Source organism: Amia ocellicauda, chromosome 3 (assembly GCF_036373705.1).
Source record: "Amia ocellicauda isolate fAmiCal2 chromosome 3, fAmiCal2.hap1, whole genome shotgun sequence".
In the NCBI taxonomy this organism is placed as follows: Eukaryota; Metazoa; Chordata; class Actinopteri; order Amiiformes; family Amiidae; genus Amia; species Amia ocellicauda.
The window spans coordinates 57,195,422-57,264,710 of NC_089852.1; the positions used below are offsets into that span (position 1 = coordinate 57,195,422).

Sequence of the window (69,289 nt, forward strand, 5' to 3'; positions counted from 1 at the left end):
AGATTGTCCAAAAGGTCTGGAATCTCTGGAGAAAAAAACCTTAGTATTAAATGATAATCATTTCTAGTAATATATTTAATACAAAGTGAAAACAAAACCATCAATGCCTGCAATTATACTTGAGAGACTTGCTCTATGTTATTGGGAAACTGACCTTTTTGTGGGTCATTAACATTAGCTACGAAAAAAATAAAAGAGATAAAATACAAGAATTACCAGGTCTAATGTAATGCATATAGTCATTAATGTAGGATTATGAAGTTATGTTGAAAAACTTTATTTAATAATCAGTATTATTAAACTATTAGACAGTGCACATTAAGAGTCTGTATTGTGGTTCTAGATTACTTCAGTATGATCAACTATAATACATTACTCTGGAATCTAAATTACTGAAGAATAACATTGATCAAGGTAAGGAATTATTTGCTATAAATAAAAAAACTTACCATCAACCATACGGTTTCGAAGACATTGGTTTTCATTTTTAAGTCTTGTGTTTTCCTTTTCGAGCTGCTTAACTTTTTGCTGTAGCTCAACTTCACTGGACTCTTTAAATGTCTGTAGAATATGACGGGATCTAATTCTTGAAGCTCCATCGGTTTTCTTTCTTATTTTGTGCTGTATTCAGAGAGGAAAAGAGTTTAAAATGAAAATATATATATATATGAATATGATTAAAAAAAAACAATCCTGCAATACATTTATTTAATATTTGCAGTAATTATCTCACCGGTAACTGTGGTTCATCAAGGTCACTATCATCTGAAATTTGAAGTTTTTTGTTTGGTTTAGGTACTCTCTTCATTTTAGGACAGGGCATTTTTGTTAGGTCATTAAGTTTTCTTCTTAGTTCGCCTTCTTTTCCTAAAATAAAAATAAAATAAATAAAACCCTGCATTATGTCCACAGATATTTGGGGATTATATTTATTTGTCATAAAAATACTGTGCTTTGACCATACAAATTAAGATGAACAGCCAACGCTGAATCAAAACTGAAGTTAAATTATATCTGGTTTAATTTATTTTGTGATTTGGGGGATTTTATTGTAAAGCACAACACACAATAAATCGTTCTTACAAATGCCAGTCAAGTATGACGAGTTTTTAGCGCCCTCACCACCACCTACCATGTTATAAGAGTATGTTAGAAGTACAACACATTAATAACTTAAACATTCATTTCAAATATACTGTGATTGTATATATCAAATAGCATGTAAAGACTTTAATGGTTTTTTTTTTAAATAAACATTGTTACCAGTCATAATGATCTGCGCTTCATGGACAGGCCATCCACCTTTTGGAGGTTTGTTCGTGTCTCTCCACTCTGCTCTGAAGTTTCGAGTCGTCTCTTCGTCATCATCAGCAATGCTGAATAAATAAAAATTGCGAAAGCAAGCAGTGGGAATCACGCTGTAAGAGTCTTTGTCGACCCCGCTTTCCCACTTCACCAACGCGTGCATCACCGCCATACTACCTTCACCTTCTCGTCCGTTTTTTCTGCGCCTTTTTCCCCCGACAAGTCACGGCACAAAAAACAGTCCCGCTCTGCATTCTGGTACTTGGCGTTCTTAATAACACCAACAGGGTGTAATCGCATAGACCACTCGAGTATAAAGTACTACATATCCCATCAGTTTAGCACTTTCAACTGTTTCTTAGTGATTCCTAGAATTACTAACCGGTATTGTAGTCAATGTGTTTATAACCTTTTTTGTTTAACGATTTGTGTGTTATCCTATGGGATCCCATGGTCTTTGATTTGGTCACGGAAGTGATTTGTCTTTGATTTGTTGATCTAGAGTTGAATTTTAATTAGTTTTTCCCTTTTGTATAATTAGTGTAGTGCTACATTTAGTCTTTGTTTTTAAATAAATTTGACAATTTATATCTTTGGAATTGGTGTCTGCGTCCAATTATTACAGAAATTGAGTTCTACAAGACTCCAGGATTCGTGATAAGGTGATACTATGAATTCACTTCTTTAATTGAAATGTATAAGTGTACCTTACGCTACATATATGTATGTATGTATGTATGTATGTATGTCCAATTGCTTTGACAATACAAATGAATTGAATTGAGAGGGAGAGAGAGAGAGAGAGACAGACAGACAGACTGACAAACAGAAAAACAGACAGACACAGACACACACACACACAGAGCCAGCCAGACAGCCAGCTCAGCGATGACATCACGAGCCTCTCTCAGCTGACTGCTATGACATCACAGAGCACGTGCATTCCGTTGCTTGCCGTCTGTCAACCACTCAGTCACTGCCAGCCAGACTGGCTGGCTGGCTGGATGGGGGGGCTGCTTGCTGCTGCTGCATACCTTAGCAAGCTTATTTGCTTGACCGGCCTTCCTACTCCTCTGCCCACATGCCCACCTATGCCCGATCTGCTGTTCACCTGGATCACAGCTCCGCCCCAACAAGGCAGAGCCCCCCAAGAATGGTACAAACTCACCCACGATCCCCTCCACGGAAAGCTTTAGCAAAAGGCAAAAGCGTTATACGTAATGAAGAGGAACCCGAGTCCAAGACGCATCCGACCAGCCATACATATTTGTGTGTATTAAAGATCACATTTTCTTACATTTAGTTTTTCTGTACTTTATTACATCTTATTGTGATTTATAAAAGTATTGTTTCTTTTCCATATGTATGTATGTATGTGTGTGTGTGTCTGTCTCTGTGTGAAAGTTAGTGTGTGTGTCTGTACGTGTGTGTGCCTGTCTCTGTGTGAAAGTGTGTGTGTGTGTGTGTGTGTGTGTGTATATGTCTCTCTGTGAAAGTGTGTGTGTGGGTGTGACAGTGTGTGTGAGTGTCTGTCTGTCTGTCTGTCTGTCATGTAACTCGCACATCTGTGAGGGCACCATTTTTGCAGAAGAGATGTACACATTTTGGAGCAACATATGCTGCCATCCAGACATCATCTTTTCCAGTGACGTCCCTGCATTTTCAAACAGATCACATTTTATTACACTTTGTTTATCTGTACTTTATTACATCTTATTGTGATTTATACTTGTAATGTTTCTTTTCCATATATATGTATGTACAGTGGGGGAAAAAAGTAATTGATCCCCTGCTGATTTTGTACGTTTGCCCACTGACAAAGAAATGATCAGTCTATAATTTTAATGGTAGGTGTATTTTAGCAGTGAGAGACAGAATAACAACAAGAAAATCCAGAAAAATGCATTTCAAAAAAGTTATAAATTGATTTGCATGTTAATGAGGGAAATAAGTATTTGACCCATTTTCAATGCCCTGGCTTAGGGTTCTCACCCATGATTTGACGGTACATGGCCCCGTCCATCGTCCCTTTGATGCGGTGCAGTTGTCCTGTCCCCTTAGCAGAAAAACAGCCCCAAAGCATAATGTTTCCACCTCCATGTTTGATGGTGGGAATGGTGTTCTTGGGGTCATTCCTCCTCCTCCAAACACGGCGAGTTGAGTTGATGGCAAAGAGCTTGATTTTGGTCTCATCTGAGACCACTTTCACCCAGTTCTCCTCTGAATCATTCAGATGTTCATTGGCAAACTTCAGACGGGTCTGTACATGTGCTTTCTTGAGCAGGGGGACCTTGCGGGCGCTGCAGGATTTCAGTCCTTCACGGCATAGTGTGTTACCAATTGTTTTCTTGGTGACTATGGTCCCAGCTACCTTGAGATCATTAACAAGATCCTCCCATGTAGTTCTGGGCTGATTCCTCACCGTTCTCATGATCATTGAAACTCCACGAGGTGAGATCTTGCATGGAGCCCCAGACTGAGGGAGACTGACAGTTATTTTGTGTTTCTTCCATTTGCGAATAATCGCACCAACTGTTGTCACCCTCTCACCAAGCTGCTTGGTGATGGTCTTGTAGCCCATTCCAGCCTTGTGTAGGTCTACAATCTTGTCCCTGACATCCTTGGACAGCTCTTTGGCCATGGTGGAGAGTTTGGAATCTGATTGATTGATTGCTTCTGTGGACAAGTGTCTTTTATACAGGTAACGAGCTGAGATTAGGAGCACTCCCTTTAAGAGAGTGCTCCTAATCTCAGCTCGTTACCTGTATGAAAGACACCTGGGAGCCAGAAATCTTGCTGATTGATAGGGGATCAAATACTTATTTCCCTCATTAACATGCAAATCAATTTATAACTTTTTTGAAATGCGTTTTTCTGGATTTTCTTGTTGTTATTCTGTCTCTCACTGCTAAAATACACCTACCATTAAAATTATAGACTGATCATTTCTTTGTCAGTGGGCAAACGTACAAAATCAGCAGGGGATCAAATACTTTTTTCCCTCACTGTATGTATGTATGTATGTATGTATGTAAGTGTGTGTGTGTCTGTCTCTGTGTGAAAGTGTGTGTGTGTGTCTGTCTGTGAAAGTGATTGTGTGTGAAAGTGTGTGTGTCTGTCTGTCTGTCTGTGAAAGTGTGTGTGTGTGTGTGTGTGTGTGCGTGTGTCTGTCTGTGAAAGTGTGTGTTTATGTGTGTATGGGTGTGACAGTGTGTATGAGTGTCTGTCATGTAACTCGCACATCTGTGAGGGCACCATTTTTGCAGAAAGAGATGTACACATTTTGGAGCAACATATGCTGCCATCCAGACATCGTCTTTTCCAGGGACGTACCTGCATTTTTCAGCAGGATAACGCCAAACCACATTCTGCCCAGATTTCAAGCGCATGGTTGCATAGGCAGAGAGTGCGGGTGCTAGCATGGCCTGCCTGCAGTCCTGACCTGTCTCCGAATTGAGAATGTGTGGCGCACTATGAAGTGCAAATTAAGACAACGAAGGCCCTGTGCAGTTGCGCAGCTGAGGAAATGCATAATGGATGAATGGGGGAAAATCCCGCTTGCTAAACTTAACCAAGTGGTGTCTTCAGTGCCCAAGTGCTTAATAAGTGTTATTAAAAGAAAAGGTGATGTTACATAGTGGTAAACAGTCGACTGTCCCAACTTTCTTGGTTTCTTTTCACTGCTAATGAGATGCTGTAGAGTGAGTTAGTTATATTGCTTTCAGGAGCTCTAATCGTATTGATGAGTTCATGCAGCATTTGTAATTGAATTTCAAAAAGAAATCTTTGCTGTCTGGCCTGTGTGTATGAGATGTACTCTGTCAATCTTTGGCTAACAACTGAAACATTGGTAGAACAGAAATGGCAACATAAAAAAGAAAAGTACATTTTAAAAGAGCACATTAAATAGGATGAATATACAGTTTTTTACAATCACTTTGTCACTAATTTCAGAACCTTGATGTCATTTTTCAAAACTCTAGACACAAAACTCAAAACGGTCATCACTTGTAACACAGGCTGTCCAATGTTCAAAACATTGCATTGTGCATTCATATCTTTAAAGAAACCTAGCACTTGCAGACTTGTTGGTTCAAATAACTCATTTATCATGAAATACCATAGTAACATAGTAACACAGAAGATACCGATAGTTTCACTGTGTAGTTGTTCGTACAATCATTAAATATTGTAGTACAAAATATGTGATACATGTTTCATTATGGTACTACACATAAATACATCACTGTAAAAGGACTAGTAGAGAGAATACTACAGACACAGTGGAATCATTGAACAAAATCTGAAATGTATTGATGCAATACAATCAAATCACACCATAGGTTTCTTTGAATCCATGCAAAAATAATTAGCTACAAAAACGAACAAAACTACAGTAAAATGTCAACTGCAGTGTTCCTCACCTGGCTTAGTGTAAAAAGCAAAACAAAGGATTGATTACTGTACTTCTAAATTTCCATCAGCCCTGTGTTCAGGTTCAGGTTCTCACAACCATTTTTCACAAGAGGCATCTTGAAACTGAACATACCTGAACATACTCAGTCATCAGCTGCTTCACTCTGTCTGCATTTCTTTCAAAAGGCACACTATACTCTGTGCTACACATTGGTATGCAGTATACAGTCATTTGACAATTGAGAGTAGCCTAATGTTTAGTGCATGCTGAAGACTTGCCGCTTCTCAGTACGGACATTTCTGATGATTGAGGCCACAGTTGATCCTGAGTTGATTCTGAGGTTTGATTGAATCATTGTAGCTGCCTCAGTCATGGTCATGCCATGATTTACAACATGTTCTACAACTATTTCTCGGATTTCACTGGACACTATTTGCTGTTGCTGCCGCTGTCTGGTCCGTGGCCTTGTCCTCTACCACGTTCCCCCAACACCTCTCAAATGAGGCCCATGGCTGCCTCTCTGGTGAGGCCTAAGCCCTCCTCTATGACGAGGCCCACGACCACCTCTCAGAAGGGGTGCATGTCCCCTTCCATTCCTTTGACCACCACGTCTTCCTCCTCCCACTGCTTGACCTCTATTGTGACCTGGATGACCTGCCGGCTCCATGTTATCACTGTGTTGCTCGGGTGGATAGCACTCATTTCACTCGAACCAGTTGGCAGTATTGGAAAAGCAATTACAAGGGCCTGCATACATACAGTAATGTCAAATCTGATGTGGAAGAACAATCATCTTCAACCAGTTTGGAGCGTTAGTTGCAATGCCTTTAATACACGCAGCGTGGAGAGGAACAGTGACTCAAGAAGATCCCAAAGTCGCTCTGCCTTCATTTTAACAGTCAGAGCTTTTATACACAAAAATCAAAGAGCTGGTTATAATCAGAAAGTCATTACTATGTTATCTTAAAAGTTAGCTAAGCAGAATTTATATCATTATAGGACAGAGTTCATAGATCAACACATGGATTAGGGAGCAGGCACTTCAATCATACTGTTTGACATTGTCTCCAAGATTCTCATCGTAAATAACAAGCAGAAATCAAACTACCTTCTGGCCTGACCTTCTAGCTTGACCTTATCTTTCTTAAGTATACAAGAGAGAAAAACAGGTATTAGAGAAAGAATTTCTAACTTTCCTTCCACACTGAAAACATGGTGTGGAAAAGTGCTACATGATGATGAATGATGATGAAATATTACATCCATAGATAATGTAGTCCAACTGGTTCATGCTCCTCGGTTATTGGTGTCAATGGATCTCATTATCCTGAAACTTTCATGATCGAAACATGGAATACTGTTCGTCAGTTTCCATAAAACTATGAATTAAGAGTAATGCAACAGTCACTTATCATTTTGAGCAGCTGTATCAATTGATAGTTAGATCTTTGTAATGAAATGAATAGACAGTGATCTCAGATGTAATGTGTGAATTGCATTTTGAAATGGTAATACTTTGACGTTAAGTTGTATCATTTTAGTTCAATGAACAAATGATCTGAGGTTGATGTGTATTGTATCCAAGCAATTGAAAAATGTGCATTTTGATCATCGGGTGTGAGTTTTGTGTCTAGAGTTTTGAAAAATGACATCAAGGTTCTGAAATAAGTGCCAAAGTGATTGTAAAAAAGTGTAATATCAGGGGACAGTGGCTATTAGTGATCTGGCCTTCCGTGGCCTCTGTATTAATGTAACAGGTCACATTGTATGTGTACACTGATACTTGATAGTATAATATAGTACAAGTAAAAAACATACATAGGTATCATAGAAGTATTTTGCAGAAATGATTAAGGATACTTATCAAAATGGAGAGGAAATGCTAAATCCAGTCTCCCCAGGCTGAGCTTCTATTGCTACACCTGCTAAGTGGCTGCTGGCCCCACTATATGGATAGAGCCACACCAAGTACAAGAGTCTCCCCATTGCTATTTATATCTCCCTATCCAGTCTTCTATACGTGTCAGGTATACAAGTGTGTGTGTGTGTGTGTGTGTGTCTGTCTGTCTGTCTGTGAAAGTGTGTGTGTGTGTGTGTGTGTGTGTGTGTGTGAAAGTGTGTGTGAGTGTCTGTCTGTCTGTCTGTCATGTAACTTGCACATCTGTTAGGGCACCATTAATGCAGAGATGTACACATATTGTTTATTTTCCATATATATGTATGTATGTATGTATGCATGTCCAATTGCTTTGACAATACAAATGCACTGAATTGAGACAGAGAGAGAGAGAGAGAGAGAGAGAGGTGCTAAGGCACATTTGTAACATAAATTAGGGAACATTTGAAACATGCTTAGGGAACATTCATAAGAACATAAGAACATAAGAACATAAGAAAGTTTACAAACGAGAGGAGGCCATTCGACCCATCATGCTCGTTTGGTGTCCATTAATATCTAAGTGATCCATGGATCCTATCCAGTCTATTTTTAAATGTTCCCAAACTTTCAGCTTCTACCACTTTCCATCTTGAATGCCTTGAAGCCCAATTTCCATTTGTTGTCCCCTGGTGCGTGTGTCCCTGCTGATCTGGAAAAGCTCCTCTGGTTTGAGGAACCTTTCATGATTTTGAAGACTTGGATCAAGTCCCCACGTAATCTCCTCTGTTCCAGGGTGAAAAGGTTCAGTTCCCTCAGTCTCTCCGAGTAGGACTTTCCCTTCAGACCTGGAATAAGTCTGGTTGCTCTCCTCTGAACTGTCTCTAAAGCAGCAATATCCTTCTTGAAGTGTGGTGCCCAGAACTGTACACAGTATTCCAGATGAGGTCTAGCGCATTGTACAGTCTTAACATTACTTCCCTTGTTTTAAATTCTACACTTTTGACGATATACCCTAGCATTCTGTATGCCTTTTGTATTGCTTCCCCACATTGTTTGGATGGAGAAAGTGAATCCACATAGATTTCTCATGCATTACTTCATCTAGATCTGTACCTCCCATAGTGTAATTATAGTGGACATTTTTGTTTTACTGCATGTATTACCTTGCACTTGTCCACATTGAATTTCATTTGCCAGGTGTCAGCCCACAACTGAATTTATCTAAGTTCCTCTGAATAGCATGTGCTGCCAAGATTGTATCTGCTAAGCCACCTATTTTAGTATCATCTGCAAATTTGACAAGGTTGCTAAGTATCCCAGAGTCCAGATCATTAATATAGATTAGAAAAAGCAAAGGCCCTAGTACTGATCCCTGTGGAACTCCACTAACAACCTCACTCCAGTTAGAAGTGACTCCTCTAATCTGTTTCCTATACATCAACCAGTTCATAATCCATCTACTTACATGACCCTGAATGCCTACAGCTTCCAATTTGAGGATCAGTCTTTGGTGTGGAACCTTATCAAAAGCTTTTTGGAAATCTAAGTATATCATATCATATGCTTTCACGTGATCTACAGCTGCAGTTGCATGTTCAAAAAAATGTATTAAGTTAGTAAGACATGATCTGCCTCGTCTAAACCCATGTTGACTATCTCCAAGAATATGGTTTTCATTGAGATGCTCCTCTATTTTCTGTCTAATCATTTTTTCCAACATTTTACAGGTGATGCAGGTGAGACTGATTGGTCTGTAATTTCCTGGCTCAGTTTTGTCCCCTTTCTTGTGGATTGGTATGAAATTTGCTGTCTTCCAGTCAGTGGGAACATCCCCTGTTCTAAGTGTCATTTGAAATAATCGAGTTAACGGCCTATACATAATTTCCCTCATTTCTTTAAGTACTGTTGGAAATATCCCATCTGGCCCAGGTGATTTGTTTGATTTTAATTCTGCTAGTCCCTTTAGTACCTCCTCCTCATTTATCCTGATCTCTCTTAGGGTTTGACTGGATTGATTGTCAACCTGTGGCATGTCATCTGTTTTTTCTTTTGTAAAAACCTCTGAGAAATACTCATTTAGAATATTTGCCACATCTTGTTCGTTTTCCAAAATACCTCCATTTTTGCCCTTTATCTGTTTCACCTCCTCCTTAATTGACCGCTTGCTGTTGTAATTTTGAAAAAAGCTCATTGCATTGGTTGTAGCTCCAAGAGCTATGTTTCTTTCTATTTCCCTCTTTGCTTTCCTGATCCCTTTCTTAAGATCTCTTTGCAGCTCAACATATTCTATGTATTTTGTTTCATCACCATCCCTTTTGTATGTGCTATACAACATTTTCTTCCTCTTTATATTTTTTTGCATGCCTCTGGTTTGTATGTATGTATGTATGTATGTATGTATGTATGTATGTATGTATGTGTGGAAGGAAAGTTAGAAATTCTTTTCTCACAACTGTTTTTCTCTCTTGTATACTTAAGAAAGATAAGGTCAAGCTAGAAGGTCAGGAGGCCATAAGGTAGTTTGATTTCTCTTTTTTATTTACAATGAGAACCTTGGAGACAATGTCAAACAGAATGACCTACGTGCCTGTTCCCTAATACCATGTATAGACCTATGAACTCTGTTCGATAATGATATATGTTCTGCTTAGTTAGCCTTTAAGATAACATAGTAATGACTTTCTAGCATGTATGTATGTATGTATATATATATATATATATATATATATATGTATGTATGAATGTATGTATGTCCAATTGCTTTTGACAATACAAATGAATTGAGAGGGAGAGAGAGAGAGAGAGAGACAGACAGACAGACTGACAAACAGAAAAACAGACACACACACAAACACACACACACACAGAGCCAGCCAGCCCGCCAGCCAGCCAGCCAGCCAGCCAGCTCAGCGATGACATCACGAGCCTCTCTCAGCTGACTGCTATGACATCACAGAGCACGTACATTCCGTTGCTTGCCGTCTGTCAACCACTCAGTCACTGCCAGCCAGACTGGCTGGCTGGCTGGATGTGGGGGCTGCTTGCTGCTGCTGCGTACCTTAGCAAGCTTATTTGCTTGACCGGCCTTCCTACTTCTCTGCCCACATGCCCACCTATGCCTCTACTCCAAGATACTTATACAATAGAAAAACTATGGTAATAATAATATAGCCCAAGACAAAAAATATTAATCTTTCTAGACTGTATTAAAGTTCAGCACTTCAGAAAAATAGAATTATTTTGTATTTCAATAAAACAAAAATTATTACTGGTATCCACACACCCAACCAATGTAAATGTCACGGACGGTGTTAATTAGCTCCTTAATCACCATTACTTATTATATTTATATTTCACTTCACTTTATGCAATATGGCTTGTGTATTTTGTTTGGTTCTATATTGCCATTATTTTGTGTGTTGATTATCTTTCAGTTTATTGTTTAATTTGTTATTCACGTATTATTTTGATTGTTTGCACGCGTGCCTTATTATTTTTGTTTCTTCTTTCTTTCACAACTCACCTGGGTCCACCTGCACTCTTCACACGCGTCCCCACTTAATCACCCTGCCCTGGGAGAGGAGAGGATTATCTGCTGTAGTCCACTTTCCAATGTGGGAGGTCTCTGCGGCTCATATCTCATTCAATTATTTATTCATTTATCCTACATCAAGTTTATTTATTTTCCCACGTTTCATTCAATCACCATCAGAAGCTCTCTGTGCTAAAAGTGGCAGCACATTTGTCTCACACACATCAAACTCACCTTTTCCTTCTTCCCAAGCCTTATCAACTTACTCAGACCCTCGTCAACTTACTCAAACCCTCTTCAACTTTGGTTAACATTGCTCTGCATTCTAACAGCTATTCTTTCTCCTATTCTTAATTTCTTACAAGAAATGTATTCAGGTTTTTTTATCAATATGTTTTATTTATATTTATACAGATGTCACTCCATTATTCGTTTATTGAAGTCATATATGTACCTAACAAAATATTAGCCAATAGGCCATTGATCTCAATAATGATTCCCATAATCCTAGGACACCTTCTCTTTTACTCTTCCTTTCCATTCTTACTTTTCTCTTGTAAAGCATTTTATATTACTTGAGCTTACTTATTCTATAGTTGTAATCTTATACTTCTGCGGTATCTTACCCTTTTCCTACATCACTCATCTTAAAACCATGGTCTACTTTGACTTTCATTTCAGGTATTATATGCTAGACACCAATAACCAAACATTTTCTGAAAGACTGTAACATGTCACCAGACTGTTTACATTCTCCTGCTTTCACAGGCTGTCAGGGCTGCACCAGGCTCTCTTCTAGCCTTTCGTTTCCTTGAATTTGACTTTTGACAGAGCTTGTCCATAACATGATGTTTAACAAACAAATTCTGGTTCTTCTTGTGGAGACACCATGACTATTTATGTATTACTATTATTATCCATCTGTTTATTCAATGTATATTTTGGATTACTTTTCTTATAATAGTCTTTCTTTCTGATTTCTGATGCTTGAGGCACTCTGTATAGAGCCAAAGATCCTCATGAATATGATAAATCTGTTGTTACATTTTTAAATATAATTCTAAAATGATTGCCAAAACATAGACATTTACCTTATATCACCTTCAAACTATACATATACATAAACACACAAAGCACATACACATTGATATCTAAAGATAATTCAGATATCCGATCTGTGGCATGTTTTATTGACCCTGCAGTGTCTCAAACAGCCCTTATAACTTATTATTTAAGCTTATGATTATTTAGAATAAAATGTCAAATAATCCCACTCGATTATTTCATTATTTCACTATCTCAGTTTTCTTGATCCATTGTGAAAAAGTTCTGTTATTTCCTCCTCATCTGTAGAGGCTACATTAGCCCACTCCCCGGTCTGATATTCTCGTAGTAACTGTATCCAAATGTTGGGCGGACATTTAGCCTTCACGATGATGTGTACATCGTGCGGGTGAAGGAGGTGAATAACCATCTTTTCATCTAGAATATCCCAAAAAGTTGTGTTACCCTGGTTTGGTTTTAATTTTGGGAGGGACGCCCATATCATTTCTTTTTCTCCTGGGGAGAAGGGGACATGGGTTTTAGTCGTATAGACTATTGATTGACCTTCCTCTTTACTCTGTCTAGTTTTGACTTGCATGGGTGCAGCTGGGACCGTTTTCAGAGCGGTCAGATCTGGATACAATGTATTATTATAACCAAAATCAGTGATTGATTTATATTCCGGATTATATGGGGGAGGAGCGCTAGCAAAACCTCCTTTTTCATATTCCCATGCTTTGCGATCTAAATCATCCCAATCGGGCCTGTCGTCCTCGGAGTGATCTGTGTCGCGACGCGCTCCTAACACGGCAGCACATCGCGCACCTACACCTTCACCTTTTCTGACCACTTTTCTTGCCCTTCTAATTTGCCTTGTAGTTCTATTAATTCTATCGTATTTTTCACAACTTCTTCTCTCAATTCACATTACTGTTTATGATGATCTTCCATTTCTGTTATTTTCTTTTCTTGATTCTCACCAACCTGACACAATATCACAATTCCTTTCTCTGTCTTATCTGGTTGTTGTTGCTTCCACCAGTCCCGGTGCTCCTTCGGAGACCAGTCTTTCTCCCAACTTCCTTCCAACATTTTCTTCTCTACATTCTGTTTTTTTATTTCTCAAAAAACCAATAATGCTGGTGTCACTCACTGTGACGATTTATCTGAAATATTACATTATTATATATTACATTATGTATATATATTATAATAAAAACAAACACTCCAGTAAGGTACGGACACCCGTACATGACACTGGCTAAGGTAAGGGAACCCATAAACAACCATAAGCACCCCCGGACCTAGGACAGACTGTAACTTGCTAACTTGCTAACTGTTTTGTTTGCTTCACATCGTTTGCTGCTAGTTGCATGCCAAACGAGTTCGTTCTGTCCAAAATATAAGCTTTTTTTCTTCTAATAAACTCAATAAAAATACAGTGCACTAGCAACTATTTCCCTTTCAAAAGTTGTAGTCCCGTTTCAGTTAAAACAAAATGTGTTCTTCAAACAAAGAAAATACTTGTGTTTCTTTTCCCTCTTTACCTGCTCTTATCACAAAGCTTCTCAACACAATCTCAGGTGCAGGTGCACTCTGCGCTATCCTTTGCCCGAGCTTTGTCCAGGAAAACTCACTGTAGCCATCTTAGTTCAACACGGGCTCTCCTTACCTGCGAGTCACACGGGTCCAGTTCACTTTGCAAGTGAACAGTCTCTTCTCAGAAACAATAAGGAAACTTGGAAAGAAACACAATCCCAGGTCGGTGTTAAAAAAAAGTTCTTTGTTTTCATATTAAAAGAAAACATTTGTATTTTCTCTGCACACTTCACAGCTCCAATTAGCACACTCAACTAATCCCTGCCCCCCTCAGAACCGTCACTAAAGAAAGGTACTCACAGTCATTTTAAATATGACATCCTGTAGTGTTTCATTTCAAAATATGATCTTATTATCACTTGAACCAAATAAATCCTTTGACCCACTAATACCAAATTACAGTTAGGGGGGCCACAGGTGTGATTTGAAAATACGATCTTCCATGTCTTTCTGTTGTGTTTTGACCTGGGGATCTGTAATTGTCCAAGTGGCTACTGCACATGTACTTATTTAATATTAAATGTGTTATTTAATTAGGCTTGGTTCTGGTGAGCATGTACAAGACGTCAGCTTTTTAAATAACTGTGTGTATTGGATCATACACATTTTAGAAATACTCTCTCAAACTTCCCGCATTGGTACCTCACCAGGGAGGTAGAAAACAGCAATAGCATTGAAAAAGTGTGATTGTAGTTCTGCTCTTCTGCAATATATTTCTACAATATCTTTAACATCTTCTTTAACATTGTTTTAAAGGCTGGGACCAATATGGTGGAATATCTCCAACACACGGACATTGAGAGACTCGACCCCTTTGTGCTGCTGCTCAGAGACCAACTCTCAGTTGTCTCTGAGTAGGCTATGGATCAACTTCCTTTCCTAATATGAAGGAGACCATGGATACAAAACCTATGAAAAACAGGTGATTATTGTTATTCTTCTCATTATAAACTACTTAATACATCTCTCCCATAAAGTACAACAGGATAGTGGTGACGTCATTCAGGATTGGATTGCCATTGGTCAAAAGCCCTCTGAGAGAAATTGTGTGGCGACACTCCACACTCTTAGAAGAAATTGTTCTGCACAGAACCATAAAGGGTTCCTCGAGTAATCGCTCTGGTGGATCCCTTTATGGTTCTATGTAGAACCCCTTCAAAGGGGTTACATGAAGAACCCCCAAACATAGCGTTCTATACAGAACCATTCGTTTTAAAATGTTATATATAGAACCCATTCAAAAAGGGGACACGTGCTATACCTGAATTTGTTTTCCAAATACAATCTTTAAATAATGTATGAGTTCATATATACAAACACACATACACAACGTAGAAATCACACTACTAGTGAAGTAACTTCATTTACATTATATGCCACAACTCCTCAATTTGGAACGCAAAAACAAGACATCTGATGTAAAAGTGTAAACTAATTACGAACAGCACTTTTGATTTTTATCTTCAATTCAGGGGCTACTTATTCGAACAGTAAACTGTATTCTCTCTTCTGAGTGACTGGAATGTTTTTGCCTACATTCAACTTAAATATGAAAGTTTCCAAAAACGGCATAGTTTTCTTTAAGGCTATTCAATGCCAAACACAAAATTCTCTCTGCTTTCAGTGCTTGTCCTTCAGCACAATTACACAGGTTCATGATGTTCTCATTTCAATACATTGTTTTCTTATTTAAACTATTTGACTTTGAGCTTACATTGAGAATAAAATCACTTTTGCAAGTAAAACCTGGCCAAGAAAGGAAGCAGCACTACAATAAAACAATACACAGAATACAAAGCAGTTCCTTCAAAAGTGAAAGTGATAAAGAGTGATGTCTGTCAGTAAATTACGTTGAGATACATATTGGTTATTTTGAATTAGGAGTCCAACTTCAATAACTTCTATTAACAAGCCAAAATACAGATCAGAATTACGGGTAATTGAAAATATTATGTAGCGCCTAGGTAAGCTTGGATGTGTTCAGAGAAACACTAAAAACGGACCTTCCTCACACCCATCTTGTTGAGGTGGACGTGGTCATACAGGTGATGTGGCTGGATGTCTCAGTGGTGTGCCAGGTGGACGTTGGGGAGGAGGGCACATCTTCGGGATACTTCTGCGTTGATGGCCTGGATGATGTGCAGGGGCACGTCTGTGCGGGGCAGCAGTGTGGAGATGGTGATTTTGGCAGTTTGGAATTCCTCTGTGGCTTTCTTTGCCACCTGTCTCAGGGCTGAGGCCACATCACCCCTGCAGGCACTCAGGTCGTTAGTGCCGGTGTGGATGAGGATGTGTTTGACCTGGCACAGCCTCCTCTTGGAGAGCAGCTCCAGGGCTCTCTGTGCTGTCGGGCACCAAAGCTTTTTCACTTTTCGCCCAGGGAAGAGGCGCCTCTCATCCAGGAACTTCCCATTGGAGTCGCTCAGAATGACCACCTCTGTGTTGACCTGCCACTCCGGGTTTTGCGTCGGGAGTGGTGGGGGCAGCGGGTGTGTTTTAGGGGAGTGGCGTTTCAGGGGTTTGTGTATTAGTGGCAGGTCTGGTGATAGTGGGGGTGTCAGGAGTGGTGGGGAGTGTGGGTGGATCAGTGGGTGCGTCAGTGGGTGCGTCAGGGGTTGTAGGTGTTGTGGGGTCAGTGCAGTGCAGTCTCTGTGCTCCTCTCTTAGCTTCTCCAGCTGGCTCTGCAGGCTCCTCAGCTGGCTGTGCTGGGGTGTCCTGGTCAGCTCCTCCCTCGCTCTGTGCAGCTCCGTCCTCAGGGTTTGGCTCTGCTCCTCCTGGTCTCTCACTGCTGCTCTCAGCTCATGGATCTCAGCCTTGTGGTGCATCTTTAGTCCCTGAACTCTGCAAACTTCAGCTCCAGCACTGATAGGCATTCCTTTAGTGTTTTAATGTTGCTGGAGAGTTTTGGGGAGACAGGGGTGCAGTCTGTGGGAGATGGGGCACTGTCTGGCTCCGTGTGGCTGGGGGCAGACTGCAGGGTGGCCGGCTCTGGCTCGTGTTTCTCTACCTCAGTCTCCTGCTTTGAGGTGTGGAAGCCGAGAGCTAATTGGTCCAGGCTGCTCTCGCTGTCCTGCACCATGATGGTCCCGTTGTGGTATACATTAAAAGTGAGCATCACACTGTCTGTGTCTTTCTCTACCAGCACTGAGATCTGCCTGCCTCTGCTAATGCCCCTCTTGTTGTTATTGGGGTATGTCTGTTTATTGGGTTGAGTATTTTACATTTCTTAAAATAAAACAATTCCAATTTTAATACTTATGATTAAAATCATTTAAAATATCAATCATTAAAATCACTTAAAAAATTTTAAAATCTTTGTGATTTTAACTAAAACAATTAACTTTAAAATAAACGTGCTCAAATCAAATAAACAAAACGTGATAAAAGCAAAAAATTGCACACCAACAAAAGAGTCAGATACATTGAAAATAACTGAAAATGCATTGAACAAATTAAAAAAACAATTAAAAAGGAAAAAATAAAAAACAAACAAAAAAAGTCCAATGCATTTTAAATTAAACCCAAAACGGTCAATGTATCTGACAACAAAATATAACAAAACTATACCTAAAAAACCCTAAACAATGTGATTTAAAAACAACTAAATCTTTAAAAACAATTAAGATTCGTTATTTAAATTCTTCTTTTAAAAACAATCATTCATAAAATCTTTAAAAGATCTTTAAAAGATCTTGGACTCGGGCTCCAGCAGGGGGAACTAACCGTCCCCGGAGGTGGGTCCCATCATGGAATCCTGAGCTCCCCCAGATCTTGTATGCGCCAGTTCTTAAAGGCTTCCTCCTTGCCCCTCTGATGGACCTCCAGATTGACGTAGTCTTTTACAAACACCATGCCCCTCCGCGCGATGACGATCGGGTCCAGCTCCTGCTTATTGAACAAACAGATGTTCCGTCCCTCCCACAGTGCCTGCTTCACTGCGCAGACGACACGCCACCAGCACCTCAAGGTAGATGTAGAGATTCCCTTGGCTGGACCGTATAGGATCTGCTGGGCGGTCGCCCGCGCAGGAACGGCGAACCTGTGGAGGAACGGAGAAAACAGGAGCCAGACCCTGTGGGCGGAGGGGCACTCACTAAAGATGTGAGCCTCCGTCTCCTTCCCCAAGCAACCCTTATAGGGGCAGGTGTCATAAGGAGCTATGCCCCTTCTGTGCATGAACACTCGGGTGGGGAGACACCGACTCACAGCCATCCAGGAGACATCTTTCTGCGTGTTCGTGAGGCAAACGTGCGTAGCGTTAGCCCAGATAAACCGGCAGGTTTCGGGAGGGAAATCTTCTATCTATATTGGGGTATGTCTGGCACAGGGTTTTGTGAAAGGCGGTGGGGTACTGAGTGTAGAACAGTAGATTGTTCTTGACCCTGTTTTCTCCTTTACCGGTGTAGTCTAGGATGAGGGTCTCAGGAGATGCTCTCATCACAGCTTGTTTGTAGTCCTTCTTAGCCTGTGCAGAGCGAATGTCTTCAGGGTATCGGATTTCAAAAGGCAGCTCTGCAGTCAGACTGCTGTTCGATAGATTTGTATCAGTCTCAGTGGCAGTTGGGCTCTCTCCTACTGTCACTCTATTCAAATTGGAGCTCTGCATTTTCATTGGCTGAGTCAACTACTGAGAATGCTTATTTATTTTATTAATACATATTTTTTTGTTTAATTATTTGTCTCTATAGGTGAAAGGTCTTACCTCCAATTCTTGTCTTCAGCTTTTCTTTTCTGACTTTTCTTCCTGAACTGTCTCTCTGCTTTCTTCTTTTTGTGTTTCTCTTAAAATTATTATTTTTTGAATACTGTTTCTTCTGAATTTCTATTCCATGTCTTCTGTGTATGTTTATAGTGCTATATATTCATTTGTAAATGACAAATTAAATCCGCTTATGTATAAAAACAAATGTTTTTTAGGAGCTCATATTCCTCTCTCTCTCTCTCTCTCTCTCTCTCTCTCTCTCTCTCAATTCAATTCATTTGTATTGTCAAAGCAATTGGACATACATACATATACATACATACATACATACATACATACATACATACATACATCTACACGGAAAATAAATAATAGAATTATGAATCACAATAAGATGTAATGAAGTACAGAAAATGAAAATGTAAAAAAATGTGATCTTTAATACATACAAATAAAGAAAATAGGTTTACTATTTCCAGATTCCTTTTTTGAAATACAATGACATGCATAACAAACAAGTATTTACATTATATTTACAGCCGGTGCTCGTGTGTCACTGTGTCCCTCAGGCTGTGGTAGGCGCTGACATATTGGGCAGCCAGGGTGGCTGTGTGTCCCTCCCCCAGGAGGACTGGCGTTTTTCTTTTTTCTCAGTTTTGTCACAGGTTGGGTGGGCATCCATTATGTTGTTACAGAATTTGTCCCTTATTTTGGGCTAAAGCTTTCCGTGGAGGGGAACGTGGATCAGTTTGTACCATTTTTGGGAGAATCTGCCTTGTTGGGGCGGAGCTGTGACCAGGTGAACAGCAGATCGGGCATAGGTGGGCATGTGGGCAGAGGAGTTGGAAGGCCGGGACAAGCAAATAAGCTTGCTAAGGTACGCAGCAGCAGCAAGCATCCCCCACATCCAGCCAGCCAGCCAGTCTGGCTGGCAGTGACTGAGTGGTTGTCAGACGGCAAGCAACGGAATGTACGTGCTCTGTGATGTCATAGCAGTCAGCTGAGAGAGGCTCGTGATGTCATCGCTGAGCTGGCTGGCTGGCTGGCTCTGTGTGTGTGTGTGTATGTCTGTGTGTGTGTGTGTGTGTCTGTTTGTCTGTTTTTCAGTCTGTCTCTCTCTCTCTCTCTCTCTCTCTCTCTCTCTCTCTCTCTCTCTCTCTCTCTCTCTCTCTCTCTCTCTCCTCTCAATTCAATTCATTTGTATTGTCAAAGCAATTGGACATACATACATTCATACATACATATATATATATATATATATATATATATATACATACATACATGCATACATGCTAGAAAGTCATTACTATGTTATCTTAAAGGCTAACTAAGCAGAACATATATCATTATAGAACAGAGTCCATAGGTCTACACATGGTTTTAGGGAACAGGCACGTAGGTCATACCGTTTGACATTGTTTCCAAGGTTCTCATCGTAAATAACAAACAGAAATCAAACTAGCTTCTGGCCTGACCTTCTAGCTTGACTCTATCTTTCCGCCTTATATACTTGGTGAATAATTGAGGAAGTAGCACCAAGTGACCACATTAGGCTGCCTGAGGGTTTCTGGGGAGTGTAGTTGTCTAGGGTCGGTTTTCTTCCCTAGAGTGCAGACCTTGCAGCAGACCTGGCCTGACATATCTGCCATGTATGACCCTGCCCCTTGGTTTGTCCCACATCCTCCCCCCCAGCTGCGACCCCATAGGTCGAGCGACAGCCGCAAAAAAGCATGCACCCGGGACAGCCCATCAACATTCCCCATGGCCTTCCCTGGCCTGTGCTGCAGGGTGAAATGAAAATGTTGGAGACTCAAAAACCACCTCATCACACGGGCATTCCTGTCTTTCGAACGATGCATCCAAGTGAGGGGGGCATGGTCAGTGATCAGGGTGAAGTGCCTGCCCAACAAATAGTATCGAAGACTGTCCAAAGCCCACTTCACTGCCAAACATTCTTTTTCAACTACCAAATAATTTATTTCATTGGATTCCAACTTTCTGCTAAGGAACAACACCGGGTGTTCGTGATCACCCATTCTTTGGGACAAAACCACTCCGATCCCCACCTCAGAGGCGTCCGTCTGGACTATAAATTCTTTCTGAAAGTCAGGTACCATTAAAACGGGGTTGCGGCAGAGCGCCTCCTGTAGGCTCCGGAAAGCCCGGTTTGCTGTATCACCCCATCTAACCATATTGGGTTCTGTAGCCTTAGTCATATCAGTCAGAGGGGCCGCTAAGGTAGCATAGTTGGGAATAAACCTCGGGTAATACCCAGTTAACCCTAAAAATGCCCTAACCTGCTTTTTATTGACAGGCCTAGGCCAAGAGTTTATGGCTTCAACCTTGGATATTTGGGGTTTCACCATACCCCTCCCTACTGTATAGCCCAAGTATTTGGCCTCTTCCAACCCCAAATTGCATTTGGTTGGATTAGCCATCAGGCCTGCTGCATGTATTGAATCCAATACCGCTTGGAGCTGAGACAAATGTGATTCCCAATCTGGACTGTGAATGACCACATCATCTAAATATGTTGCCGCATACGTCCTGTGTGGTCTAAGTATGTGGTCCATCAACCTTTGAAAGGTGGCAGGAGCACCATGCAGGCCAAAGGGCATCACTGTGTAGTGAAACAGACCATCTGGGGTTGCAAAGGCTGTTTTTTCTTTGGCACCCGGGGTCAAGGGAATCTGCCAGTAGCCCTTGGCTAAGTCAATAGTTGAAATATAGCGAGCATTCCCAATATTCTCTAACAATTCATCTACTCGGGGCATTGGGTATGCATCAAACTTTGAAATTTCATTAACCTTTCTAAAATCATTACAGAATCTCCAGGAGCCATCAGGTTTGGAAACCATGACTATAGGGCTGGACCACTCACTGTGGGATTCTTCAATAACCCCTGCCTCCAGCATTTCCTTAACCTCATTTCTAATAGTGTTCCTGCGAGCTTCTGGTACCCTGTAAGGCCTCATATTTACCTTCTTTCCTGGGAGAGACACAATGTTGTGAGAGACTAAATGGGTACGCCCCGGTATGCCTGAGAAAACTTCCCTATTACGTATTATCAAGTCGTTCACCTCCTTCAACTGGTCAGGTGACAAGGCAGCTGCAATATTCACCTTCGGTGTCCCTAGTGGCTGAGGGGGGTAAGTCAACATCAACACTTCCCTGTCCTTCCAGGCTTTTATTAAGTTGACATGATATATTTGTTCTGGGGGTCGGCGGCCGGGTTGCTGAACCTTATAGTTCACTTCCCGTATTCGCTCTATAATCTCATAAGGTCCCATCCACGTAGCCAGAAATTTACATTCTACAGTGGGAACCAACACCAACACCCTATCACCAGGCTGGAACACCCTCAGTGTAGCCTGACGATTATAGGCGAATTGTTGGTTTTCCTGTGCCTGCCTTAGGTGCTCTCTCACAATGGGAGTGACTGTGGCTATTCTCTCTTGCATAGCATTGATGTGCTCGACTACACTCCGGAAAGGAGTGGACTCGTGTTCCCACGTTTCACGGGCTATGTCTAATATCCCCCTGGGGTGCCTCCCATATAACAGTTCAAAAGGCGAAAAGCCCAGGGAAGCCTGTGGGACTTCCCTAATGGCAGACATCAAGTAGGGCAGCATGAATTCCCAATTTTTCCCATCCTTATCGATTACCTTTCTTAGCATGGACTTCAGGGTCCTATTAAATCTCTCAACCAACCCATCTGTTTGTGGGTGGTAGACTGATGTTCTCAACTGCTTAACCTGCAACAATTTACACAGATCGGTCATAACCTTAGACATAAAGGGTGTGCCCTGATCTGTTAATATCTCCCTCGGTATCCCCACCCTACTACACATCAACATTAGCTCTTTTGCAATACCTTTTGAAGCCATGGTCCGCAGTGGAATGGCTTCTGGGTACCTGGTGGCATAATCCAAAATAACCAGTATATACTGATGCCCTCTGGCTGATTTTGGGAGAGGTCCCACCACATCCATAGCTATCCTAGCAAAGGGGGTCTCAATGATGGGCAAAGGGACCAGTGGGCTTCTGAAGGCTGGTTTAGGAGCATGTAGTTGACATTCAGGACATGAGCTACAATGTTCTGTCACGTCTGCATGTACGCCTGGCCAGTAAAACCTCCTCAGGAGTCTATCCTTGGTTTTGTCCATCCCCAGATGTCCCCCCAGGATATGCCCATGTGCCAGATTGAGAACTGTTCGTCTGAATGGGGTGGGAACTAGCAATTGCTCCACAATGTCCACCCCTATCTTATTTACACGGTACAATAGGTCATTTTTTACCATAAAATAAGGATAAGCTGTTGGCGGGTCTGCAGTAGTCATAGGGGTCCCATTTACTACCTTCACATTTTCTTTAGCATAGTGTAGAGTGAGATCTCGCACCTGTGCGCTGCCAAAATCAGTGGGGAGTCCCTCTAACACTGACACTTCTACATTGTCAGCTTCAGGGGTCTCTATGAATGGATTCTCACCCACCCTGCTAGTGCTGGGTTCCTCACCCTCCATAGGGTCATCTACGTCACTACATTCCACCCCTATGTTTTCAGTTTAATTTTCCCCAACCAAAACCTTCACTGTCGACTCAACTGGAACCAGGTCTACTTTTAGCTCTAGTTGTGGGATCGAGGCAACTTCTGGCTTACAGTTTTCAGTGTGCATTTCCAATTTACTATGTTTTCTATCTAGTTTTCCAAAATTAGGAAAATATCGTCCCAGTATCACATCATATGGCATGTTGGGTACCACACCGACTTCGTAATCTAGTTTCCCGGCCTCTGTCTGTATGTTTACAAGGGCTGTGGGATAGGGGCGTGTGTCACCATGTGTGCATGTGATACTGAGCTCCTGATGTCTATCCAGCTTGTTGGTCGCTACTAATTTTTCTGTGACCAGTGTAACCATACTGCCAGAGTCGAGTAGAGCAGCCACTTCTTTCTCATCGACTATCACTGTACACATGTGTTTTGGATTAGGTACTCCGCCTATGAAAACATCCGTCCCAACAGGGCAGGCATAAAATACCGGTTTCTCTTTCCCCATATCACACACATTACATTGCATTGGTTCCTCTCTACCTGGGCAGTGGGCCGCAATATGTCCTACTTTGTCACAATTGTAGCAGACAATTGGTTGTGATGGTGACCCCCTATAACCCTTAGTCTCGGCTTTAGGCCCCACCTTTGCCCCCCCCCAGTCTTGCTCTTTTCTTCCAACCCAGCGCGTCATGTTTCCCAGAGTACTTTGGAACCATATTACCCGGTCCGCTGGTTCGTCATGGCCTGGGGAACGAGTTTTTAACCTCCGGTACATGCTCTGCTGCTCCGGCTGTATAGAACCGCTCTACAATGGCCACCAAGGTGTCAGCGGACAGCACCTCATTCTGGCCAACCCAGCGTCGAACGTCCTTGGGCAAACAGCATTGGTAGTTGTCAAGGACTATGGCCTCCACCACCTCGGCTGATGAATGGACCTCTGGCTGTAGCCATTTCCTGGCCAGATGGATCAGATCAAACATCTGCGTTCGGATTGGTTGTCCTGGTTGGTAGGCCCACTGCTGAAACCGATGTGCCCTCACTGCGGTGGTCACGCCCAATCGGGTCATTATCTCCGCTTTCAATTTATCATAGTCCTGGGCGTCCTTCAGCTCCAGATCAAAGTACGCTTTCTGTGCATCCCCTGCCAGATAAGGTGCCACAAGCCCTGCCCAGGAATCTTTTGGCCATCCCTCTCTCTGCTGTCCTCTCAAAGGTCATAAGGAAGGCCTCAACATCGTCCTGTTTTGTCATTTTCTGCAGAAAGTGATTGGTGCGGGGAGTGGAATGGGTTGCAGCCCCCTGTGGCCCAATCCTGGTTGCAAGTGCTTCAACACTCTCTTTCAGCTCTTTAGTCACCTTTTCCTGCTCTTCTCTAAACATTTTATTTGTATCATGCTGGACCTGCAGTGCTTCCTGATGCATCCGCATAGCATCCTGGTGAGCCACCTGCTGCACCCTGGTCGCTTCCTGTTGGGCTATTACAGCCTGTAGTTTTTTTTTTTTTGGATAAAAAAATTCACTCAGCCAGTCTGGGTTTCATGAGGTGCTGCCCGCATTCTACACCAAATGTGACAAAACGCCTTGGCTGTACACGTGTGCGGGTCTTCTCTGTGATCTTCTTAGGAGTAAAAACCAGTCATGACCCAGGGAGGAGGTTGCAAATACAGGGCTGTGCCTGTATGTTTACTTCAAACAAAACAAATCTGAAAACAAAACCTAACTCACACTGGAGTTGTAACTAATCTTACATAATCATTCTATTTTAAACAAAGTCTGGAATAAAAAAGTCTTGGCTTTCTCCTTATGAGCTACCTCTGTTTTCCAGATAACTCACCCTATTGTCTCTCACTTCTCTCTCTCTCAGGCCCGCCTTATATACCTGGTGAATAATTGAGGAAGTAACACCAAGTGACCACATTAGGTGCTAGAATGGCTGCCTGAGGGTTTCTGGGGAGTGTAGTTGCCTAGGGTCGGTATTCTACCCTAGAGTACACACCTTGCAGCAGACCTGGCCTGACATATCTGCCATGTATGACCCTGCCCCTTGGTTTGTCACAATACATACATACATACATATACACGGAAAATAAATAATAGAATTATGAATCACAATAAGATGTAATGAAGTACAGAAAAAGAAAATGTAATAAAATGTGATCTTTAATACATACAAATAAAGAAAATAGGTATACCATTTCCAGATTCCTTTTTTGAAATACAATGACATGCATTACAAACGAGTATTTACATTATATTTACAGCCGGTGCTCGTGTGTCACTGTGTCCCTCAGGCTGTGGTTGGCGCTGACATATTGGGCAGAATGTGTCCCTTATTTTGGGCTAAAGCTTTCTGTGGAGGGGAACGTGGATCAGTTTGTACCATTTTTGGGAGGATCTGCCTTGTTGGGGCGGAGCTGTGATCCAGGTGAACAGCAGATCGGGCATAGGTGGGCATGTGGGCAGAGGAGTAGGAAGGCCGGTCAAGCAAATAAGCTTGCTAAGGTACACAGCAGCAGCAAGCAGCCCCCCCATCCAGCCAGCCAGCCAGTCTGGCTGGCAGTGACTGAGTGGTTGACAGACGGCAAGCAACGGAATGTTCATGCTCTGTGATGTCATAGCAGTCAGCTGAGAGAGGCTTGTGATGTCATCGCTGAGCTGGCTGGCTGGCTGGCTGGCTGGCTGTGTGTGTGTCTGTGTGTGTGTGTGTGTGTGTGTGTGTGTGTGTCTGTTTGTGTTTGTCAGTCTGTCTGTCTGTCTGTCTCTCTCTCTCTCTCTCTCTCTCTCTCCCTCTCAATTCAATTCATTTGTATTGTCAAAGCAATTGGACATACATACATACATACATACATGCTAGAAAATCATTACTATGTTATCTTAAAGGCTAACTAAGCAGAACATATTTCATTATAGAACAGAGTTCATAGATCTACACATGGTTTTAAGGAACAGGCACGTAGGTCATACCGTTTGACATTGTCTCCAAGGTTCTCATCGTAAATAACAAACAGAAATCAAACTACCTTATGGCCTCCTGACCTTCTAGCTTGACCTTATCTTTCTTAAGTATACAAGAGAGAAAAACAGGTTTGAGAAAATCATTTCTAACTTTCCTTCCATACAATAATACATACATACATACATACGGAAAATAAATAATAGAATTATGAATCTCAATATAATGTAATGAAGTACAGAAAAAGAAAATGTAATAAAATGTGATCTTTAATACATTCAAATAAAGAAAATAGGTTTACTATTTCCAGATTCCTTTTTGAAATACAATGACATGCATTACAAACGAGTATTTACATTATATTTACAGCCGGTGCTCGTGTGTCACTGTGTCCCTCAGGCTGTGGTAGGCGCTGACATATTGGGCAGCCAGGGTGGCTGTGTGTCCCTCCACCAGGAGGACTGAGCGTTTTTCTTTTTTCTCAGTTTTGTCACAGGTTGGGTGGGCATTCGTTATGTTGTTACAGAATGTGTCCCTTATTTTGGGCTAAAGCTTTCCGTGGAGGGGAACGTGGATCAGTTTGTACCATTTTTGGGAGGATCTGCCTTGTTGGGGCGGAGCTGTGATCCAGGTGAACAGCAGATCGGGCTTAGGTGGGCATTTGGGCATAGGAGTAGGAAGGCCGGTCAGGCAAATTAGCTTGCTAAGATACGCAGCAGCAGCAAGCAGCCCCCCCATCCAGCCAGCCAGCCAGTCTGGCTGGCAGTGACTGAGTGGTTGACAGACGGCAAGGAACGGAATGTACGTGCTCTGTGATGTCATAGCAGTCAGCTGAGAGAGGCTCGTGATGTCATGGCTGAGCTGGCTGGCTGTCTGGCTGGCTGGCTCTGTGTGTGTGTGTGTGTGTGTGTGTGTGTGTGTGTGCGTGTGTCTGTCTGTCTGTCAATTCATTTCAATTCAATTCAAAGGTGCTTTATTGGCATGATCTATCACAATATTGCCAAAGCAGATACAAATGCTCTATCAATCAAGACAAAACATTGCAATACAAGATTCAGTGGAACAAATATAGTACACATTGAAATAAAATTAAGTAGGATATAAACCATATTTGTTGTTTGTATCAAAATTTGTGTCATGACATCAGAAAAATCACTGTTTTTATTTTGTTTTGCAAATGGAGTGCCACAGGCTGGTGTCTACACACTGTCTCACAGGCTGTGGCAGGTGGATACATATTGCGCTGCTAAGAAGGCAGTGCGCTCCTCCTCTCCCAGCAGGACGGGGAGTTTGCAGCAATCGGGGATCATGCTGAACTCAGGGATATGCATTTTTAATATTTTAAAGTATGTCTCCCTGATTTTTGTGTATTTAGGGCAGGACAGCAGGAAATGCGCCTGTGTTTCGACCTCCCCTAGGTCACACTGGCTGCACAGCCGCTCTTCTCTGGCAACCCAGAATTTTCTGTAGCGGCCTTTTTCAATGGCGAGGCTGTGGTCACTGAGCCTGTATTTAGTTAGATTTTGTCTCTCTTTTATATTTTGGATTTTTAAGTATTCAGCCAATGTAATGTTTCTATTCAGGGCCCGGTAGCATTCCAATTTGTTTTGTAATTCTAATTCGTGTCTCTAATCTTTTGTGTATTTGCTTTTCAGGTACATGTCAATTTTCCCAATTGTTGTTGTTTTGGTCATTGTGTGTTCGGGCTCTGTGAGCCTCAGAGCCGTGGGGGCGTTTCTGTGTACGTGTAAGATGTTTTTATTAAATTCTAGGTGGAATATTTCCATGGGGCTTTTGTCCCAATTGTTGTTATTGAGGTTCATGAGGGGACCCCACACTTCGCTCCCATATAGCAGGATTGGTTGGATGATGGAGTTTAATATTTTAATCCAAATAGTTATTGGTATTGTTGTTTTCCCAAATTGTGTCTTTATGGCATAAAATGCCCGGCGTGCCTTGTCTTTTAATGCGTTTATAGCCAGGCTGAAGCTCCCTGACGCACTGATGGTCAGGCCAAGGTAGTTGTATCTGGTGCAGTGCTCTAATCCAGTGCTGCCCAGAGTGAAGCGGTACCTGTTTCCCTGAGATGGGGCTTTTTTCTGGAAAACCATAACTCTGGTCTTGTCCAGATTGACTGCCAGGGCCCATTTCTGACAGTACTGCTCTAGCAGCGCCAGGTTCTGCTGAAGCCCCTGCTCTGTGGGCGACAGCAGCACCAGGTCGTCTGCATAGAGCAGGAACTTGATCTCTGTGTCATGGAGAGTTAGGCTGCGGGCGTCAGACTGCTCCAACACTGTGGCCAACTCGATGATGTAGATGTTGAACAGTGTTGGACTCAGACTGCAGCCCTGTCTCACTCCCCGCCCCTGAGTGAAGAACTCTGTTCTTGAGTTGCCAATTTGAACTCCGCATTTGTTTTCAGAATACATTGATTTAATGATGTCATAAACTTTACCCCCTACACCACTCTGTAGAAGTTTATAAAATAATCCCTTGTGCCAGATTGAGTCAAATGCCTTTCTAAAGTCTACAAAACAGGCAAATATTTTTCCTTTATTGTTTTGGGTATATTTATTTATGAGGGTGTGTAGAGTGTAAATATGATCGGTTGTGCGGTGTTTTGGTAGGAAGCCAATCTGACTCTTATTCAGGACACTGTGCTTGGTAAGGAAGGCCAGTATCTGGGCGTTGATGATACTGCAGAACACCTTCCCCAGGTTACTGCTCACACAGCTGCCCCAGTAGTTATTGGGGTCTAATTTGTCTCCACTTTTAAAAATCGGGGTGATCAATCCTTGATTCCCGACCTCAGGGAAACACCCGGCTCTCAGCACCAGGTTAAAGAGTTTGAGCAGAGCCTCCTGCAGCTGCGGGCTGCTGTGCTTCAGCATCTCAGGGCTGATGCTGTCGGGGCCGCTGGCTTTCCTGGGTTTGAGGATTTTGAGTTGATGTTTTAGTTCCTGTATTGTAAATGGGTTATCTAAGGGATTTTGGTTATTCTTAATGATTTCTTCCAATTTATTTAGGTTTTTTAATATTTTAACCTGTTCTGGGTTTGGATTGTTTTCAACATTTTGGTAAAGTTTTTCAAAGTGTGTTTTCCAGATTTCTCCATTTTGAATTGGTATTTCATTTTTTGTTTTTGGGGTATTTATTCTGCCCATATAGTGGTCTTTTTTCTTACTGAGGAGTTGCTTGTAGTGCCGCAGGGCCTGGCAGTAGCTGAGGCGAGCCTCCTGGTTGTCGGGCTCTCTGTGTTTAGTGTTGGAGAGATGTCTCAGGTGTTTCCTAGAAGTTTCACACTCCTGGTCACACCACTGTTCTTTTTTTCTTTTAGACGACTTCATATTTTGATTTTTAATTGTTTTAATGTTTGATTTTAAAGCCAGTCTCTCAAATATTTCATTCAGTGTTTTGGTGGCTGAGTTTATTCCGTTTTGGTTTATTTGATAGTGTGAGGATTGATATCTGTCTAACATGTTTTCAATCTCATCACTATTCAGGGCTCTTGTGTAGTTCTCTGTGCTGGGCTCTGACCATCTCTAACTGGGTGGCAGGGAGACCAGTTTTGTGGGAAGTTTGGCTCTGACTTGTGGCTGCGCTGATCTTTTTAGGTAAAGTGTTATTTGGCTGTGGTCTGATAGTGGAGATTGTTGTCTGACTATAAACGCATTGTTGGCTTGTGGGTCCAGGTCAGTTATGGCGTAGTCCACCACACTGCTGCCCAGAGCCGAGCAGTATGTGAATCTCCCCAGAGAGTACCCCCTGGTCCTGCCATTGATGATATATAGACCCAGGCTTTTACATAGGCGCACTACCTGCTTCCTGCTCTTGTTTACCACGCTGTCGTGGCTGTGTCAGTGTGGAGGTGTGTGTGTGGCACAGCGGGGAGTCTCCGAACAGGTGTGTGTTCCCCTCTGTATTGATGTAGTCCATCTCTCTGCCAGTCCTGGCATTGAGATCGCCACACTGCAGTACAGAGCCCAGGGTCTGGAAGTGGCAGATTTCGTTTTGAAGCTCATGAAAGCCTTCCTCATTATAGTAGGGGGAGTCTGCGGGTGGCATATAAATTGCACATAGGTATATATCTGTGTTATTTTGTAGGGTGTCTTTTCTGATTTTCATCCACAGGTGTGTGTCTCCTCTCTGTACTGGGCATAGGGCTGCTCGGAGCTCCTCCCTGTACCACACGATAATCCCCCACGAGGCCCTGCCACACCTGACTTTTTTTATAGGAGGGCACAATCAGCTCCCTGTATCCATTGTATCCATCCAGTGTATAGACATATCTGCACAGCACCAAGTCTCTACAAGAATGAAAACATCTGAACTATTTACAGTGTTGATCAGTTCAGGGCCTGTGCTCTTCATTCCAAAAGTTGAGGAGCGTAAACCCTGCATATTCCAACTGCTTATTTTAAAGGACATGTTAATATATTTTATTATACTTGTCTCTTCTACATAAGAAAGTTTAATTTGTGGTCTACAACTGATATTATATTACTAATAATAATTATATATGGATATACATAATAATCACTCAAAGATTTTATCTTTGCATCAAAATATCAGAATAATTAAATCACATTTTTTCTTACTCTCCATCTCCACAACCATATATATGTGTGTTGAGGCTCAGTTAACTCAGCAGTGTGGTACAGATGACACTGAGGAGTTGCCTTATCTGGGCCAGCTGGGCAGCATCGGGCCTCCAGGCTCTGGAAGCCGCTGCTGCGTGGCTGTGTGGCTGTGCTGGTCCCCGGCTGTCCGCTCTGCTGTGCTGGACGGGCCCTCTGGGGATGGGGGGGTGGGGAATGGGGCCGCGGGGTCTCAGGGGCTGGGGCTGGGGTGGAGCCGGTGGCTGGGGATGTGGCCGGGGGCTGGGGGGTTTGCTCCTGGTCTCGAGGTGGGGGTGTGTGGGGTTTCGGCCCAGGGTTGTGTCCTTGAGGGCCTTTGAGATGATCCTCACACCCGTCTTGTTGAGGTGGACGTGGTCATACAGGTGATGTGGCTGGATGTCTCAGTGGTGTGCCAGGTGGACGTTGGGGAGGAGGGCACATCTTCGGGACACTTCTGCGTTGATGGCCTGGATGATGTGCAGGGGCACGTCTGTGCGGGGCAGCAGTGTGGAGATGGAAATTTTGGCAGTTGGGAATTCCTCTGTGGCTTTCGTTGCTACCTGTCTCAGGGCTGAGGCCACATCGCCCCTGCGGGCACTCAGGTCGTTAGTGCCGGTGTGGATGAGGATGTGTTTGACTTGGCAAAGCCTCCTCTTGGAGAGCAGCTCCAGGGCTCTCTGTGCTGTGGAGCACCAAAGCTTTTTCACTTTTCGCCCAGGGAAGAGGCGCCTCTCAACCAGGAACTTCCCATTGGATTCGCTCAGAATGACCACCTCTGCGTTGACCTGCCACTCCGGGTTTGCGTCGGGAGTGGTGGGGGCAGCGGGTGTGTTTTGGGGGAGTGGCGTTTCAGGGGGTTGTGTATTAGTGGCAGGTCTGGTGATAGTGGGTGTGTCAGGAGTGGTGGGGAGTGTGGGTGGATCAGTGGGTGCGTCAGGGGTTGGAGGTGTTGTGGGGTCAGTGCAGTGCAGTCTCTGTGCTCCAGTGATGTGTAGCTCCTCTCTTAGCTCCTCCAGCTGGCTCTGCAGGCTCCTCAGCTAGCTGTGCTGGGGTGTCCTGGTCAGCTCCTCCCTCGCTCTGCGCAGCTCCGTCCTCAGGGTTTGGCTCTGCTCCTCCAGGTCTCTCACTGCTGCTCTCAGCTCATGGATCTCAGCCTTGTGCTGCATCTTTAGTCTGTGCATCTCATCCCGGAGCTGATCGCACAAGGAGGTCTGGGCCAGGGTGCTCAAGGTCTGCTCCCTGAACTCCGCAAACTCCAGCTCCAGCACTGATAGGCATTCCTTTAGTGTTTTAATGTTGCTGGAGAGTTTTGGGGAGACAGGGGGGCAGTCTGTGGGAGATGGGGCACTGTCTGGCTCCGTGTCGCTGGGGGCAGACTGCAGGGTGGCCGGCTCTGGCTCTTGTTTCTCTACCTCAGTCTGCTGCTTTGAGGTGTGGAAGCCGAGAGCTAATTGGTCCAGGCTGCTCTCGCTGCCCTGCACCATGATGGTCCCGTTGTGGTATACATTAAAAGTGAGCATCACACTGTCTGTGTCTTTCTCTACCAGCACTGAGATCTGCCTGCCTCTGTTAATGCCCCTCTTGTTGTTATTGGGGTATGTCTGGCACAGGGTTTTGTGAAAGGCGGTGTAGAACAGTAGATTGTTCTTGACCCTGTTTTCTCCTTTACCGGTGTAGTCTAGGATGAGGGTCTCAGGAGATGCTCTCATCACAGCTTGTTTGTAGTCCTTCTTAGCCTGTGCAGAGCGAATGTCTTCAGGGTATCGGATTTCAAAAGGCAGCTCTGCAGTCAGACTGCTGTTCGATAGATTTCTATCAGTCTCAGTGGCAGTTGGGCTCTCTCCTACTGTCACTCTATTCAAATCGGAGCTCTGCATTTTCATTGGCTGAGTCAACTACTGAGAATGCTTATTTATTTTATTAATACATATTTTTTTGTTTAATTATTTGTCTCTTACCTCCAATTCTTGTCTTCAGCTTTTCTTTTCTGACTTTTCTTCCTGAACTGTCTCTCTGCTTTCTTCTTTTTGTGTTTCTCTTAAAATTATTATTTTTTGAATACTTTTTCTTCTGAATTTCTATTCCATGTCTTCTGTGTATGTTTATAGTGCTATATATTCATTTGTAAATGACAAATTAAATCCGCTTATGTATAAAAACAAATGTTTTTTAGGAGCTCATATCTCTCTCTCTCTCTCTCTCTCTCTCTCTCTCTCTCAATTCATTTCATTTGTATTGTCAAAGCAATTGGACATACATACACATACATACATATACACTCACCTAAAGGATTATTAGGAACACCTGTTCAATTTCTCATTAATGCAATTATCTAATCAACCAATCACATGGCAGTTGCTTCAATGCATTTAGGGGTGTGGTCCTGATCAAGACAATCTCCTGAACTCCAAACTGAATGTCTGAATGGGAATGAAAGGTGATTTAAGCAATTTTGAGCGTGGCATGGTTGTTGGTGCCAGACGGGCCGGTCTGAGTATTTCACAATCTGCTCAGTTACTGGGATTTTCACGCACAACCATTTCTAGGGTTTACAAAGAATGGTGTGAAAAGGGAAAAACATCCAGTATGCGGCAGTCCTGTGGGCGAAAATGCCTTGTTGATGCTAGAGGTCAGAGGAGAATGGGCCGACTGAGTCAAGCTGATAGAAGAGCAACTTTGACTGAAATAACCACTCGTTACAAACGAGGTATGCAGCAAAGCATTTGTGAAGCCACAACACGTACAACCTTGAGGCGGATGGGCTACAACAGCAGAAGACCCCACCGGGTACCACTCATCTCCACTACAAATAGGAAAAAGAGGTGAGACATTCAGATGGTAGAGTCAGAATTTGGCGTAAACAGAATGAGAACATGGATCCATCATGTCTTGTTACCACTGTGCAGGCTGGTGGTGGTGGTGTAATGGTGTGGGGGATGTCTTCTTGGCACACTTTAGGCCCCTTAGTGCCAATTGGGCATCGTTTAAATGCTACGGCCTACCTGAGCATTGTTTCTGACCATGTCCATCCCTTTATGACCACCATGTACCCATCCTCTGATGGCTACTTCCAGCAGGATAATGCACCATGTCACAAAGGTCGAATCATTTCAAATTGGTTTCTTGAACATGACAATGAGTTCACTGTACTAAACTGGCCCCCACAGTCACCAGATCTCAACCCAATAGAGCATCTTTGGGATGTGGTGGAACGGGAGCTTCGTGCCCTGGATGTGCATCCCACAAATCTCCATCAACTGCAAGATGCTATCCTATCAATATGGGCCAACATTTCTAAAGAATGCTTTCAGCACCTTGTTGAAGCAATGCCACGTAGAATTAAAGCAGTTCTGAAGGCGAAAGGGGGTCAAACACAGTATTAGTGTGGTGTTCCTAATAATCCTTTAGGTGAGTGTATATACATACATACATACATGCATATATGCTAGAAAGTCATTACTATGTTATCTTAAAGGCTAACTAAGCAGAACATATATCATGATAGAACAGAGTCCATAGGTCTACACATGGTTTTAGGGAACAGGCACGTAGGTCATACCGTTTGACATTGTTTCCAAGGTTCTCATCGTAAATAACAAACAGAAATCAAACTAGCTTCTGGCCTGACCTTCTAGCTTGACTCTATCTTTCCGCCTTATATACTTGGTGAATAATTGAGGAAGTAGCACCAAGTGACCACATTAGGCTGCCTGAGGGTTTCTGGGGAGTGTAGTTGTCTAGGGTCGGTTTTCTTCCCTAGAGTGCAGACCTTGCAGCAGACCTGGCCTGACATATCTGCCATGTATGACCCTGCCCCTTGGTTTGTCCCACATCCTCCCCCCCAGCTGCGACCCCATAGGTCGAGCGACAGCCGCAAAAAAGCATGCACCCGGGACAGCCCATCAACATTCCCCATGGCCTTCCCTGGCCTGTGCTGCAGGGTGAAATGAAAATGTTGGAGACTCAAAAACCACCTCATCACACGGGCATTCCTGTCTTTCGAACGATGCATCCAAGTGAGGGGGGCATGGTCAGTGATCAGGGTGAAGTGCCTGCCCAACAAATAGTATCGAAGACTGTCCAAAGCCCACTTCACTGCCAAACATTCTTTTTCAACTACCAAATAATTTATTTCATTGGATTCCAACTTTCTGCTAAGGAACAACACCGGGTGTTCGTGATCACCCATTCTTTGGGACAAAACCACTCCGATCCCCACCTCAGAGGCGTCCGTCTGGACTATAAATTCTTTCTGAAAGTCAGGTACCATTAAAACGGGGTTGCGGCAGAGCGCCTCCTGTAGGCTCCGGAAAGCCCGGTTTGCTGTATCACCCCATCTAACCATATTGGGTTCTGTAGCCTTAGTCATATCAGTCAGAGGGGCCGCTAAGGTAGCATAGTTGGGAATAAACCTCGGGTAATACCCAGTTAACCCTAAAAATGCCCTAACCTGCTTTTTATTGACAGGCCTAGGCCAAGAGTTTATGGCTTCAACCTTGGATATTTGGGGTTTCACCATACCCCTCCCTACTGTATAGCCCAAGTATTTGGCCTCTTCCAACCCCAAATTGCATTTGGTTGGATTAGCCATCAGGCCTGCTGCATGTATTGAATCCAATACCGCTTGGAGCTGAGACAAATGTGATTCCCAATCTGGACTGTGAATGACCACATCATCTAAATATGTTGCCGCATACGTCCTGTGTGGTCTAAGTATGTGGTCCATCAACCTTTGAAAGGTGGCAGGAGCACCATGCAGGCCAAAGGGCATCACTGTGTAGTGAAACAGACCATCTGGGGTTGCAAAGGCTGTTTTTTCTTTGGCACCCGGGGTCAAGGGAATCTGCCAGTAGCCCTTGGCTAAGTCAATAGTTGAAATATAGCGAGCATTCCCAATATTCTCTAACAATTCATCTACTCGGGGCATTGGGTATGCATCAAACTTTGAAATTTCATTAACCTTTCTAAAATCATTACAGAATCTCCAGGAGCCATCAGGTTTGGAAACCATGACTATAGGGCTGGACCACTCACTGTGGGATTCTTCAATAACCCCTGCCTCCAGCATTTCCTTAACCTCATTTCTAATAGTGTTCCTGCGAGCTTCTGGTACCCTGTAAGGCCTCATATTTACCTTCTTTCCTGGGAGAGACACAATGTTGTGAGAGACTAAATGGGTACGCCCCGGTATGCCTGAGAAAACTTCCCTATTACGTATTATCAAGTCGTTCACCTCCTTCAACTGGTCAGGTGACAAGGCAGCTGCAATATTCACCTTCGGTGTCCCTAGTGGCTGAGGGGGGTAAGTCAACATCAACACTTCCCTGTCCTTCCAGGCTTTTATTAAGTTGACATGATATATTTGTTCTGGGGGTCGGCGGCCGGGTTGCTGAACCTTATAGTTCACTTCCCGTATTCGCTCTATAATCTCATAAGGTCCCATCCACGTAGCCAGAAATTTACATTCTACAGTGGGAACCAACACCAACACCCTATCACCAGGCTGGAACACCCTCAGTGTAGCCTGACGATTATAGGCGAATTGTTGGTTTTCCTGTGCCTGCCTTAGGTGCTCTCTCACAATGGGAGTGACTGTGGCTATTCTCTCTTGCATAGCATTGATGTGCTCGACTACACTCCGGAAAGGAGTGGACTCGTGTTCCCACGTTTCACGGGCTATGTCTAATATCCCCCTGGGGTGCCTCCCATATAACAGTTCAAAAGGCGAAAAGCCCAGGGAAGCCTGTGGGACTTCCCTAATGGCAGACATCAAGTAGGGCAGCATGAATTCCCAATTTTTCCCATCCTTATCGATTACCTTTCTTAGCATGGACTTCAGGGTCCTATTAAATCTCTCAACCAACCCATCTGTTTGTGGGTGGTAGACTGATGTTCTCAACTGCTTAACCTGCAACAATTTACACAGATCGGTCATAACCTTAGACATAAAGGGTGTGCCCTGATCTGTTAATATCTCCCTCGGTATCCCCACCCTACTACACATCAACATTAGCTCTTTTGCAATACCTTTTGAAGCCATGGTCCGCAGTGGAATGGCTTCTGGGTACCTGGTGGCATAATCCAAAATAACCAGTATATACTGATGCCCTCTGGCTGATTTTGGGAGAGGTCCCACCACATCCATAGCTATCCTAGCAAAGGGGGTCTCAATGATGGGCAAAGGGACCAGTGGGCTTCTGAAGGCTGGTTTAGGAGCATGTAGTTGACATTCAGGACATGAGCTACAATGTTCTGTCACGTCTGCATGTACGCCTGGCCAGTAAAACCTCCTCAGGAGTCTATCCTTGGTTTTGTCCATCCCCAGATGTCCCCCCAGGATATGCCCATGTGCCAGATTGAGAACTGTTCGTCTGAATGGGGTGGGAACTAGCAATTGCTCCACAATGTCCACCCCTATCTTATTTACACGGTACAATAGGTCATTTTTTACCATAAAATAAGGATAAGCTGTTGGCGGGTCTGCAGTAGTCATAGGGGTCCCATTTACTACCTTCACATTTTCTTTAGCATAGTGTAGAGTGAGATCTCGCACCTGTGCGCTGCCAAAATCAGTGGGGAGTCCCTCTAACACTGACACTTCTACATTGTCAGCTTCAGGGGTCTCTATGAATGGATTCTCACCCACCCTGCTAGTGCTGGGTTCCTCACCCTCCATAGGGTCATCTACGTCACTACATTCCACCCCTATGTTTTCAGTTTAATTTTCCCCAACCAAAACCTTCACTGTCGACTCAACTGGAACCAGGTCTACTTTTAGCTCTAGTTGTGGGATCGAGGCAACTTCTGGCTTACAGTTTTCAGTGTGCATTTCCAATTTACTATGTTTTCTATCTAGTTTTCCAAAATTAGGAAAATATCGTCCCAGTATCACATCATATGGCATGTTGGGTACCACACCGACTTCGTAATCTAGTTTCCCGGCCTCTGTCTGTATGTTTACAAGGGCTGTGGGATAGGGGCGTGTGTCACCATGTGTGCATGTGATACTGAGCTCCTGATGTCTATCCAGCTTGTTGGTCGCTACTAATTTTTCTGTGACCAGTGTAACCATACTGCCAGAGTCGAGTAGAGCAGCCACTTCTTTCTCATCGACTATCACTGTACACATGTGTTTTGGATTAGGTACTCCGCCTATGAAAACATCCGTCCCAACAGGGCAGGCATAAAATACCGGTTTCTCTTTCCCCATATCACACACATTACATTGCATTGGTTCCTCTCTACCTGGGCAGTGGGCCGCAATATGTCCTACTTTGTCACAATTGTAGCAGACAATTGGTTGTGATGGTGACCCCCTATAACCCTTAGTCTCGGCTTTAGGCCCCACCTTTGCCCCCCCCCAGTCTTGCTCTTTTCTTCCAACCCAGCGCGTCATGTTTCCCAGAGTACTTTGGAACCATATTACCCGGTCCGCTGGTTCGTCATGGCCTGGGGAACGAGTTTTTAACCTCCGGTACATGCTCTGCTGCTCCGGCTGTATAGAACCGCTCTACAATGGCCACCAAGGTGTCAGCGGACAGCACCTCATTCTGGCCAACCCAGCGTCGAACGTCCTTGGGCAAACAGCATTGGTAGTTGTCAAGGACTATGGCCTCCACCACCTCGGCTGATGAATGGACCTCTGGCTGTAGCCATTTCCTGGCCAGATGGATCAGATCAAACATCTGCGTTCGGATTGGTTGTCCTGGTTGGTAGGCCCACTGCTGAAACCGATGTGCCCTCACTGCGGTGGTCACGCCCAATCGGGTCATTATCTCCGCTTTCAATTTATCATAGTCCTGGGCGTCCTTCAGCTCCAGATCAAAGTACGCTTTCTGTGCATCCCCTGCCAGATAAGGTGCCACAAGCCCTGCCCAGGAATCTTTTGGCCATCCCTCTCTCTGCTGTCCTCTCAAAGGTCATAAGGAAGGCCTCAACATCGTCCTGTTTTGTCATTTTCTGCAGAAAGTGATTGGTGCGGGGAGTGGAATGGGTTGCAGCCCCCTGTGGCCCAATCCTGGTTGCAAGTGCTTCAACACTCTCTTTCAGCTCTTTAGTCACCTTTTCCTGCTCTTCTCTAAACATTTTATTTGTATCATGCTGGACCTGCAGTGCTTCCTGATGCATCCGCATAGCATCCTGGTGAGCCACCTGCTGCACCCTGGTCGCTTCCTGTTGGGCTATTACAGCCTGTAGTTTTTTTTTTTTTGGATAAAAAAATTCACTCAGCCAGTCTGGGTTTCATGAGGTGCTGCCCGCATTCTACACCAAATGTGACAAAACGCCTTGGCTGTACACGTGTGCGGGTCTTCTCTGTGATCTTCTTAGGAGTAAAAACCAGTCATGACCCAGGGAGGAGGTTGCAAATACAGGGCTGTGCCTGTATGTTTACTTCAAACAAAACAAATCTGAAAACAAAACCTAACTCACACTGGAGTTGTAACTAATCTTACATAATCATTCTATTTTAAACAAAGTCTGGAATAAAAAAGTCTTGGCTTTCTCCTTATGAGCTACCTCTGTTTTCCAGATAACTCACCCTATTGTCTCTCACTTCTCTCTCTCTCAGGCCCGCCTTATATACCTGGTGAATAATTGAGGAAGTAACACCAAGTGACCACATTAGGTGCTAGAATGGCTGCCTGAGGGTTTCTGGGGAGTGTAGTTGCCTAGGGTCGGTATTCTACCCTAGAGCACACACCTTGCAGCAGACCTGGCCTGACATATCTGCCATGTATGACCCTGCCCCTTGGTTTGTCACAATACATACATACATACATATACACGGAAAATAAATAATAGAATTATGAATCACAATAAGATGTAATGAAGTACAGAAAAAGAAAATGTAATAAAATGTGATCTTTAATACATACAAATAAAGAAAATAGGTATACCATTTCCAGATTCCTTTTTTGAAATACAATGACATGCATTACAAACGAGTATTTACATTATATTTACAGCCGGTGCTCGTGTGTCACTGTGTCCCTCAGGCTGTGGTTGGCGCTGACATATTGGGCAGAATGTGTCCCTTATTTTGGGCTAAAGCTTTCTGTGGAGGGGAACGTGGATCAGTTTGTACCATTTTTGGGAGGATCTGCCTTGTTGGGGCGGAGCTGTGATCCAGGTGAACAGCAGATCGGGCATAGGTGGGCATGTGGGCAGAGGAGTAGGAAGGCCGGTCAAGCAAATAAGCTTGCTAAGGTACACAGCAGCAGCAAGCAGCCCCCCCATCCAGCCAGCCAGCCAGTCTGGCTGGCAGTGACTGAGTGGTTGACAGACGGCAAGCAACGGAATGTTCATGCTCTGTGATGTCATAGCAGTCAGCTGAGAGAGGCTTGTGATGTCATCGCTGAGCTGGCTGGCTGGCTGGCTGGCTGGCTGTGTGTGTGTCTGTGTGTGTGTGTGTGTGTGTGTGTGTGTGTGTCTGTTTGTGTTTGTCAGTCTGTCTGTCTGTCTGTCTCTCTCTCTCTCTCTCTCTCTCTCTCCCTCTCAATTCAATTCATTTGTATTGTCAAAGCAATTGGACATACATACATACATACATACATGCTAGAAAATCATTACTATGTTATCTTAAAGGCTAACTAAGCAGAACATATTTCATTATAGAACAGAGTTCATAGATCTACACATGGTTTTAAGGAACAGGCACGTAGGTCATACCGTTTGACATTGTCTCCAAGGTTCTCATCGTAAATAACAAACAGAAATCAAACTACCTTATGGCCTCCTGACCTTCTAGCTTGACCTTATCTTTCTTAAGTATACAAGAGAGAAAAACAGGTTTGAGAAAATCATTTCTAACTTTCCTTCCATACAATAATACATACATACATACATACGGAAAATAAATAATAGAATTATGAATCTCAATATAATGTAATGAAGTACAGAAAAAGAAAATGTAATAAAATGTGATCTTTAATACATTCAAATAAAGAAAATAGGTTTACTATTTCCAGATTCCTTTTTGAAATACAATGACATGCATTACAAACGAGTATTTACATTATATTTACAGCCGGTGCTCGTGTGTCACTGTGTCCCTCAGGCTGTGGTAGGCGCTGACATATTGGGCAGCCAGGGTGGCTGTGTGTCCCTCCACCAGGAGGACTGAGCGTTTTTCTTTTTTCTCAGTTTTGTCACAGGTTGGGTGGGCATTCGTTATGTTGTTACAGAATGTGTCCCTTATTTTGGGCTAAAGCTTTCCGTGGAGGGGAACGTGGATCAGTTTGTACCATTTTTGGGAGGATCTGCCTTGTTGGGGCGGAGCTGTGATCCAGGTGAACAGCAGATCGGGCTTAGGTGGGCATTTGGGCATAGGAGTAGGAAGGCCGGTCAGGCAAATTAGCTTGCTAAGATACGCAGCAGCAGCAAGCAGCCCCCCCATCCAGCCAGCCAGCCAGTCTGGCTGGCAGTGACTGAGTGGTTGACAGACGGCAAGGAACGGAATGTACGTGCTCTGTGATGTCATAGCAGTCAGCTGAGAGAGGCTCGTGATGTCATGGCTGAGCTGGCTGGCTGTCTGGCTGGCTGGCTCTGTGTGTGTGTGTGTGTGTGTGTGTGTGTGTGTGCGTGTGTCTGTCTGTCTGTCAATTCATTTCAATTCAATTCAAAGGTGCTTTATTGGCATGATCTATCACAATATTGCCAAAGCAGATACAAATGCTCTATCAATCAAGACAAAACATTGCAATACAAGATTCAGTGGAACAAATATAGTACACATTGAAATAAAATTAAGTAGGATATAAACCATATTTGTTGTTTGTATCAAAATTTGTGTCATGACATCAGAAAAATCACTGTTTTTATTTTGTTTTGCAAATGGAGTGCCACAGGCTGGTGTCTACACACTGTCTCACAGGCTGTGGCAGGTGGATACATATTGCGCTGCTAAGAAGGCAGTGCGCTCCTCCTCTCCCAGCAGGACGGGGAGTTTGCAGCAATCGGGGATCATGCTGAACTCAGGGATATGCATTTTTAATATTTTAAAGTATGTCTCCCTGATTTTTGTGTATTTAGGGCAGGACAGCAGGAAATGCGCCTGTGTTTCGACCTCCCCTAGGTCACACTGGCTGCACAGCCGCTCTTCTCTGGCAACCCAGAATTTTCTGTAGCGGCCTTTTTCAATGGCGAGGCTGTGGTCACTGAGCCTGTATTTAGTTAGATTTTGTCTCTCTTTTATATTTTGGATTTTTAAGTATTCAGCCAATGTAATGTTTCTATTCAGGGCCCGGTAGCATTCCAATTTGTTTTGTAATTCTAATTCGTGTCTCTAATCTTTTGTGTATTTGCTTTTCAGGTACATGTCAATTTTCCCAATTGTTGTTGTTTTGGTCATTGTGTGTTCGGGCTCTGTGAGCCTCAGAGCCGTGGGGGCGTTTCTGTGTACGTGTAAGATGTTTTTATTAAATTCTAGGTGGAATATTTCCATGGGGCTTTTGTCCCAATTGTTGTTATTGAGGTTCATGAGGGGACCCCACACTTCGCTCCCATATAGCAGGATTGGTTGGATGATGGAGTTTAATATTTTAATCCAAATAGTTATTGGTATTGTTGTTTTCCCAAATTGTGTCTTTATGGCATAAAATGCCTGGCGTGCCTTGTCTTTTAATGCGTTTATAGCCAGGCTGAAGCTCCCTGACGCACTGATGGTCAGGCCAAGGTAGTTGTATCTGGTGCAGTGCTCTAATCCAGTGCTGCCCAGAGTGAAGCGGTACCTGTTTCCCTGAGATGGGGCTTTTTTCTGGAAAACCATAACTCTGGTCTTGTCCAGATTGACTGCCAGGGCCCATTTCTGACAGTACTGCTCTAGCAGCGCCAGGTTCTGCTGAAGCCCCTGCTCTGTGGGCGACAGCAGCACCAGGTCGTCTGCATAGAGCAGGAACTTGATCTCTGTGTCATGGAGAGTTAGGCTGCGGGCGTCAGACTGCTCCAACACTGTGGCCAACTCGATGATGTAGATGTTGAACAGTGTTGGACTCAGACTGCAGCCCTGTCTCACTCCCCGCCCCTGAGTGAAGAACTCTGTTCTTGAGTTGCCAATTTGAACTCCGCATTTGTTTTCAGAATACATTGATTTAATGATGTCATAAACTTTACCCCCTACACCACTCTGTAGAAGTTTATAAAATAATCCCTTGTGCCAGATTGAGTCAAATGCCTTTCTAAAGTCTACAAAACAGGCAAATATTTTTCCTTTATTGTTTTGGGTATATTTATTTATGAGGGTGTGTAGAGTGTAAATATGATCGGTTGTGCGGTGTTTTGGTAGGAAGCCAATCTGACTCTTATTCAGGACACTGTGCTTGGTAAGGAAGGCCAGTATCTGGGCGTTGATGATACTGCAGAACACCTTCCCCAGGTTACTGCTCACACAGCTGCCCCAGTAGTTATTGGGGTCTAATTTGTCTCCACTTTTAAAAATCGGGGTGATCAATCCTTGATTCCCGACCTCAGGGAAACACCCGGCTCTCAGCACCAGGTTAAAGAGTTTGAGCAGAGCCTCCTGCAGCTGCGGGCTGCTGTGCTTCAGCATCTCAGGGCTGATGCTGTCGGGGCCGCTGGCTTTCCTGGGTTTGAGGATTTTGAGTTGATGTTTTAGTTCCTGTATTGTAAATGGGTTATCTAAGGGATTTTGGTTATTCTTAATGATTTCTTCCAATTTATTTAGGTTTTTTAATATTTTAACCTGTTCTGGCTTTGGATTGTTTTCAACATTTTGGTAAAGTTTTTCAAAGTGTGTTTTCCAGATTTCTCCATTTTGAATTGGTATTTCATTTTTTGTTTTTGGGGTATTTATTCTGCCCATATAGTGGTCTTTTTTCTTACTGAGGAGTTGCTTGTAGTGCCGCAGGGCCTGGCAGTAGCTGAGGCGAGCCTCCTGGTTGTCGGGCTCTCTGTGTTTAGTGTTGGAGAGATGTCTCAGGTGTTTCCTAGAAGTTTCACACTCCTGGTCACACCACTGTTCTTTTTTTCTTTTAGACGACTTCATATTTTGATTTTTAATTGTTTTAATGTTTGATTTTAAAGCCAGTCTCTCAAATATTTCATTCAGTGTTTTGGTGGCTGAGTTTATTCCGTTTTGGTTTATTTGATAGTGTGAGGATTGATATCTGTCTAACATGTTTTCAATCTCATCACTATTCAGGGCTCTTGTGTAGTTCTCTGTGCTGGGCTCTGACCATCTCTAACTGGGTGGCAGGGAGACCAGTTTTGTGGGAAGTTTGGCTCTGACTTGTGGCTGCGCTGATCTTTTTAGGTAAAGTGTTATTTGGCTGTGGTCTGATAGTGGAGATTGTTGTCTGACTATAAACGCATTGTTGGCTTGTGGGTCCAGGTCAGTTATGGCGTAGTCCACCACACTGCTGCCCAGAGCCGAGCAGTATGTGAATCTCCCCAGAGAGTACCCCCTGGTCCTGCCATTGATGATATATAGACCCAGGCTTTTACATAGGCGCACTACCTGCTTCCTGCTCTTGTTTACCACGCTGTCGTGGCTGTGTCAGTGTGGAGGTGTGTGTGTGGCACAGCGGGGAGTCTCCGAACAGGTGTGTGTTCCCCTCTGTATTGATGTAGTCCATCTCTCTGCCAGTCCTGGCATTGAGATCGCCACACTGCAGTACAGAGCCCAGGGTCTGGAAGTGGCAGATTTCGTTTTGAAGCTCATGAAAGCCTTCCTCATTATAGTAGGGGGAGTCTGCGGGTGGCATATAAATTGCACATAGGTATATATCTGTGTTATTTTGTAGGGTGTCTTTTCTGATTTTCATCCACAGGTGTGTGTCTCCTCTCTGTACTGGGCATAGGGCTGCTCGGAGCTCCTCCCTGTACCACACGATAATCCCCCACGAGGCCCTGCCACACCTGACTTTTTTTATAGGAGGGCACAATCAGCTCCCTGTATCCATTGTATCCATCCAGTGTATAGACATATCTGCACAGCACCAAGTCTCTACAAGAATGAAAACATCTGAACTATTTACAGTGTTGATCAGTTCAGGGCCTGTGCTCTTCATTCCAAAAGTTGAGGAGCGTAAACCCTGCATATTCCAACTGCTTATTTTAAAGGACATGTTAATATATTTTATTATACTTGTCTCTTCTACATAAGAAAGTTTAATTTGTGGTCTACAACTGATATTATATTACTAATAATAATTATATATGGATATACATAATAATCACTCAAAGATTTTATCTTTGCATCAAAATATCAGAATAATTAAATCACATTTTTTCTTACTCTCCATCTCCACAACCATATATATGTGTGTTGAGGCTCAGTTAACTCAGCAGTGTGGTACAGATGACACTGAGGAGTTGCCTTATCTGGGCCAGCTGGGCAGCATCGGGCCTCCAGGCTCTGGAAGCCGCTGCTGCGTGGCTGTGTGGCTGTGCTGGTCCCCGGCTGTCCGCTCTGCTGTGCTGGACGGGCCCTCTGGGGATGGGGGGGTGGGGAATGGGGCCGCGGGGTCTCAGGGGCTGGGGCTGGGGTGGAGCCGGTGGCTGGGGATGTGGCCGGGGGCTGGGGGGTTTGCTCCTGGTCTCGAGGTGGGGGTGTGTGGGGTTTCGGCCCAGGGTTGTGTCCTTGAGGGCCTTTGAGATGATCCTCACACCCGTCTTGTTGAGGTGGACGTGGTCATACAGGTGATGTGGCTGGATGTCTCAGTGGTGTGCCAGGTGGACGTTGGGGAGGAGGGCACATCTTCGGGACACTTCTGCGTTGATGGCCTGGATGATGTGCAGGGGCACGTCTGTGCGGGGCAGCAGTGTGGAGATGGAAATTTTGGCAGTTGGGAATTCCTCTGTGGCTTTCGTTGCTACCTGTCTCAGGGCTGAGGCCACATCGCCCCTGCGGGCACTCAGGTCGTTAGTGCCGGTGTGGATGAGGATGTGTTTGACTTGGCAAAGCCTCCTCTTGGAGAGCAGCTCCAGGGCTCTCTGTGCTGTGGAGCACCAAAGCTTTTTCACTTTTCGCCCAGGGAAGAGGCGCCTCTCAACCAGGAACTTCCCATTGGATTCGCTCAGAATGACCACCTCTGCGTTGACCTGCCACTCCGGGTTTGCGTCGGGAGTGGTGGGGGCAGCGGGTGTGTTTTGGGGGAGTGGCGTTTCAGGGGGTTGTGTATTAGTGGCAGGTCTGGTGATAGTGGGTGTGTCAGGAGTGGTGGGGAGTGTGGGTGGATCAGTGGGTGCGTCAGGGGTTGGAGGTGTTGTGGGGTCAGTGCAGTGCAGTCTCTGTGCTCCAGTGATGTGTAGCTCCTCTCTTAGCTCCTCCAGCTGGCTCTGCAGGCTCCTCAGCTAGCTGTGCTGGGGTGTCCTGGTCAGCTCCTCCCTCGCTCTGCGCAGCTCCGTCCTCAGGGTTTGGCTCTGCTCCTCCAGGTCTCTCACTGCTGCTCTCAGCTCATGGATCTCAGCCTTGTGCTGCATCTTTAGTCTGTGCATCTCATCCCGGAGCTGATCGCACAAGGAGGTCTGGGCCAGGGTGCTCAAGGTCTGCTCCCTGAACTCCGCAAACTCCAGCTCCAGCACTGATAGGCATTCCTTTAGTGTTTTAATGTTGCTGGAGAGTTTTGGGGAGACAGGGGGGCAGTCTGTGGGAGATGGGGCACTGTCTGGCTCCGTGTCGCTGGGGGCAGACTGCAGGGTGGCCGGCTCTGGCTCTTGTTTCTCTACCTCAGTCTGCTGCTTTGAGGTGTGGAAGCCGAGAGCTAATTGGTCCAGGCTGCTCTCGCTGCCCTGCACCATGATGGTCCCGTTGTGGTATACATTAAAAGTGAGCATCACACTGTCTGTGTCTTTCTCTACCAGCACTGAGATCTGCCTGCCTCTGTTAATGCCCCTCTTGTTGTTATTGGGGTATGTCTGGCACAGGGTTTTGTGAAAGGCGGTGTAGAACAGTAGATTGTTCTTGACCCTGTTTTCTCCTTTACCGGTGTAGTCTAGGATGAGGGTCTCAGGAGATGCTCTCATCACAGCTTGTTTGTAGTCCTTCTTAGCCTGTGCAGAGCGAATGTCTTCAGGGTATCGGATTTCAAAAGGCAGCTCTGCAGTCAGACTGCTGTTCGATAGATTTCTATCAGTCTCAGTGGCAGTTGGGCTCTCTCCTACTGTCACTCTATTCAAATCGGAGCTCTGCATTTTCATTGGCTGAGTCAACTACTGAGAATGCTTATTTATTTTATTAATACATATTTTTTTGTTTAATTATTTGTCTCTTACCTCCAATTCTTGTCTTCAGCTTTTCTTTTCTGACTTTTCTTCCTGAACTGTCTCTCTGCTTTCTTCTTTTTGTGTTTCTCTTAAAATTATTATTTTTTGAATACTTTTTCTTCTGAATTTCTATTCCATGTCTTCTGTGTATGTTTATAGTGCTATATATTCATTTGTAAATGACAAATTAAATCCGCTTATGTATAAAAACAAATGTTTTTTAGGAGCTCATATTCCTCTCTCTCTCTCTCTCTCTCTCTCTCTCAATTCATTTCATTTGTATTGTCAAAGCAATTGGACATACATACACATACATACATATACACTCACCTAAAGGATTATTAGGAACACCTGTTCAATTTCTCATTAATGCAATTATCTAATCAACCAATCACATGGCAGTTGCTTCAATGCATTTAGGGGTGTGGTCCTGATCAAGACAATCTCCTGAACTCCAAACTGAATGTCTGAATGGGAATGAAAGGTGATTTAAGCAATTTTGAGCGTGGCATGGTTGTTGGTGCCAGACGGGCCGGTCTGAGTATTTCACAATCTGCTCAGTTACTGGGATTTTCACGCACAACCATTTCTAGGGTTTACAAAGAATGGTGTGAAAAGGGAAAAACATCCAGTATGCGGCAGTCCTGTGGGCGAAAATGCCTTGTTGATGCTAGAGGTCAGAGGAGAATGGGCCGACTGAGTCAAGCTGATAGAAGAGCAACTTTGACTGAAATAACCACTCGTTACAAACGAGGTATGCAGCAAAGCATTTGTGAAGCCACAACACGTACAACCTTGAGGCGGATGGGCTACAACAGCAGAAGACCCCACCGGGTACCACTCATCTCCACTACAAATAGGAAAAAGAGGTGAGACATTCAGATGGTAGAGTCAGAATTTGGCGTAAACAGAATGAGAACATGGATCCATCATGTCTTGTTACCACTGTGCAGGCTGGTGGTGGTGGTGTAATGGTGTGGGGGATGTCTTCTTGGCACACTTTAGGCCCCTTAGTGCCAATTGGGCATCGTTTAAATGCTACGGCCTACCTGAGCATTGTTTCTGACCATGTCCATCCCTTTATGACCACCATGTACCCATCCTCTGATGGCTACTTCCAGCAGGATAATGCACCATGTCACAAAGGTCGAATCATTTCAAATTGGTTTCTTGAACATGACAATGAGTTCACTGTACTAAACTGGCCCCCACAGTCACCAGATCTCAACCCAATAGAGCATCTTTGGGATGTGGTGGAACGGGAGCTTCGTGCCCTGGATGTGCATCCCACAAATCTCCATCAACTGCAAGATGCTATCCTATCAATATGGGCCAACATTTCTAAAGAATGCTTTCAGCACCTTGTTGAAGCAATGCCACGTAGAATTAAAGCAGTTCTGAAGGCGAAAGGGGGTCAAACACAGTATTAGTGTGGTGTTCCTAATAATCCTTTAGCTGAGTTCATCGTAGCTCTTAATACTCTCTTTCTGTCTGGAGGAGATATAATTGAAGTATTGTACACGTACCCGGCTACTTTCAACACCCATTGCTGCACTGATATTTTTCCCTCCATTTTTCTTTATCCATTTTTTTTTTGCTGGAAGTTCCGTCAATACCCGTCAGCCTTAAGAGACATCATGCAGCCAGGCCTCTTGGCTTGCGGCCACACCGTCCTGAACGCGCCCAATCTCATCAGATCTCGGAAGCTAAACGGGGCAGGGCCTGGTCAGTACTTGGATGGGAGACCTCCTAGAAATACCAGGTGCTGCAAGCTTTTTACGTCTCCTGGGTAACTTCATCGTAGCTCTTAATACTCTCTTTCTGTCTGCAGGAGATATAATTGAAGAATTGTACACGTACCCGGCTACTTTCAACACCCTTTGCTGCACTGGTATTTCTCCCTCCATTTCTCTTTTTTTTTTTTGCTGGATGTTCCGTCAAAACCCGCCAACCATTAAGAGACATCATGCAGCCCGGCCTCTTGGCTTGCAGCCACACCGTCCTGAACGCCCCCGATCTCATCAGATCTTGGAATTTAAACGGGGCAGGGCCTGGTCAGTACTTGGATGGGTGACCTCCTGGAAATGCCAGGTGCTGCAAGCTTTTTACGTCTCCTGGGTAACTTCATCGTAGCTCTTAATACTCTCTTTCTGTCTGGAGGAGATATAATTGAAGAATTGTACACGTACCCGGCTACTTTCAAAACCCATTACTGCACTGATATTTTTCCCTCCATTTTTCTATTTCTTTTTTTTTTTTTTTTTTTTGCTGGAAGTTCCGTCAATACCCGCCAGCCATTAAGAGACATCATGCAGCCAGGCCTCTCGGCTTGCGGCCACACCGTCCTGAACGCGCCCGATCTCGTCAGATCTCGGAAGCTAAACGGGGCAGGACCTGGTCAGTACTTGAATGTGAGACCTCCTGGAAATACCTGGTGCTGCAAGCTTTTACGTCTCCTGGGTAACTTCATCGTAGCTCTTAATACTCTCTTTCTGTCTGGAGGAGATATAATTGAAGTATTGTACACGTACCCGGCTACTTTCAACACCCATTGCTGCACTGATATTTTTCCATCAATTTTTTTATTTTTATTATTATTTATTTTTTCTGCTGGAAGTTCCGTCAATACCCGCCAACCTTTAAGAGACATCATGCAGCCAGGCGTCTTGGCTTGCGGCCACACCGTCCTGAACGCGCCCCATCTCGTCAGCTCTTGGAAGCTAAACTGGGCAGGACCTGGTCATTACTTGAATGTGAGACCTTCTGGAAATTCCAGGCGCTGCAAGCTTTTTTCGTCACCTGGGGAACTTTATCGAAGCTCTTAATACTCTCTTTCTGTCTGGAGGAGATATAATTGAAGTATTGTACACGTACCCAGCTACTGTCAACACCCTTTGCGGCACTGATTTTTTTCCCTCCGTTTTTCTTTTTTTCTTTTTTTTTTTTTTTTTTGCTGGAAGTTCCGTCAATACCCGCCAGCCTTTAAGAGACATCATGCAGCCACGCCTCTTGGCTTGCGGCCACACCGTCCTAAACGCCCCCAATCTCGTCAGATCTCGGAAGCTAAACGGGGCAGGGCCTGGTCAGTACTTGGATTGTTGACCTACTGGAAATACCAGGTGCTGCAAGCTTTTTACGTCTCCTAGGTAACTTCATCGTAGCTCTTAATACTCTCTTTCAGTCGGGAGGAGATTTAATTGAAGAATTGTACACGTACCCGGCTACTTTCAACACCCTTTACTGCACAAATATTTTTCCCTCCATTTTTCTTTTTTCTTTTTTTTTTTGCTGGAAGTTCCGTCAATACCCTCCAGCCTTTAAGAGACATCATGCAGCCAGGCGTCTCGGCTTGTGGCCACACCGTCCTGAATGCGCCCGATCTCGTCAGATCTCGGAAGCTAAATGGGGCAGGGCCTGGTCAGTATTTAGATGGGAGACCTCCTGGAAATACCAGGTGCTGCAAGCTTTTTACTTCTCCTGGGAAACTTTATCGTAGCTCTTAATACTCTCTTTCTGTCTGGAGGAGATATAATTGAAGTATTGTACACGTACCCGGCAACTTTCAACACCCTTTGCTGCATTGATATTTTTGCCTCCATTTTTCTTTTTCTTTTTTTTTTTTCTGCTGGAAGTTCCGTCAATACCCGCCAACCTTTAAGAGACATCATGCAGCCAGGCGTCTCGGCTTGTGGCCACACCATCCTGAATGCGACCGATCTCGTCAGATCTCGGAAGCTAAACGGGGCAGTGCCTGGTCTGTACTTGGATGGGTGACCTCCTGGAAATACCAGGTGCTGCAAGCTTTTTACTTCTCCTGGGTAACTTTATCGTAGCTCTTAATACTCTCTTTCTGTCTGGAGGAGATATAATTGAAGTATTGTACACGTAACCGGCAACTTTCAACACCCTTTGCTGCACTGATATTTTTGCCTCCGTTTTTCTTTTTTTTTTTTTTTTGCTGGAAATTCCGTCAATACCCGCCAGCCTTTAAGAGACATCATGCAGCCAGGCGTCTCGGCTTGTGGCCACACCGTCCTGAACGCGCCCGATCTCGTCAGATCTCGGAAACTAAACGGGGCAGGACCTGGTCAGTACTTGGATGGGAGACCTCCTGGAAGTACCAGGTGCTGCAAGCTTTTTACGTCACCTGGGGAACTTCGTCGTAGCTTTTAATACTCTCTTTCTGTCTGGAGGAGATTTAATTGAAGAATTGTACACGTACCCGGCTACTTTCAACACCCTTTACTGCACAGATATTTTTCCCTCCATTTTTCTTTTTTCTTTTTTTTTTTTTGCTGGAAGTTCCATCAATACCCTCCAGCCTTTAAGAGACATCATGCAGCCAGGCTGCTTGGCTTGCGGCCACACCGTCCTGAACGCGGTCGATCTCATCAGATCTCGGAAGCTAAACGGTGCAGGGCCTCGTCAGTACTTGGATGGGTGACCTCCTGGAAATACCAGGTGCTGCAAGCTTTTTCGTCTCCTGGGTAACTTCATCGTAGCTCTTAATACTCTATTTCTGTCTGGAGGAGATATAATTGAAGAATTGTACACGTACCCGGCTACTTTCAACACCCTTTGCTGCACTGATATTTTTCCCGCCATTTTTATTTTTACTTTTTATTTTTTCTGGAAGTTCCATCAATATCCGCCAGCCTTTAAGAGACATCATGCAACCAGGCATCTCGGCTTGCGGACACACAGACCTGAACGCGCCCGATCTCGTCAGATCTCGGAAACGAAACGGGGCAGGACCTGGTCAGTACTTGGATGGGAGATCTCCTGGAAATACCAGGTGCTGCCAGCTTTTTACGTCTGCTGGGTAACTTTATCGTAGCTCTTGATACTCTCTTTCAGTCAGGAGGAGATATATTTGAAGTATTGTATACGTACCTGGCTACTTTCAACATCCTTTGCTGCACTGATATTTTTCCCTCCGTTTTCTTTTTTTTTTTTTTTGCTGGAAGTTCCGTCAATACCCGCCAACCATTAAGAGACATCATGCAGCCAGGCCTCTCGGCTTGTGTCCACACCGTCCTGAACGCGCTCGATCTCGTCAGATCGCGTAAGCTGAACGGGGCAGGTCCTGGTCAGTACTTGGATGGGTGACCTCCTGGAAATACCAGGTGCTGCAAGCTTTATACGTCTCTTGGGTAACTTCATCGTAGCTCGTAATACTCTCTTTCAGTCTGGAGGAGATATAATTGAAGAATTGTACACGTACCCGGCTACTTTCAACACTCTTTGCTGCACTGATATTTTTCCCTCCATTTTTCTTTTTTCTTTTTTTTTTTGCCGGAAGTTCCGTCAATACCCTCCAGCCTTTAAGAGACATCATGCAGCCAGCTCTCTAGGCTTGCGGCCACACTGACCTGAACGTGCCCGATCTTGTCAGATCTCGGAAGCTAAACGGGGCAGGGCCTGGTCAATACTTGGATGGGAGACCTCCTGGAAATACCTGGTGCTGCAAGCTTTTTAGTCTCCTGAGTAACTTCATTGTAGCTGTTAATACTCTCTTTCTGTCTGGAGGTGTTATAATTGAGGATTTGTACACGTACCCGGCTACTTTCAACACCATTTGCTGCACTGGTATTTTTCCCTCCATTTTTCTTTTTTTTGCTGGAAGTTCCGTCAATACCAGCCAGCCTTTAAGAGACATCATGCAGCCAGGCTTTTTGGCTTGCGGCCACACCGTCCTGAACGCGCCCGATCTTGTCAGATCTAGGAAGCAAAACGTGGCAGGACCTGGTCAGTATTTGGATTGGTGACCTCCTGGAAAAACTAGGTACTGCAAGCTTTTTACGTCTCCTGGGTAACTTCATCGTAGCTCTTAATACTCTCTTTCTGTCAGGAGAAGATACAATTGAAGAAATGTACACGTACCCGGCAACTTTCAACACCCTTTGCTGCACTGATATTTTTCCCTCCATTTTTCTTTTTTCTTTTTTTTTTTGCTGGAAGGTCCGTCAAAACCCGCCCGCCTTTAAGAGACATCATGCTGCCAGGCCTCTCGGCTTGCGGCCACGCCGTCCTGAACGCGACCGATCTCATCAGATCTCGGAAGCTAAACGGGGCAGGGCCTGGTCAGTACTTGGATGGGAGACCTCCTAGAAATACCAGGTGCTGCAAGCTTTTTACGTCTCCTGGGTAACTTCATCGTAGCTCTTAATACTCTCTTTCTGTCTGCAGGAGATATAATTGAAGAATTGTACACGTACCCGGCTACTTTCAACACCCTTTGCTGCACTGGTATTTCTCCCTCCATTTCTCTTTTTTTTTTTTGCTGGATGTTCCGTCAAAACCCGCCAACCATTAAGAGACATCATGCAGCCCGGCCTCTTGGCTTGCAGCCACACCGTCCTGAACGCCCCCGATCTCATCAGATCTTGGAATTTAAACGGGGCAGGGCCTGGTCAGTACTTGGATGGGTGACCTCCTGGAAATGCCAGGTGCTGCAAGCTTTTTACGTCTCCTGGGTAACTTCATCGTAGCTCTTAATACTCTCTTTCTGTCTGGAGGAGATATAATTGAAGAATTGTACACGTACCCGGCTACTTTCAAAACCCATTACTGCACTGATATTTTTCCCTCCATTTTTCTATTTCTTTTTTTTTTTTTTTTTTTTGCTGGAAGTTCCGTCAATACCCGCCAGCCATTAAGAGACATCATGCAGCCAGGCCTCTCGGCTTGCGGCCACACCGTCCTGAACGCGCCCGATCTCGTCAGATCTCGGAAGCTAAACGGGGCAGGACCTGGTCAGTACTTGAATGTGAGACCTCCTGGAAATACCTGGTGCTGCAAGCTTTTACGTCTCCTGGGTAACTTCATCGTAGCTCTTAATACTCTCTTTCTGTCTGGAGGAGATATAATTGAAGTATTGTACACGTACCCGGCTACTTTCAACACCCATTGCTGCACTGATATTTTTCCCTCCATTTTTCTATTTTTTTTTTTTTTTTTTTCTTTGATGTTCCGTCAATACCCGCCAGCCTTTTAGAGACATCATGCAGCCAGGCCTTTAGGTTTGCGGCCACACCGTCCTGAACGCGCCCGATCTCATCAGATCTCGGAAGCTAAACGGGGCAAGACCTGGTCAGTACTTGAATGTGAGACCTCCTGGAAATACCTGGTGCTGCAAGCTTTTACGTCTCCTGGGTAACTTTATCGAAGCTCTTAATACTCTCTTTCTGTCTGGAGGAGATATAATTGAAGTATTGTACACGTACCCAGCTACTGTCAACACCCTTTGCTGCACTGATATTTTTCCATCAATTTTTTTATTTTTATTATTATTTATTTTTTCTGCTGGAAGTTCCGTCAATACCCGCCAACCTTTAAGAGACATCATGCAGCCAGGCGTCTTGGCTTGCGGCCACACCGTCCTGAACGCGCCCCATCTCGTCAGCTCTTGGAAGCTAAACTGGGCAGGACCTGGTCATTACTTGAATGTGAGACCTTCTGGAAATTCCAGGCGCTGCAAGCTTTTTTCGTCACCTGGGGAACTTCGTCGTAGCTTTTAATACTCTCTTTCTGTCTGGAGGAGATTTAATTGAAGAATTGTACACGTACCTGGCTACTTTCAACACCCTTTGCGGCACTGATTTTTTTCCCTCCGTTTTTCTTTTTTTCTTTTTTTTTTTTTTTTTGCTGGAAGTTCCGTCAATACCCGCCAGCCTTTAAGAGACATCATGCAGCCAGGCGTCTTGGCTTGTGGCCACACCGTCCTGAATGCGACCGATCTCGTCAGATCTCGGAAGCTAAACGGGGCAGTGCCTGGTCTGTACTTGGATGGGTGACCTCCTGGAAATACCAGGTGCTGCAAGCTTTTTACTTCTCCTGGGTAACTTTATCGTAGCTCTTAATACTCTCTTTCTGTCTGGAGGAGATATAATTGAAGTATTGTACACGTAACCGGCAACTTTCAACACCCTTTGCTGCACTGATATTTTTGCCTCCGTTTTTCTTTTTTTTTTTTTTTTGCTGGAAATTCCGTCAATACCCGCCAGCCTTTAAGAGACATCATGCAGCCAGGCATCTCGGCTTGCTGCCACACCATCTTGAACGCGCCCGATCTCGTCAGATCTCGGAAGCTAAACGGGGCAGGACCTGGTCAGTACTTGAATGTGAGACCTCCTGGAAATACCTGGTGCTGCAAGCTTTTACGTCTCCTGGGTAACTTTATCGTAGCTCTTAATACTCTCTTTCAGTCTGGAGGAGATATAATTGAAGAATTGTACACGTACCCGGCTACTTTCAACACCCTTTCCTGCACTGATATTTTTCCCTCCATTTTTCTATTTTTTTATTTTTTTTTTATGCTGGAAATTCCGTCAATACCCGCCAGCCTTTAAGAGACATCATGCAGCCAGGCGTCTCGGCTTGTGGCCACACCGTCCTGAACGCGCCCGATCTCGTCAGATCTCGGAAACTAAACGGGGCAGGACCTGGTCAGTACTTGGATGGGAGACCTCCTGGAAGTACCAGGTGCTGCAAGCTTTTTACGTCACCTGGGGAACTTCGTCGTAGCTTTTAATACTCTCTTTCTGTCTGGAGGAGATTTAATTGAAGAATTGTACACGTACCCGGCTACTTTCAACACCCTTTACTGCACAGATATTTTTCCCTCCATTTTTCTTTTTTCTTTTTTTTTTTTTGCTGGAAGTTCCATCAATACCCTCCAGCCTTTAAGAGACATCATGCAGCCAGGCTGCTTGGCTTGCGGCCACACCGTCCTGAACGCGGTCGATCTCATCAGATCTCGGAAGCTAAACGGTGCAGGGCCTCGTCAGTACTTGGATGGGTGACCTCCTGGAAATACCAGGTGCTGCAAGCTTTTTCGTCTCCTGGGTAACTTCATCGTAGCTCTTAATACTCTATTTCTGTCTGGAGGAGATATAATTGAAGAATTGTACACGTACCCGGCTACTTTCAACACCCTTTGCTGCACTGATATTTTTCCCGCCATTTTTATTTTTATTTTTTATTTTTTCTGGAAGTTCCATCAATATCCGCCAGCCTTTAAGAGACATCATGCAACCAGGCATCTCGGCTTGCGGACACACAGACCTGAACGCGCCCGATCTCGTCAGATCTCGGAAACGAAACGGGGCAGGACCTGGTCAGTACTTGGATGGGAGATCTCCTGGAAATACCAGGTGCTGCCAGCTTTTTACGTCTGCTGGGTAACTTTATCGTAGCTCTTGATACTCTCTTTCAGTCAGGAGGAGATATATTTGAAGTATTGTATACGTACCTGGCTACTTTCAACATCCTTTGCTGCACTGATATTTTTCCCTCCGTTTTCTTTTTTTTTTTTTTTGCTGGAAGTTCCGTCAATACCCGCCAACCATTAAGAGACATCATGCAGCCAGGCCTCTCGGCTTGTGTCCACACCGTCCTGAACGCGCTCGATCTCGTCAGATCGCGTAAGCTGAACGGGGCAGGTCCTGGTCAGTACTTGGATGGGTGACCTCCTGGAAATACCAGGTGCTGCAAGCTTTATACGTCTCTTGGGTAACTTCATCGTAGCTCGTAATACTCTCTTTCAGTCTGGAGGAGATATAATTGAAGAATTGTACACGTACCCGGCTACTTTCAACACTCTTTGCTGCACTGATATTTTTCCCTCCATTTTTCTTTTTTCTTTTTTTTTTTGCCGGAAGTTCCGTCAATACCCTCCAGCCTTTAAGAGACATCATGCAGCCAGCTCTCTAGGCTTGCGGCCACACTGACCTGAACGTGCCCGATCTTGTCAGATCTCGGAAGCTAAACGGGGCAGGGCCTGGTCAATACTTGGATGGGAGACCTCCTGGAAATACCTGGTGCTGCAAGCTTTTTAGTCTCCTGAGTAACTTCATTGTAGCTGTTAATACTCTCTTTCTGTCTGGAGGTGTTATAATTGAGGATTTGTACACGTACCCGGCTACTTTCAACACCATTTGCTGCACTGGTATTTTTCCCTCCATTTTTCTTTTTTTTGCTGGAAGTTCCGTCAATACCAGCCAGCCTTTAAGAGACATCATGCAGCCAGGCTTTTTGGCTTGCGGCCACACCGTCCTGAACGCGCCCGATCTTGTCAGATCTAGGAAGCAAAACGTGGCAGGACCTGGTCAGTATTTGGATTGGTGACCTCCTGGAAAAACTAGGTACTGCAAGCTTTTTACGTCTCCTGGGTAACTTCATCGTAGCTCTTAATACTCTCTTTCTGTCAGGAGAAGATACAATTGAAGAAATGTACACGTACCCGGCAACTTTCAACACCCTTTGCTGCACTGATATTTTTCCCTCCATTTTTCTTTTTTCTTTTTTTTTTTGCTGGAAGGTCCGTCAAAACCCGCCCGCCTTTAAGAGACATCATGCTGCCAGGCCTCTCGGCTTGCGGCCACGCCGTCCTGAACGCGACCGATCTCATCAGATCTCGGAAGCTAAACAGGGCAGGGCCTGGTCAGTACTTGGATGGGTGACCTCCTGGAAATACCAGGTGCTGCAAGCTTTATAAGTCTCCTGGGTATCATCATCGTAGATCTTAATACTCTTTCTGTCTGGAGGAGATATAATTGAAGAAATGTACACGTACCCGGCTACTTTCAACACCCTTTGCTGAACTGATATTTTTCCCTCCATTTTTCTTTTTTTATTTGCTGGAAGTTCCGTCAACACCCGTCAGCCTTTAAGAGACATCATGCAGCCAGGCCTCTCGGCTTGCGGCTACACCGTCCTGGACGCACCCCGTCTCGTCAGATCTCGGAAGCTAAACGGGGCATGGCCTGGTCAGTACTTGGATGGGAGATCTCCTAGAAATACCAGGTGCTGCAAGCTTTTTACGTCTCCAGGGTAACTTCATCGTAGCTCTTAATACTCTCTTTCTGTCTGGAGGAGATATAATTGAAGAATTGTACACGTTCCCGGCTACTTTCAACACCCTTTCCTGCACTGTTATTTTTCCCTCCATTTTTTTATTTTTTTATTTTTTATTTTTTGCTGGAAATTCCGTCAATACCCGCCAGCCTTTAGGAGACATCATGCAGCCAGGCATCTCGGCTTGCGGCCACACCGTCCTGAACATGCCCGATCTCGTCAGACCTTGGAAACTAAACGGGCCAGGGCCTGGTTAGTACTTGGATGGGTGACCTCCAGGAAATACCAGGTGATGCAAGCTTTTTACATCTCCTGGGTAACTTCATCGTAGCTCTTAATACTCTTTATCTGTCTGGAGGAGATATAATTGAAGTATTGTACACTTTGTCTTAGGGACAGTCTGGCTAGCAGTGACTGAGTGGTTGACAGACGACAAGCAACGGAATGTACGTGCTCTGTGATGTCATAGCAGTCAGCTGAGAGAGGCTCGTGATGTCATCGCTGAGCTGTCTGTCTGTCTGTCTGTCTGTCTGTCTGTCTCTCTCTCTCTCTTTCTCTCTCTCTCTCTCTCTCTCTCTCTTCCTCTCAATTCAATTCATTTGTATTGTCAAAGCAATTGGACATACATACATACATATATACACTCACCTAAAGGATTATTAGGAACACCTGTTCAATTTCTCATTAATGCAATTATCTAACCAACCAATCACATGGCAGTTGCTTCAATGCATTTAGGGGTGTGGTCCTGGTCAAGACAATCTCCTGAACTCCAAACTCAATGTCTGAATGGGAAAGAAAGGTGATTTAAGCAATTTTGAGCGTGGCATGGTTGTTGGTGCCAGACGGGCCGGTCTGAGTATTTCACAATCTGCTCAGTTACTGGGATTTTCACGCACAACTATTTCTAGGGTTTACAAAGAATGGTGTGAAAAGGGAAAAACATCCAGTATGCGGCAGTCCTGTGGGCGAAAATGCCTTGTTGATGCTCGAGGTCAGAGGAGAATGGGCCGACTGATTCAAGCTGATAGAAGAGCAACTTTGACTGAAATAACCACTCGTTACAACCGAGGTATGCAGCAAAGCATTTGTGAAGCCACAACACGTACAACCTTGAGGCGGATGGGCTACAACAGCAGAAGACCCCACCGGGTACCACTCATCTCCACTACAAATAGGAAAAAGAGGCTACAATTTGCACAAGCTCACCAAAATCGGACAGTTGAAGACTAGAAAAATGTTGCCTGGTCTGATAAGTCTCGATTTCTGTTGAGACATTCAGATGGTAGAGTCAGAATTTGGCGTAAACAGAATGAGAACATGGATCCATCATGCCTTGTTACCACTGTGCAGGCTGGTGGTGGTGGTGTAATGGTGTGGGGGATGTTTTCTTGGCACACTTTAGGCCCCTTAGTGCCAATTGGGCATCGTTTAAATGCCACGGCCTACCTGAGCATTGTTTCTGACCATGTCCATCCCTTTATGACCACCATGTACCCATCCTCTGACGGCTACTTCCAGCAGGATAATGCACCATGTCACAAAGGTCGAATCATTTCAAATTGGTTTCTTGAACATGACAATGAGTTCACTGTACTAAACTGGCCCCCACAGTCACCAGATCTCAACCCAATAGAGCATCTTTGGGATGTGGTGGAACGGGAGCTTCGTGCCCTGGATGTGCATCCCACAAATCTCCATCAACTGCAAGATGCTATCCTATCAATATGGGCCAACATTTCTAAAGAATGCTTTCAGCACCTTGTTGAATCAATGCCACGTAGAATTAAGGCAGTTCTGAAGGCAAAAGGGGGTCAAACACAATATTAGTATGGTGTTCCTAATAATCCTTTAGGTGAGTGTATATATATATATATATATATATATATATATACATACATACATACATCCATACATGCTAGAAAGTCATTACAATGTTATCTTAAAGGCTAACTAAGCAGAACATATATCATTATAGAACAGAGTTCATAGGTCAACACATGGTTTTAGGGAACAGGCACGTAGGTCATACCGTTTGACAATGTCTCCAAGGTTCTCATCGTAAATAACAAACAGAAATCAAACTATCTTCTGGGCTGACCTTCTAGCTTGACCGTATCTTTCTTAAGTATACAAGAGAGAAAAACAGGTGTAAGAAAATAATTTCTAATTTTCCTTCTACACATATATACATACATACATACATATGTAGCGTTATGTTGGGTGTATTTGGATAAGAGCATTTGGGCTCTGAGCTGAAGCACTGATCTAAAGAAGACCTCTCCCCCCCCAAAGTTATCACATTATCCTTAGCTCATCAGCTTGGAACTGGTTTGCATCAAAGTGACAGTTTTGGGGAGGATGGCACCGAGAAGAGGCCAAATAGTTTGGAATTCTGCTATGAGATGTCTGGAAAAAGGGGCCTGTAGGTGATAAAAACTCTTTGAAGTGGATGAGAGCCGAAATCCCGACATAGAGCTACGAACCCAGGCCAACCGGCATTTCCAAAAGATGGCATGGATTGACATCAGTCATAAATAAAGCCTCCCTCCAATAGGACACTGGGGGCTGAAACCGAAATCCAATCTCAAGAACTCAGGGACCAATCACCTACTGATCTGACAGACTATAAGGAACAGCGGACAGTCTTTCTCTCTCTCTCTCTCTCACCTGAACCAGAAACTCGCTGCCACAGCTCAACCTGTAGCTCTGTTGCCAGAACCGGAATCAGAAACCAACCAAGTCTTTGCCGGCAACAGAAGAGTTAAACTGGGAGAAGGAGATTGAGCGAAGAATTATTTTAAAGGACTTTATTAAATAAATAACTTCACAGACCCACCTGATCAGTGGAGTTTTACAGCTGGACAATTGACTAAGTCGACTGAATACGAAAGTGTCAGTCACTTAAATAGCTATTTGAGTCTTAAGAAACTTGACCCTTGGAACAAACAGGGCCCTGCTTTCCTCAAAGACTTCGTCTTCAAGTAACTACGGTGGAACCATGCTTACAAAGAAGATTTTGTGCACAACCTTGGAGCCTTCAAACCAATGGAAAATCTGTTTGGAAAAGACTCTACATTCGCGAAACCCCAACTTCCAGGTGCATCGACTGAGTGGAAGTTCTTGGACAAAGCCGAACCGGACTGCCTTTGTTCCAAACCACACGGACCTCGTGCCGTGTGCTGTTATCTGAGCCCGAAGCCAGAGAGGCCTCTCTGCGACGAAGTTCACATAAGTTTAACAGTTTGGAGTTTGTGATTCATGACATTTGAGAAATCAATTAGAAATGTTAATCTGTGATTCATAACTCTAGAATGTGTAATATCATTTAGTTTTCTTAAATATAAATGTGAGTTGCATTCAACTGTTTTGTTGATAATTTTAGAAATAAAATCTGTCAACGCCGAGAAATATCTTCTCATTCCTGTTTAACTGTTTAGTCTGAAATTGACACAAGTTAATAGACATTAGATTATTGGTGGCCCTGCCTATCCTTAATCATTGAATAATAATCAGTTAAGGGAAATTGTGGTAACAAATAGGATCTTTCTCGGCACCTAAACGTAAATGAGACTGATATATATATAACCAGAAGTTACCTGACATAAATACTAACCTGCGTAGTTATTTAATGTCTGACTAATAATACTAACGAGAGACTCACCTTCGTCTTACTAACCGGTATTGTAGTCAATGTGTTTATAACCTTTTTTGTTTAACGATTTGTTAAACGGAATGTACGTGCTCTGTGATGTCATAGCAGTAAGCTGAGAGAGGCTCGTCATGTCATCGCTGAGCTGGCTGGCTGGCTCTCTGTGTGTGTGTGTGTGTGTGTGTGTGTGTGTCTCTCTGTCTGTCTGTCTGTCTGTCTGTCTCTCTCTCTCTTACTCTCTCTCTCTCCCTCTCAATTCAATTCATTTGTATTGTCAAAGCAATTGGACATGCATACATACATACATACATATATATGGAAAATAAACAATATGTGTACATCTCTTTCTGCATTAGTGGTGCCCTCACAGATGTGCAAGTTACATGACAGACAGACAGACAGACACACACACACTTTCACACACAGACAGACAGACACAGACACACACAGACACACACACACATACTTTGACAGACAGACAGACAGACACACGCATATTATGGGTCTTTGTTGGGTAGTGAAATGGGTAGCATCAGTCGCAGTGTGGGTAATGTCAGGGAGCCAATCATAGTCCCCGTTATTTGCATATCGTGGCGCAAAGCATTCTGGGAAACGCAACTAAACACGTTTAGTCATGTATTTGTCCATAGTTTACACATGAGATGAAAGAGACAGTATGACGTGTTGAGCACCTAGGATTCCTCATGTGTATGTGAGGGGCAGAGGAACCGGATCCCAAGTGTGCGTCCCAGGTGCTATAGGTTTCAAAGCATGCAGGGGACTAGGCACCCCACCCTGACTTAAAGAAGACTGGATAGGGAGATATAAATAGCAATGGGGAGACTCTTGTACTTGGTGTGGCTCTATCCATATAGTGGGGCCAGCAGGTGCAGCAATAGAAGCTCAGCCTGGGGAGACTGGATTTAGCATTTCCTCTCCATTTTGATAACTATCCATAATCATTTCTGCAAAATACTTCTATGATACCTATGTATGTTTTTTACTTGTACTATATTATACTATCAAGTATCAGTGTACACATACAATGTGACCTGTTACATTAATACAGAGGCCACGGAAGGCCAGATCACTAATAGCCACTGTCCCCTGATATTACACTTTTTTACAATCACTTTGGCACTCATTTCAGAACCTTGATGTCATTTTTCAAAACTCTAGACACTAAACTCACACCCGATGATCAAAATGCACATTTTTCAAAACTCTAACACTTTTTTACAATTGCTTGGATACAATACACATCAACCTCAGATCATTTGTTCATTGAACTAAAATGACACAACTTAACATCAAAGTATTACCATTTCAAAATGCAATTCACACATTACATCTGAGATCACTGTCTATTCATTTCATTACAAAGATCTAACTATCAATTGATACAGCTGCTCAAAATGATAAGTGACTGTTGCATTACTCTTAATGCATAATTTTATGGAAACTGACAAACAATATTCCATGAAAGTTTCAGGATAATGAGATCCATTGACATCAATAAACGAGGAGCATGAACCAGTTGGACTACATTATCTATGGATGTAATATTTCATCATCATTCATCATCATGTAGCACTTTTCCACACCATGTTTGCAGTGTGGAAGGAAAGTTAGAAATGTTTTCTCTAATACCTGTTTTTCTCTCTTGTATACTTAAGAAAGATAAGGTCAAGCTAGAAGGTCAGGCCAGAAGGTAGTTTGATTTCTGTTTGTTATTTACGATGAGAATCTTGGAGACAATGTCAAACAGTATGATTGAAGTGCCTGCTCCCTAATCCATGTGTTGATCTATGAACTCTGTCCTATAATGATATAAATTCTGCTTAGCTAACTTTTAAGATAACATAGTAATGACTTTCTGATTATAACCAGCTCTTTGATTTTTGTGTATAAAAGCTCTGACTGTTAAAATGAAGGCAGAGCGACTTTGGGATCTACTTGAGTCACTGTTCCTCTCCACGCTGCGTGTATTAAAGGCATTGCAACTAACGCTCCAACCTGGTTGAAGATGATTGTTCTTCCACATCAGATTTGACATTACTGTATGTATGCAGGCCCTTGTAATTGCTTTTCCAATACTGCCAACTGGTTATTGATGATTGATTTCACATTGTGGTACGAGTATCGAGTGAAATGAGTGCTATCCACCCCAGCAACACAGTGATAACATGGAGCCGGCAAGTCATCCAGGTCACAATAGAGGTCAAGCAGTGGGAGGAGGAAGACGTGGTGGTCAAAGGAATGGAAGGGGACATGCACCCCTTCTGAGAGGTGGTCGTGGGCCTCGTCATAGAGGAGGGCTTAGGCCTCACCAGAGAGGCAGCCATGGGCCTCATTTGAGAGGTGTTGGGGGAACGTGGTAGAGGACAAGGCCACGGACCAGACAGCGGCAGCAACAGCAAATAGTGTCCAGTGAAATCCGAGAAATAGTTGTAGAGCATGTTGTAAATCATGGCATGACCATGACTGAGGCAGCTACAATGATTCAATCAAACCTCAGAATCAACTCAGGATCAACTGTGGCCTCAATCATCAGAAATTTCCGTACTGAGAAGCGGCAAGTCTTCAGCATGCACTAAACATTAGGCTACTCTCAATTGTCAAATGACTGTATACTGCATACCAATGTGTAGCACAGAGTATAGTGTGCCTTTTGAAAGAAATGCAGACAGAGTGAAGCAGCTGATGACTGAGTATGTTCAGGTATGTTCAGTTTCAAGATGCCTCTTGTGAAAAATGGTTGTGAGAACCTGAACCTGAACACAGGGCTGATGGAAATTCAGAAGTACAGTAATCAATCCTTTGTTTTACACTAAGCCAGGTGAGGAACACTGCAGTTGACATTTTACTGTAGTTTTGTTCTTTTTTGTAGCTAATTATTGTTGCATGGCTTCAAAGAAACCTATGGTGTGATTTGATTGTATTGCATCAATACATTTCAGATTTTGTTCAATGATTCCACTGTGTCTGTAGTATTCTCTCTACTAGTCCTTTTACAGTGATGTATTTATGTGTAGTACCATAATGAAACATGTATCACATATTTTGTACTACAATATTTAATGATTGTACGAACAACTACACAGTGAAACTATCGGTATCTTCTGTGTGGGTGATCTAAATAAATGTTACTATGGTATTTCATGATAAATGAATTATTTGAACCAACAAGTCTGCAAGTGCAAGGTTTCTTTAAAGATATGAATGCACAATGCAATGTTTTGAACATTGGACAGCCTGTGTTACAAGTGATGACCGTTTTGAGTTTTGTGTCTAGAGTTTTGAAAAATGACATCAAGGTTCTGAAATTAGTGACAAAGTGATTGTAAAAAACTGTATATTCATCCTATTTAATGTGCTCTTTTAAAATGTACTTTTCTTTTTTATGTTGCCATTTCTGTTCTACCAATGTTTCAGTTGTTAGCCAAAGATTGACAGAGTACATCTCATACACACAGGCCAGACAGCAAGGATTTCTTTTTGAAATTCAATTACAAATGCTGCATGAACTCATCAATACGATTAGAGCTCCTGAAAGCAATATAACTAACTCACTCTACAGCATCTCATTAGCAGTGAAAAGAAACCAAGAAAGTTGGGACAGTCGACTGTTTACCACTATGTAACATCACCTTTTCTTTTAATAACACTTATTAAGCACTTGGGCACTGAAGACACCACTTGGTTAAGTTTAGCAAGTGGGATTTCCCCCCATTCATCCATTATGCATTTCCTCAGCTGCGCAACTGCACAGGGCCTTCATTGTCTTAATTTGCACTTCATAGTGCGCCACACATTCTCAATCCGGAGACAGGTCAGGACTGCAGGCAGGCCATGCTAGCACCCGCACTCTCTGCCTACGCAACCATGCGCTTGTAATCTGGGCAGAATGTGGTTTGGCGTTATCCTGCTGAAAAATGCAGGGACGTCCCTGGAAAAGACGATGTCTGGATGGCAGCATATGTTGCTCCAAAATGTGTACATCTCTTTCTGCAAAAATGGTGCCCTCACAGATGTGCGAGTTACATGACAGACAGACACTCATACACACTGTCACACCCACACACACACACACACACTTTCACAGACAGACACACGCACACACACTCACTTTCACACAGAGACAGACACACAAACACAGAGACAGACACACACACACTCACTTTCACACAGAGACACACAAACACATACACTTTCACACAGACACACACACACATACATACATACATACATACATACATACATATATAAGGAAAAGAAACAATACATTTAAAAATCACAAAAAGATGTAATAAAGTACAGAAAATCTAAATGTAATAAAATGTGATCTTTAATACACACAAATATGTATGGCTGGTCGGATGCGTCTTGGACTCGGGTTCCTCTTCATTACGTATAATGCTTTTGCCTTTTGCTATAGCTTTCCGTGGAGGGGATCGTGGGTGAGTTTGTACCATTCTTGGGAGGCTCTGCCTTGTTGGGGCGGAGCTGTGATCCAGGTGAACAGCAGATCGGACATAGGTGGGCATGTGGGCGGAGGAGGAAGGCCGGTCAAGCAAATAAGCTTGCTAAGGTACGCAGCAGCAGCAAGCAGCCCCACCATCCAGTCAGCCAGCCAGTCTGGCTGGCAGTGACTGAGTGGTTGACAGACGGCAAGCAACGGAATGTACGTGCTCTGTGATGTCATAGGAGTCACCTGAGAGAGATGTTTGTGATGTCATCGCTGAGCTGGCTGGCTCTGTGTGTCTTGCTGGCTGTGTGTGTGTGTGTGAGAGAGAGAGAGACTTTTTGACTTTTATCAGACTTCATTGCCTGTTTGCAACACGCAATAATTCATACAAAATAAAATAAATAAATAAATAAAAAATAGTGTTCCCCTTTGTTTGTCTCCCCCCAACAAGCATTAACTCCGCCACTGATCTGTACACTTTTAAAGAAAGCAACCCAATACACACAACAAAACAACCATCAAATACTAAACCCTATAAATGAATTACATAATAAAAACCAACTCCCCGTCATACAATTCACAAAGGGCATCATTAATACACCAGACCTGTTCAAAACTCTCCAAATCATTCATCAGCCTGTAATAGTTAAACTCTAGTCTGACTCTGCACTTGACCAGCATGGCAAACACTCTCACTGCATCCTCACTGCCCTCCCCACACACTCTGTTCTTCCTAGTCTTATAGACGGCCATTTTAGCCTGGCCCAGCAAGAAGTTTACCAGCTGGTCCACATGTTTGGTCCTTCTGGTGTATCGCGCCCCTAAAATAAAAACCTTTGTGTTAAAAATCAGGTTAAGATCAGTAAAAAGACGAGTTAAAAGACTAAAAATGGGTGACAACCGAGAGCAAGTGCTGAAACAGTGAAACACGGTCTCTCTCTGAGCACAGAATGGGCAGGCGTCGGACACAGCAGGGTTAAGAACAGTAATAAAAGAATTGACAGCAATAATGGTGTGTAACACCCTCCACTGCAGATTGCCAGCTCTCTTATTGAGGGGGGCTTGTACAGGCTTCTCCAGGCGGGCGCAGTGTCTTCCCCCAGCCCCAGCCTGTAAAGTAATTTTAGGAATCACAAAGAAACAGTTGAAAGTGCTAAATAAGTATTTTGATGCACCATATTAATTTAGGAAATTTACATGTTGTTTTTCATCAGCTTCTGTATCTGATGGCTCCACATCACTGGCTGGATTGACAGCAACGACACTCTAAAAAAAGAAGTGTTAAGTTTGAGCATTCAGGACTTGTTTTGAAGATCCTGAATATCACTGGTCCACAATTTATCTGTGAAACTATGGGTTAATCTCCATATACAAAATACTTTTCACACACACTTTAAATTTACAACTAAATTTACATGTTGATGTCTTTCGTCAGCTTCTGTATTTGATGGCTCAATATAACTGGTTGCATTAACAGCAACGGCACACTACAAGAAAATAACATTATATTTAAACATTCAGGACTGGTTTAGCATCACCTCGAATATCCCTAGCCCTTGAGGTCGATTGTTATTGTGGTCTTCAAGACCAGTGCTTCTCAACCTTAGTCCTGGAGGAGGCCCACTGTCTGCTGATTTTCATTACAACAACATTGTAGGTTATATCAGTGACTGTGGTCCTAAAGTACCCCTATGCCTGCTGTTTTTTTTCCAGTTGAGCTCTTAATTACCTAATTGGCTTAACTGAAGCCATTTAACCCTTTTCCCAGGTCTTTGGTTGTTGATGAGTTACAAAGAGCTGGATTGTGGCCCGCCATGACTGGAAGTGAAGAACACTCACTCTAGGCCTTTAACTTAATGTTCATATGTAGGGGCCTATCCATCTGATTTGTTTTTGCACATTTATTAACAGAAAAATTGATGGTACGTGAAATCATCTGAGCTGAAAAATATAATGTTCCACCAATAATAAAATAAATGTATTAATTAAAATTATAGAGATAATAGAATGTTCACAGATTATTAGTTCAGAAAACAAAATATTTTTTTATATCTTAAATAGAATTAACACTCAAATCAGTTGTAGGGTAAACAAGGTCTATTTTTTGGATTGATTTTATAATTATACATGTATGGCTGCATGAAGCTTACCTGAGAATCTGATATTTTAGTAACTTTGTTGCTTCTTGTTGGGTAGTCCACGTTTGCCGCCGTTCTTTTTCTGTAAATGTAAATCAAAAGGCAATAATTACATACTGTAATTAAAATACAAAAAGTATAAACATTGTATTATTATTTTTGTATCCTGTTTCTCCATCTCGATGCTGTTCTTTTTGGAATTGCATATCTAGGTTTACTTAAATACTGTTTATAAGATTGTAAACTCATCATCCAAATTTCTTCATTTGCCAAACTTTATGTAGTGCGCTTGCAGTTTCAGAAGAAGAAAAAAAACTGTAACAGATGGGATATGTAGTACTTTATACTCGAGTGGTCTATGCGATTACACCCTGTTGGTGTTATTAAGAACGCCAAGTACCAGAATGCAGAGCGGGACTGTTTTTTGTGCCGTGACTTGTCGGGGGAAAAACGCGCAGAAAAAACGGACGAGAAGGTGAAGGTAGTATGGCGGTGATGCACGCGTTGGTGAAGTGGGAAAGCGGGGTCGACAAAGACTCTTACAGCGTGATTCCCACTGCTTGCTTTCGCAATTTTGATTTATTCAGCATTGCTGATGATGACGAAGAGACGACTCGAAACTTCAGAGCAGAGTGGAGAGACACGAACAAACCTCCAAAAGGTGGATGGCCTGTCCATGAAGCGCAGATCATTATGACTGGTAACAATGTTTATTTAAAAAAAAAAAACATTAAAGTCTTTACATGCTATTTGATATACACTCACCTAAAGGATTATTAGGAACACCTGTTCAATTTCTCATTAATGCAATTATCTAACCAACCAATCACATGGCAGTTGCTTCAATGCATTTAGGGCTGTGGTCCTGGTCAAGACAATCTCCTGAACTCCAAACTGAATGTCTGAATGGGAAAGAAAGGTGATTTAAGCAATTTTGAGCGTGGCATGGTTGTTGGTGCCAGACGGGCCGGTCTGAGTATTTCACAATCTGCTCAGTTACTGGGATTTTCACGCACAACCATTTCTAGGGTTTACAAAGAATGGTGTGAAAAGGGAAAAACATCCAGTATGCGGCAGTCCTGTGGGCGAAAATGCCTTGTTGATGCTAGAGGTCAGAGGAGAATGGGCCGACTGATTCAAGCTGATAGAAGAGCAACTTTGACTGAAATAACCACTCGTTACAACCGAGGAATGCAGCAAAGCATTTGTGAAGCCACAACACGTACAACCTTGAGGCGGATGGGCTACAACAGCAGAAGACCCCAGCGGGTACCACTCATCTCCACTACAAATAGGAAAAAGAGGCTACAATTTGCACAAGCTCACCAAAATTGGACAGTTGAAGACT

At 43.8% G+C, this 69,289-nt stretch overlaps 6 non-coding genes and 25 pseudogenes across 6 annotated transcripts; 30 read left to right on the forward strand and 1 right to left on the reverse strand.

Annotated features, from left to right (window-relative positions):
• Nucleotides 1-2,430: 2,430 nt before the first annotated feature.
• LOC136747387 (U5 spliceosomal RNA) lies at nt 2,431-2,545 on the reverse strand. Its single transcript, XR_010816488.1, has one exon. It is a non-coding gene; the product is annotated as a U5 spliceosomal RNA (small nuclear RNA).
• A 45,936-nt stretch (nt 2,546-48,481) lies between these two features.
• LOC136747407 (5S ribosomal RNA) lies at nt 48,482-48,600 on the forward strand. Its single transcript, XR_010816507.1, has one exon. It is a non-coding gene; the product is annotated as a 5S ribosomal RNA (ribosomal RNA).
• Nucleotides 48,601-48,810: 210 nt separating this feature from the next.
• On the forward strand, nt 48,811-48,929 carry LOC136747418 (uncharacterized; annotated as a pseudogene).
• Nucleotides 48,930-49,153: 224 nt separating this feature from the next.
• On the forward strand, nt 49,154-49,272 carry LOC136747425 (uncharacterized; annotated as a pseudogene).
• A 223-nt stretch (nt 49,273-49,495) lies between these two features.
• LOC136747380 (uncharacterized) lies at nt 49,496-49,614 on the forward strand (annotated as a pseudogene).
• Nucleotides 49,615-49,838: 224 nt separating this feature from the next.
• On the forward strand, nt 49,839-49,957 carry LOC136747451 (uncharacterized; annotated as a pseudogene).
• Nucleotides 49,958-50,173: 216 nt separating this feature from the next.
• LOC136747415 (5S ribosomal RNA) lies at nt 50,174-50,292 on the forward strand. Its single transcript, XR_010816515.1, has one exon. It is a non-coding gene; the product is annotated as a 5S ribosomal RNA (ribosomal RNA).
• A 218-nt stretch (nt 50,293-50,510) lies between these two features.
• Nucleotides 50,511-50,629, forward strand: LOC136747434 (uncharacterized; annotated as a pseudogene).
• A 214-nt stretch (nt 50,630-50,843) lies between these two features.
• On the forward strand, nt 50,844-50,962 carry LOC136747423 (uncharacterized; annotated as a pseudogene).
• Nucleotides 50,963-51,180: 218 nt separating this feature from the next.
• LOC136747446 (uncharacterized) lies at nt 51,181-51,299 on the forward strand (annotated as a pseudogene).
• Nucleotides 51,300-51,514: 215 nt separating this feature from the next.
• LOC136747374 (uncharacterized) lies at nt 51,515-51,633 on the forward strand (annotated as a pseudogene).
• A 212-nt stretch (nt 51,634-51,845) lies between these two features.
• On the forward strand, nt 51,846-51,964 carry LOC136747367 (uncharacterized; annotated as a pseudogene).
• A 216-nt stretch (nt 51,965-52,180) lies between these two features.
• LOC136747444 (uncharacterized) lies at nt 52,181-52,299 on the forward strand (annotated as a pseudogene).
• A 205-nt stretch (nt 52,300-52,504) lies between these two features.
• On the forward strand, nt 52,505-52,623 carry LOC136747378 (uncharacterized; annotated as a pseudogene).
• Nucleotides 52,624-52,839: 216 nt separating this feature from the next.
• LOC136747414 (5S ribosomal RNA) lies at nt 52,840-52,958 on the forward strand. The gene has a single exon (XR_010816514.1). It is a non-coding gene; the product is annotated as a 5S ribosomal RNA (ribosomal RNA).
• Nucleotides 52,959-53,168: 210 nt separating this feature from the next.
• LOC136747419 (uncharacterized) lies at nt 53,169-53,287 on the forward strand (annotated as a pseudogene).
• Nucleotides 53,288-53,511: 224 nt separating this feature from the next.
• Nucleotides 53,512-53,630, forward strand: LOC136747427 (uncharacterized; annotated as a pseudogene).
• A 218-nt stretch (nt 53,631-53,848) lies between these two features.
• Nucleotides 53,849-53,967, forward strand: LOC136747441 (uncharacterized; annotated as a pseudogene).
• Nucleotides 53,968-54,190: 223 nt separating this feature from the next.
• On the forward strand, nt 54,191-54,309 carry LOC136747381 (uncharacterized; annotated as a pseudogene).
• A 223-nt stretch (nt 54,310-54,532) lies between these two features.
• LOC136747436 (uncharacterized) lies at nt 54,533-54,651 on the forward strand (annotated as a pseudogene).
• Nucleotides 54,652-54,865: 214 nt separating this feature from the next.
• LOC136747442 (uncharacterized) lies at nt 54,866-54,984 on the forward strand (annotated as a pseudogene).
• A 219-nt stretch (nt 54,985-55,203) lies between these two features.
• Nucleotides 55,204-55,322, forward strand: LOC136747424 (uncharacterized; annotated as a pseudogene).
• A 218-nt stretch (nt 55,323-55,540) lies between these two features.
• On the forward strand, nt 55,541-55,659 carry LOC136747447 (uncharacterized; annotated as a pseudogene).
• A 215-nt stretch (nt 55,660-55,874) lies between these two features.
• On the forward strand, nt 55,875-55,993 carry LOC136747375 (uncharacterized; annotated as a pseudogene).
• A 212-nt stretch (nt 55,994-56,205) lies between these two features.
• LOC136747368 (uncharacterized) lies at nt 56,206-56,324 on the forward strand (annotated as a pseudogene).
• Nucleotides 56,325-56,540: 216 nt separating this feature from the next.
• LOC136747445 (uncharacterized) lies at nt 56,541-56,659 on the forward strand (annotated as a pseudogene).
• A 205-nt stretch (nt 56,660-56,864) lies between these two features.
• Nucleotides 56,865-56,983, forward strand: LOC136747379 (uncharacterized; annotated as a pseudogene).
• Nucleotides 56,984-57,199: 216 nt separating this feature from the next.
• Nucleotides 57,200-57,318, forward strand: LOC136747426 (5S ribosomal RNA). Its single transcript, XR_010816518.1, has one exon. It is a non-coding gene; the product is annotated as a 5S ribosomal RNA (ribosomal RNA).
• Nucleotides 57,319-57,525: 207 nt separating this feature from the next.
• LOC136747452 (uncharacterized) lies at nt 57,526-57,644 on the forward strand (annotated as a pseudogene).
• Nucleotides 57,645-57,865: 221 nt separating this feature from the next.
• Nucleotides 57,866-57,984, forward strand: LOC136747439 (uncharacterized; annotated as a pseudogene).
• Nucleotides 57,985-65,723: 7,739 nt separating this feature from the next.
• LOC136747389 (U5 spliceosomal RNA) lies at nt 65,724-65,838 on the forward strand. Its single transcript, XR_010816490.1, has one exon. It is a non-coding gene; the product is annotated as a U5 spliceosomal RNA (small nuclear RNA).
• Nucleotides 65,839-69,289: the final 3,451 nt, after the last annotated feature.